This window comes from Syngnathus scovelli, chromosome 2 (assembly GCF_024217435.2).
Source record: "Syngnathus scovelli strain Florida chromosome 2, RoL_Ssco_1.2, whole genome shotgun sequence".
NCBI lineage: Eukaryota > Metazoa > Chordata > Actinopteri > Syngnathiformes > Syngnathidae > Syngnathus > Syngnathus scovelli.
Window position 1 is genome coordinate 22,331,302 of NC_090848.1, and position 53,725 is coordinate 22,385,026.

At 43.8% G+C, this 53,725-nt stretch overlaps 2 protein-coding genes across 3 annotated transcripts; both read right to left on the reverse strand.

Annotated features, from left to right (window-relative positions):
• Positions 1–3,936: 3,936 nt before the first annotated feature.
• Positions 3,937–34,495, reverse strand: atf7a (activating transcription factor 7a). 2 transcript variants are annotated; one of them, XM_049754672.1, is made up of 12 exons: positions 34,358–34,495; positions 26,866–26,937; positions 18,325–18,418; positions 18,112–18,227; positions 16,826–16,987; positions 16,606–16,754; positions 14,974–15,067; positions 14,774–14,893; positions 11,432–11,581; positions 9,705–9,893; positions 9,000–9,105; positions 3,937–8,685 (listed from the first exon to the last, which is right to left on the reverse strand). In XM_049754672.1, exons 1-12 carry the CDS (start codon positions 34,460–34,462, stop codon positions 8,453–8,455), a joined length of 1,590 nt encoding a protein of 529 aa, XP_049610629.1. In that variant the 5' UTR covers positions 34,463–34,495; the 3' UTR covers positions 3,937–8,452. The 2 variants fall into 2 exon arrangements, with proteins under 2 accessions (XP_049610629.1, XP_049610628.1); XM_049754671.1 differs by having other exon boundaries at positions 3,937–8,688.
• Positions 34,496–35,795: 1,300 nt separating this feature from the next.
• On the reverse strand, positions 35,796–49,609 carry asb8 (ankyrin repeat and SOCS box containing 8). The gene is made up of 4 exons (XM_049754851.2): positions 49,451–49,609; positions 48,174–48,340; positions 47,985–48,089; positions 35,796–44,025 (listed from the first exon to the last, which is right to left on the reverse strand). Exons 2-4 carry the CDS (start codon positions 48,300–48,302, stop codon positions 43,390–43,392), a joined length of 870 nt encoding a protein of 289 aa, XP_049610808.1. The 5' UTR covers positions 48,303–48,340; positions 49,451–49,609; the 3' UTR covers positions 35,796–43,389.
• Between the last annotated feature and the right edge of the window lie 4,116 nt (positions 49,610–53,725).

Below are 53,725 nucleotides of genomic sequence, written 5' to 3' on the forward strand. Positions count from 1 at the left end.
GTCTCACTGTCATTGCCCACGTGAGCATTGAAGTCACCCAGTAGAACGATGGAGTCCCCAGAAGGAGCGCTCTCCAGCACTTCCTCCAGGGACACCAAGAAGGGTGGGTACTCTGAGCTGCCGTTTGGTGCATAGACACAAACAACAGTCAGGACCCGTCCCCCCACCCGAAGGCGGAAGGAGGCTACCCTCTCGTTCACCGTGGTGAACCCCAATGTGCAGGCGCCCAGCCGGGGGGCAATAACACACATTTATCGACGACACATTATCAGCAGGGTAAAACTAACCTGTCTCACGACGGTCTAATCCCAGGGTGCGGGTTCGATTCCACACCTGCTCGACGCCTCTCACCGTGGGCAACTCCAGAGTGGAAGAGAGTCCAGCCCCTCTCGAGAGGGCTTGTACCGGAACCCAAACTGTGCGTGGAGGCTAGTCTGACTATATCTAGTCGGAACTTTTCTGCCTCGCACACCAGCTCGGGCTCCTTTCCAGCCAGAGAGGTGACATTCCATGTCCCAAGATCCAGCTTCTGCAGCCGGGGATCAGACCGCCAAGGTCCCTGCCTTTGGCCGCTGCCCAGCTCACACTGCACCCGACCCCTTTGGCCCCTCCCACAGGTGGTGAGCCCATGGGGGAACCCACGTTTCCTTTTCGGGCTGTGCCCGGCCGGGCCCCATGGGTAAAAGCCCGGCCACCAGACACTCGCCTTCGAGCCCCGCCTCCAGGCCTGGCTCCAGAGGGGGGCCCCGGTGACCCGCGTCCGGGCGAGGGAAAACTAAGTCCATTTATTTTAGTCATCATAAGGGGCTTCTGTGAGCCGTGCTTTGTCTGGCTCCTCACCTAGGACCCGTTTGCCATGGGTAACCCTACCAGGGGCATGAAGACCCCGACAACATGGCTCCTAGGATCATAGGGGCACGCAAACCCCTCCACCACGATAAGGTGACGACTCACGGAGGGGGCGTGAATTTCAAAATTGAAAATTTTGAATTTTTGGTAAGTGGGAAGTTGTGGAATAGGTGGGCAAATGATGAACAGTTGAAAGTTGAAATGGATTGAATCGGTTGAAAAACGTAGAAGTAGAGCAAATGTTGAATGCCCCATAGAGAATGAATGGGAATTTAAAAAAAAAAAATTGCGCCCAAACGAAAACTACAGGTTTAAAAGGTTCACTTTGGAATTCTACAGTTGAAACGGGTTGAATTGGGCAAAAATTGTAAAAGTTAGAGCAAATGTTGAATACACACCATCAGTGGACTGAAGCTGGAGTCCAAGGTATCAAAAGCCACTGTTCACAGACGTGTCCGGAAAATGGCCTACAATAGCCGTATTCCCATGGTCAAGCCACTTCTGAACTCAAGACAACGGAAGAAGCGTCTGACTTGGGCTATGGAAAAGAAGCACTGGACAGTTCCAGAGTGGTCCAAAGTCCTCTTTTCAGACCAAAGCAAGTTTTGTATTTCATTTGGAAGTCAAGGCCCCAGAGTCTGGAGAAAGGCTGGAGAGGAGCAAAATCCAAGTTGCTTGAAATCCAGTGTGACCTTCCCACAGTCAGTGATGGTTTGGGGAGCCATGTCAGCTGCTGGTGTTGGTCCACTGTGTTTCATCAAGTCCAGAGTAAATGCAGATTTTGGAGCACTACATGCTTCCGTCTGCTAAAAAGCTCTATGGAGATGATGATTTCATTTTCCAGCATGATCTGGCACCTGCCCACAGTGCCAAAACCACCAGTAAATGGTGTACTGACCATGGCATTACTGTCCTCGATTGGCCTGCCAATTCCCCTGACCTGAACCCCATTAGAGAATTTGTGGGGTATTGTGAAGAAGAAGCTGAAAGACACCAGACCCAACAATGCAAATGAGCTAAAGGCCGCTATTGAAGCATCCTGGCCATCCATAACACCTCAGCAATGCCACAGGCTGATTGCCTCCATGCCACGCCGCATCGGTTGTAGTAATCCGTGCAAAAGGATTCCCAACCAAGTACTGAGTGCATTAATGGACATTAGCAAATGTTTGATTTTGTTTTGCTGTTTTAAATCTTTTTCTTTACTTGGTCTGAGGAAATATTCTATTTTGAGATAGGATATTTGAGTTTTCTTAAGCTGTATGCCATAATCACCAGTATTAAAATAAGAAAACACTTGCAATATTTCAGTTGATGTGTAATGAATCCAGCGTTTTTTTATTTGCATTACAGAAAATAAAGAACTTTATCACAACATTCTGGCAGCTCGGTGGTGCACTGGGTAGCAAGTCTACCTCACAGTAAGGAGGGTGCGGGTTCGATTCCACCTCCGGCCCTCCCTGTGTGAAGTTTGCATGTTCTCCCCAGGCCTGCGTGGGTTTTCTCCCGGTACTCCCTTTTCCTCCCACATCCCCAAAACATGCTTGGTATGCCGATTGAGCGCTTCAAATTGTCCCTGAGGGCGAATGGTTGTCTGTCTCTGTGTGCCCTGCGATTGGCTGGCAATCAGTTCAGGGTGTCCCCCGCCTACTGACCGATGATGGCTGGGATAGGCTCCAGCACACCCGCGACCCCCGTGGGGACTAAGCGGTACAGAAAATGGATGGATCACAATATTCTAATTTTCTGAGACAGTCCTGTATATTGCGTGATGTCATCCATACCATTGTAGTGCCGTCTTTTACCGCTAGAGAGCAGACAATATACAATGAATAAAGAGGCTGCCTCCCTGTAAACTCAAAGCAGCAGTTTACAAATAATGACATTGCGCTTCCATGTAGGGTTTATCCCCTTTTCATGACATTTATTTTGATACAGCAAAATGCAGGTCGCAATGAAAAATTCGTGCTACCACATAAAAAGCTGTCAAAAACGTTCATCTTTTTTGTCACTTAGCACACATTCTCACCCTCTCGGGATCGAACTCACGGTGTCAGCACACAAGACAAATAATTGTAACCCTACACTATCAGCCACTCTCCCAATTAGTTTTCAATTTCGCGGACAACATACAACACCGCCACGGACTACGAGGGTACGGTTGACATTCTCCGGTTAAAGGCTACTTCACAGCCAGCAAGTTTTTTTTTTTTTACAATTCAATTGTTTATGCAAGTTTTTACAACAGCCTAAAAATGTTAAAAAATACATTGAGGTGAAACCTGAAAATAATTGGTTCATTATTACTATTTTCAACTCGACTTAACTTTCAAATAAGTATTTTTATTTTGAATACATTGTTTTATTTTCCGGGCGGCTCGGTGGTGCACTGGGTAGCACGTCCGCCTCACAGTTAGGAGGGTGCGGGTTCGATTCCACCTGATAGTACTAGATGTGTCACGACTCGTCCCCGGTCGTGTCATAGTTTTGTTCGTGTTTGTGTGCTCGCCCCTCCCCTCCTGTGTGCCCATGATCAGTGTGATTATTCCCACCTGCCTCTCGTTACCTGTCGTGTATATATAAGTCCTGTCTGCCCCTCACTCCCTGTCGCATCGTCGATGTCGTCACGTTTGCTGTACTTGTGGCTCCTGTCTGTTTCGCGTCTGTTTCTGTTTGCCATCCCTGTCGGTCAGTCTGTCATGTTATTAGTTGCCAGTTCTCGTCTGTTTCCCTCGATGCCTCGTTCCACTTCCCTTTTCCCTCAATAAACCCTGGTCCAAGCTGCACTTGGTCGTCCTGCTCCATGTTACACTCCGACTTCGTGACAAGATGGGTATTGCAGACACTGGGTGAAATTTTATTGGATAGGCTCAAACAGTGACTGAGCTGGGCAAATGGGAATATTCATAGGCAAGTTTGGTGGTTTATTCTTATTTTATTTTACAGACCTTCAAATAATATTAACACATCATTAGTCTGTGATGCCAATGAAGCATCTTCATAGTTAAGAATATCTTAATGTACTCCGTTCTTCAGCCACAGGAGACCATTTGTACTCAGAAACTAGTCAATCAAGAGTCAAACAAAAAATGTATAAAACATGTTTTATTTCTCACTTTGTTGAAATTCTTAGTATATGATCTGCATCTGAATTTGAAAACTAGTTAACAATGGGAGCGAACATAACAGCGAACAAGCATTAACTGAAAACAAGTGTGCTGCAATGTTCATAACACCACATTTCATTTAGAACATTGCAGCAAAATAATATATGTTTATAGTATTCCACTTGGACATGCATGAAAAAGTAAATATATTCATATGATACATATATTTACAGTACAAAGACACCTCATCCAATCATCAGTCTACCAAGGGAGTGTTACAAAAATAACATGTACAGAACTGTAACATTGTTGCAACATTCAACAAACTGCTCATTTCACCACTTTTAACTACAGGTCAAATTAATATAGTGAAGACTGTCATTATTACTGGTAATAAGTTAGGGCAAAAGACCATATTCACGATAAAGTGTTTTATAGCACTCTGATGAAGGCGGAGGAAACCGCCGAAACATGTCAGGTAATGAAAACAATTTGTTTGATATAAAAGAAACCAGTGAAGTGTTTTATAGCAAGTTGTACAATTCTGGGGAGAAAGGCAGAGATGTGAACAACTAAAACTTTTAAAAAGTAGTCAAATGTGACAGAAGTCCTTCCCCCATTTTTGTTGTACAGTACAGATAATTGATATTCTAAATACCATAGAAATAAAAGATTGTCAGAATAAGAAGAGCATAATGAACCAAAGCAACGACATTCTTGCAAGTTTTAGCGCAAAAGGGCAAGCTCGTACATTTCGAGACAAATATCTTTCTTTTTTGTAAATACATGACCATACTAGGCAGAAAAGGTATTTTTAAAAATTACACAAGGAAACGAAGAAAAATATCTGTTATGTTATAGCCCCGTTTTGTCACCAAATGACAGTACTGTTTGCATAATAAAATGATTTTTTTTCTATCTTTGAATTTTTGTAACCAATAATAGAATGTTTATATGGAAATTTGAAGAGGCACACATGATTTTGAGGCCATCTGTTCAGACACTAGAAGTGCAATTCAAAGTAGTGATGTCATGTCAAAAATGGTACATATTTAGAGAGGTGAATGTGTTTTTGATTTGTGGTCATACACTATACATGGCTTTGTATTGTTTAATTTTTTTTTGGTAAGGAGCATGTGGGATAGCAGCAATTATTTGCAACCGTCCTGAGTTACTTAGAGTGCAACTTAAGTCTCGAGTCCCACACGCTGAAATGGAAGCGTTAGCAAGATTGAGTAAATTCCCTGCAAGAAGGGAATTATTGCTGACTCACATCATTTGAGTATTTTATCACCCCATTGTACTCATCTTGGAGAGCAAGACAATTTTGTATGTGTGCATAGAAGTAGGCCAAAGGAAGAAAATAAATGTAGCTAGCTAGTATCGTACATGATGCAACGTAAACAAAGCGCTATGTTGGGATACACAGAACCATCCACAGTTTATACGATTTTTCATAAAGGGGTGTAACATGAGGTATGATTTTAAGTTGACATCAGTGTGTAGGAAGCACTTTCCAAAATAGGAAGCACTTTCCAAAATATTTGGGAGTATTTTCCACATGAGCCATTGGGCATGTTTGTTTGCATGACTTGAGTAGAGGCACTTTCTGCATGTGACTTTGAAAGGAGCTGGATTCACACTACATGCATCATGTTGCAATTACCATTTTTGGCACAATTAGGATGAAACAAAACATCGGATGTATTCAGGCAAAATAAGGCCTTTTGCAAATGTGGACAAAAATTGGCTGTAGTCTGCTATTGTGTCTGGCCCGCAGGGTTGATTGACTGCACACAAATAAAGTAGCACCCATTGATCCAGATTATTTAAATCAGTGGAGTCCAAACTAGTTTGCAAGTTCCCCCCGTGCCTGCGTGGGTTTGCTCTAGGTACGCTAGTTTCGTTCCACATTGCAAAAACATGCATGGTAGGCCAACTGACCACTCTAAATTGTTGGGGTGATTGTGAGTGTGAACAGTTGTCTGTGTGCCCTGCGATTAGCTGGCAACCAGTTCAGGGTGTCCCCCAAAGACAGCTGGGATAGGCTCCAGCATGTCCGCGAAAAGCAGTTCGGAAATCAGTGGTGCAGGGACAACAACCTTCTGAACGTCAATAAGACCAAGGAAATCATTGTTGACCTCCGGAAGGGTCACACAACACACCTGCCGCTGATCATCCACGGTGCTGTGGTGGAGAGGGTGAGCTGCACCAAGTTCCTGGGGGTGCACATCAGTGAGGACCTCTCCTGGTCCGCAAACACCTCGTCACTGGCAAAGAAAGCTCAGCGCCGCCTGTACTTCCTGCGGAAGCTCAGGCGTGCATGTGCTCCTCAGGCAGTCCTGTCTACATTCTACCGTGGCACCATTGAGGGCGTCCTCACCAGTTGCATCGCTGTCTGGGGTGGTAACTGCACTGAACAGAACTTGAAGGCCCTGCAGCGCATAGTGAATACGGCTGGTAAGATTATTGGTGCTTCGCTCCCCTCCCTGAAGGACATTTACACCTCCCATCTCGCCCGCAAGGCAACCTCGATTGCCAGAGATGTGAGTCACCCGGCTCACTCTTTGTTTGAACTTCTGCCCTCTAGGAAGAGGTACAGGAGCCTGCACTCCCGCACCACCAGACTCGCCAACAGCTTCTTTCTCCAGGCTGTTAGGGCCCTGAACTCGCTACCCCCTTCTGCGTAGCGTGCGGCACTGTTGCGCTATTTTCGGGAATGTCTGCTGTACGCGCACTTGCTCCTTTTTTTTCTGCTCCTCTTATTTATTTATTTATTGTTGTGTTATTTATTCAGCACGCTCTTGTTATACTTGTTTACTTGTTAGTCTGTTGTGAGCCATGTCTTGTCACCGTGGGATAGGGGGGAACGAAGTTTCGGTTTCTTTGTGTGTCTTTGGCATGTGGAGAAATTGACAATAAAGCTGACTTTGACTTTGAAAGAATGAATGAATAAGGACATGGCCCGCAATGCTATTTAAAAACGGGTGCAGGGGTGTGAGAAGTCTTATGTGGCTGTCGAAAAAGTATGGACACATGAGTGATGGGGACTAGTAGTGGCCGTGGCTCGGTGGTAGAGCGGGTCGTTCGGTAACCGGAGGATCGGCTGTTTAAATCCCACTCTGACCGAGTCATGTGTCATTTTGTCCTTGGGCAAGACACTTCATACTTGACTCCAATGCCACTCAAACTGGATGCATGCGAATGTTTGGCAGTAGTTTGAAGGGCCGCTAGCGCACACTTGTAGCCACATATCTGTCAGCCTGCCCCCAGGCAGTTGTGTCTGCTTATGTAGTTTACCACCACCAGAATGAGAATGTTTAAGCGCATGAATGTGGTCAGTGTAAAGCGTCTTTTAGTGTCCAGAATAACGCTACATAAATCTATTTATTACCACTGCAAATATGCTAAGACACAATTTTTCAGCTAATTTAGAATTAAAATTTCTTTGGGAAATAAATACTGACAAACCCAATTGGTTTGCATTCAGGATCCTCAAGTATATGGTCATCATTTTACAGATGATGACTTGGTTTGGTTCTGAATGTGGGGAGCAAATTTAACTGCTTTCAGTGCAGGTGCAGAATCCATTCTCGTGGGATGTAGGACAAGGGCCACCCCAAAAAATCCTAGTTGCCACTATCATCGTGATTATAGAAACAATGTATAACAACAAAATAAATAAAACTAGCCAATTTCTTCCTTCTATTTTTCTGTATGCGGCAATTGGAGGGATGTTTGGAGTACTGTAGGGTATATGGAATATACGATGTAGTACTTTGCAAGGAATTTAACAGCAATCAAACCAATGGGGGTAAAGGGTCAGTCCTGGCCAACTAATGATTCTGTTGTTGTTTACGTCTACGTTGTCACTTGTGTAGCTATGCATGTGGCTTCTTTCAGGTGTTTAGTAAATGAACCCGCAGTGACATCAGATAATGGTTGAACATAAAAAATACATCTGAAAAAAAATTATGTAGTCTAGTGAGATACTAATGCAGCAGTCAAGATCTTCTGTTAGTGCTCTTTGTCATCAGACATCCTCAAGGGCTGAATTCAAAATGCAACAGAGAAGGCACAAAAGGTCCAAATCAAATGTCCTTTGTTCACAAAAAATTGTGTAACACCAGCTCTGCTAAAGGACGAGTCCAATCCAGCTCGAGCCCAATGTACTGGACACTTAGATGTGCTGTGTAAATCCTGCCGGACAGGCGTGAGTGTCTGCTAATGTGTGTGAGCGGTACATGTCAACCATTCAGTGAGAAAGAGAAGACACAACAAGGAGCAAGAGGGGGAGTCCAGCCCCTGTCATCTATGGCAAAGTGAACAGGAAGCTCTCTCAAAAGTCACAGTCAGTCCATTTCCAGAAGGCTGCTACTGAGCTCCAGGCCACAGTGTGATGGCTCAACAGAAGAAGGGCATGAAAGGGCGGGAAGACGCTGCTCTTCTTCACTGAGTGAAAAACGTGAGGGGAGTCTGTGTGGTGCCATTGCTCATCATCTGGCGGCGGACTGCGAATGTGCAGCCATGATGATGTGAGAATCTCCGCTCTCGACGTTCTGCTGCTGACCCAAACCAGCGAGCACAGACATGGCCATGGCTTCAGCCGCCGCCCTCGAACTCAGGCCGTTGTGGACGACCGAGGGGCTGGGCGCCAACGAGCTGTGCTGGATCACCGGCGCGGGGGAACCTGTTGGTTCCGAGGTATCTTTCATGTTCTCGTCCACAGCTACTGTGAATCAAAGATGCACAATTATACTTTAAACCTGCAGAAAACCACAAGACACACTCTCGAAAACTATGATCAAGTCAATATGGCATTTTATTTATGATGACTGATCACAGCTTGTAAAAAGCAAACCATGTTTGTCCCTTCAGGCCAACTGTACCTTTATTGGAACTCTGAACAAATCAGTACAAAGCAGGAAACTCCTGCAGGTGACAATAGCACTGTTCTAAAAATGGACTATGTCAGATCTGAGCTAAGTAATTATAGTTTTGTGCCTAAAGTCTGTTGGCAATGTTTGTTTTTGCTAGGCTCACCTAGGTAGGTGGATTTCTTCTGCAGGGTGGTGATAGGACAGTCCTTGTGTGCCAGCAGCAGCTGCTTCAAATGAGCCACCTCGTTTCGCAACAGAGACACCTCGTTCTGTACAAGCACAACATTCCAGCACAAAGTTTATCTCCACAGCTCCCACTTAAAACTATTGAGAGTATTGGGAGCAATATTGAAAAAGTTCATTAAGTATCCTTTGTTCCCATTTCATAACCCGACATGCAACGAAAAAACTGTGACCCTGTATCAGGTTTCCAGCATCTTCTACAACAGGGGTCACCAACACGGTGCCCGCGGGCACCAGATCGCCCGTGAGGACCGCCTGAGTCACCTGCAGGGCTGTTCTAAAATTAGCTCAAATAGCGGCACTTATCAGTGAGCTGCATCTATTTTATTTTAGCTATTCTTGTTTAAATCACACATGGGAACTGGAAATGACAATTAACATACAGGCTAAATTGAGCAAATTGGCTATTTCAGAAGTGTGTGTCAAACTGGTAGTCCATTGCCTTAATCAGTACCCAGGTAGTAGCCCTCGGTTTAAGAAAGGTTGGTAACCCCTGCTCTACAATATGCTCTACTGAGGATGGACAAACGGATAATTCATTCCAAACCTCGAGGTAACTGCTTTTCAGATATTGTCTTGTTATCTGGCACCCTCAGAGTAATTTGCTCTTGGCCCACAGACGTACCGACAGCGAGACGTTCATGCTGCTGAGCTCCTCTGCCTTTTTTTCCAACGAGTTGACCCACAGTTTGCGTTTCTGCCTGCAGCGTGATGCCGCCGCTCGATTCCTCTCCAAGAAGCGCTGCCTCCGCTCATCCGGGTCATCGTCTGCTGTCCGTCGCCGACGCCCACCTGTGGGCTGTGCTGGTGATACCTGCAGATGGGTGGGTAGATGCAGTCCAGGCAGATGCAGGGTTTGATAGAAAAAGGAAGCTTGAGTTAACCCTTGGTTATTTTGGTACATCATAGATGTTTAGAAAAAAAAAGACAGGCCTGACAACAAATGCCAGACACAGACTTTTTCTGACAGATTCTCAGTTGGTATTGAGCTACACAACTGACTTTGATTAAAATAATCTATTTGAATCCATCTGTTTCTGTAGCCAGGGATTATTGGATCACCAAGGTCCCCACCTTTGTCTGCCTCCCAGCTCACATTGCATCTGACCCCGTGATTAGGAGGAACGGGCCCCACGATATCTACCCGAGTGGTGTTTTGTTACTGGACTTCTTTGCTCGACATGAATTGAAGTGAAATGAAGTTTATAGAATTTGCAGAAAGTTTGCAATTTGCAGAAAGTGTGCAATCCTTACTGAAACAAAAGTAGGCAGGCGCATAAATTTGGGCACCCCAACAGAAAAAAGACATCAATATTTAGTAGATCCTCCTTTTGCAGAAATAACAGCCTCTAAACGCTCCCTATAACTTCCAATGAGAGTCTGGATTTTGGTTGAAGGTATTTTTGACCATTCTTCTTGACAAAACATGCCCAAATTTATGCACCGGCCTACTTTTGTTCAAGTAAGAATTGCACACTTTCTGTAAATTCTATAAACTTCAATTCAGTTCTCAAATATCACTGTGTTTGTCTGCTATATGATATATTTAACTGAAATTGATGATCCGAACAACCAATGATTTATAAACAAATATCATGAAAATAATCAGGGGTGCCCAAACTTCTGCATACGACTGTACATCCCCGCCGAGAAAAACTTGGGAGAAACTGCGACAGAGGCAACGCTTTGTATGATCCATGTTATATTTTCTTGTTTTCATGTAAACGGAACTATATGTCTGACACTTATCTTTTCTACTTTTATTCTGTTATTGGTGGTATGATTTCCTAATAAAGCTACAAAACGACCGAAGGACGTCTTGCGTCATCAGTTCAGCGTTAGCTCGCTGTCTACCTTGGACAAAGCCAACACGCATCTTACCGAGGACAGTACAATATCGCTTTTAAATTAAAGCCAGTCGATTTGGCTCTTAACGAATGGTAATTAAACATTAAAACACCTGCGGTTTATGGTCCGGTGCGGCTTATATCTGGAAAAAACAAGATTTTCCCCTAATTTTAGCTGGTGCAGTTTATAATCAGGTGCGGCTTATAGTCCAAAAATTACGGTAATTTAAAATGTAAGATACATTCTCAGAAAACATTGCAAATCTTGAAACACATTAAATTGAAGACATTTGAGCATTAAAAGTTACAGAATACTTTTTTTCTTGCAAACAATTATCATTTGAATGCTAACATTGCCAATATTATGTCAGTAAAAATATTTGATTTTTAAAATGAAATTGTGTGGTGGTGAATAAATTACCTTTGGGAATATAGTATACTAACTATATTGTTATTATTTTGAAAATATCCACTTGAAGAATGTCTGTTAGATGACACCGTGTACCTGAGGCTGTGCAGGTGATTGAGCATCTGGCTGCTGGACAAGCAGCTGGCTCTGTTCCGCTCTCTGAGGTGCCATAGGACTGTTGCCCATGGCCATCATGCCTATACTGTGTCCTGATGGGCTCTGCTGGGACAGCGCTGCCTTCAGACGCTACAGGAAAATGCATCAGTCAGTAGGCAGACTTTGATGGCAAATGGCGTAACTGAGAGATGAATGTGGGCTAAATCAATTCCAGAGTAGGATTAAAAATCACCAAGGGCCTCATTTATCATCTAAGAATAGAAGCATTTCTAAATTCTTGTGTGCTGGAGAAGGATGACATATCAAGCATCCAGAATTACAGTTAAATAACGACACCAGTTACTTGGGTACAACAGCTGTAAATAGTTAGCGTACATAAATGCCAAACAATTGGCAAATATCGGCCATTTAGATGATCGCTTTGGCCGATGTCTGAAGGGTCATAATTGGCTATCCGATTAAAGAACGAAACTAATCAAAAATCCCTGTTTGGAACACTTAATGCAGGTGAGACTACAAAAAAATGAGCGTGAGATAATAGCTGCATTTATTTCTGATTGATGAGAGGTTAAAAGCATGCAAATAAAACACAAGAAAATACATTGACTGTCATAATTTTGAGTTTAGTTTTTTAGTTAACAAATACAAGTACTGCCTGTGCTCAAAAGCCGAGTGTGTGTGAGGGGCATTTGAGGGGGCATCAATTGACAAACATCACGCACACACTACTGAAGATCAGCAGAAATCAACTTACGTATGCACCGACCAACGTTTTGTTCTTTAGGCATCAGTTTCAGTTTTATCTATAGTTTCATTGTTTTCCTGCTCGATTTTGAAGTGCACATGTTCAAGTTGTGCTTAAATGTATGTTCCTAACCCTTTGCATGATGATGTTCGTACGCACGGTTGATAAATAAGCACCTCTGGCACTGCTCCAAGACAATGTTCTGTAGATGGGAGAAAGAATGTGTTGCCCGAGTGGCAGGAACGCTCAGTCGATGGGCTACAATTCTTGTTTACGTCTGTTTTCAAATCAGAGCACTTTGTCCTCCTCCTCCCTGTTAAACCCACGCATTCCCTTTAACAGCGACCTTCCACCACTTGCTGCATTTTCTGTTGTTTGCTGTGATGCTGCAGAGGCCACTGAAAAATATGCCTTCCTCACCTCCACCTTGGTTTCAGTGTTTAAGAAATGGCATTACCTTTTTTAAATTTCGATGGTCATCATGTTCTCCACTTCACACAACATTTATCAGCATAGTTCATTTATATTTCTGCGGAGGCCGAATGATGAGAATAATATCTAGAGATTTGACTTGGATTTCCTACAGGTGTGCGTACACATGATTTATTTAAGATTTAGATTTGTTGCGCACCATTTTCAGCTTTTATTCTATTTTCGGCTTTTAGCCTTTTGTAGTTATCACCGCATTTTGCTAAAAACGCTTCTGTCGCTGACACCTTGTTGTATTCTTTGTTGATGAAACTACAAATGGCATGTTAGATACGTCTTCAGTTTAGCATCTTTTCCCTCTCACACAATTAAGGATGTTGAAGTGCACTCGGCTAATTACTGATGTGTTGTTGTAGCCATTAAGCTTACCACTGCTACCAGCTGTTTGACTCCATTTTGCATTTATTTGTGTTGCTTTGTCCACAAATCACTTGCTATTCTAATATCTGTTTACCTTCTTGTGCCCAATAAGAACAGATGGATGTAATGATTTACCGTATTTGCCGGTGTACAGGTCGACTCGGTGTATAAGTCGACCCCCTAAAATTCGACGGAAATTTACGATTTTATGATATATCCTTTGTATAAGTCGAGCTCAATTGTTGCATTATATTAAACTTCAAAATTCAATATGCGAAATTTATTGACGAAATGTGTTCAAATTCCGGGAGGCCGTGCGCATGCGGCTGTTTATAAGCACAGCGGAGGAGATCGCGGCCGGCGAGCTCGCGCACGCCGCCCGGCACCAACGGGAGGCCGGAAATAGCTCCAAGCCGAGCGGATCGGCACTTTATAAGCACCGCGCAGGAGATCGCGGCGCCTCATTGGACTTCCAGCGGCCGGCGAGCTCACGCACCCGCCCGGCACATCCGTGAGGCCGTGCGCACGAGCCAAGTGGCCGAAAATAGCCCCCGCCGAGCGGATCGGCTGTTTATAAGCACCGCGGAGGAGATTGCGGCGCCTCATTGGACTTCCAGCGGCCGGCGAGCTCACGCACCCGCCCGGCACATCCGTGAGGCCGTGCGCACGAGCCAAGTGGCCGAAAATAGCCCCCGCCGAGCGGATCGGCTGTTTATAAGCACCGCGGAGGAGATCGCGGCCGGTGAGCTCGCGCACGCCGCCCGGCACCAACGGGAGGCCGGAAATAGCTCCAAGCCGAGCGGATCGGCACTTTATAAGCACCGCGCAGGAGATCGCGGCGCCTCATTGGACTTCCAGCGGCCGGCGAGCTCACGCACCCGCCCGGCACATCCGTGAGGCCGTGCGCACGAGCCAAGTGGCCGAAAATAGCCCACGCCGAGCGGATCAGCTGTTTATAAGCACCGCGGAGGAGATCGCGGCCGGCGAGCTCGCGCGCGCCGCCCGGCACCAACGGGAGGCCGGAAATAGCTCCAAGCCGAGCGGATCGGCACTTTATAAGCACCGCGCAGGAGATCGCGGCGCCTCATTCGACTTCCAGCGGGCCGCGCACTCGCGCACGCCGCCCGGTTCAAATTTTCTAAGTGCAACGCACAATGAGATGCATGAGAAACGGCCTTGGTTACCATCACATTTGAAGCGATGAATACGAAGTTAAATTTTATGACTCGGTGTATAAGTCGAGGTCGATTTTTTTCCGTCGATTTTGGATCGAAAAAGGTCGACCAATACACCGGCAAATACGGTACGTGTCATGAGTGAAAATTTGTCGGGAGTTACTTTTTACGATTTCTAATGAGTAAAACGTACATATGATTGTAAATTTTTTTGTCAAAATAAAATCCGTTGCGATGGTGTATGTTTGAGATTCGTTAACTTTTTTAACTTGTTGACTTTTTACCAGTACTGCCTATGCTCAAGAAAATACCTAATACTGTTAATTGAGCTAATTTTTTGTCTTTACAAATATGATGCTAAATGTCCATACTATTTCCTCTCTACTACGCATCAATATTTGTAAGCTTGGGTCTCAAGGGTTAAGTACAATAATATAAAGTCATATGACTATGAGCCAAATGAAGACCAATGGGTGGCTGCAGGGTGATAATGCAGACAAAAACGGCGGAGAGATAAAAAGGTTAAAAATAGAGAGCTTATCAAGCGCTAACCATCTTGGCCTCGGAGTGGATGCTGTAGCCAGAGGGGGAATTTGAACCGCTGCTGCTGCTTCCAAGAGAAGGACCAGGGATCCCGGGAATGTTTGGCACCATACACATGGGTCGAGCCAGCTTGAAAGCACATAAAATACACCACATTCAGAAATAATTCAAATCATTGTCACCCAAAAAGGTTTTTTTGCAGGCCTTACATTGATGACAGATGGTATCTGAACAGGCCCTGGGAGGACAGGCACCGCCTGACCCGAGGGGAGCATCATCATGGGGTAGTGGCTTGTTGGTGAACTAAACAGAAATCAGAGGTGTTTGCATAGGTGATAAAAATCAAAATGTGCAGGGGAAAAAAGTGTACACTACGTGTGTGTGTGTGTGTGTGTGTGTGTGTGTGTGTGTGTGTGTGTGTGTGTGTGTGTGTGTGTGTGTGTGTGTGTGTGTGTGTGTGTGTGTGCGTGCGTGTGTGTGCATGCGCACGCGCGTGGGTATATATATACACATCTCAGGGCCACCGCGACATGGACGGCTTAATGTAGGACCTTGTACAGTTAAACCTGGGTTTTCCAACGTCCCGGTTCTCGAACAAATCGGAATTCGAACGTAAAATTCGAGATTTTTTTGCTTCGGTTGTCAAACAAAATTTCGGAGGTTGAACCTCGCGAGATGAGCCGAGAAGACCCGAGAAAACCCGACCCGGATGCCAACTGACTCCGTTCGTTGTTATTGTATTTTCGTTACTTTGAGAATTGTATTAACCCCTAATCATGCCTCCAAAGAAAGCAAGTGGGAGCAGTAAAGCCATCCTAAAACACAAAGACGCTCTTAAAGCAATGCGACAGTGAGCGCCCGGCGCACTGCCGTTGCGCGATCGGACCAAATTAAGCTCCCTGCGCACTGAGGTCCACTAAAATTTAGTGGTAAAAGTACATCAGGACTTTAAAAATATTTTCTAAATTTCAGCGACGGCTGTCACAATAATGCGAATAATGCGGTTGCGCGTTCGGTGGTGCGCTGCAGTTGCGCGATCGGACAAAAATGCACAAATGAAAAAATGCTTAAAGAAGGCGTTTTTGTTAGTCTTGGAACGGATTAAATTTTTTTCCATTATTTGTAATGGGAAAAATAGATTCGTAATTCAAACGATTCACTTCTTGAATCGCCTTCTGGAACGGAATGTGGTCAAAAATCGAAGTTTGACTGTATTTACGTAAGAAAAATGTAATTCCCGATTTGGATGTAATACTCTCAAACTAAAAGTAAAATCTGCAGTTTAAGCAGATCCTATTTGTTTTATTTTGATGACAATTGTGTCTATGTCAAATGGCCACCTTATCATGGTGGTGGTGGTGCCACGGCGTGGGCATGTATGGCTACCAATGGAATATTTTTGGTTATTATTATAAAGCCAACAGAATGATCTCTGTTGAAGAGGTACGGGCAATATTATCTGCTAATATTCAGCTAGATGCTTCAGAACTCATGAATGCGAACATACGCCCTTCACTTGGTTTGGATGTCAATAAATTGAAATTTAATCTTTAAATCGACAGTTTATGCACATCTTGTTCATTTCAAATCTATTGAGGAGAACAAATTATGACAAGACAATTAGTTGAAGATACTTGAGATATGAACAATAGGTTGATACGTCACGTTGCTTTGAGCTACGTGCCTACAGTGACACTATGTAGAATTGTGGGGGCAAAAAGTCATCATATTCCTTGCTTGTAGACAGCACTAAAACAAAAATAACAAGGATGCCTGCACATTGTGCAGAATGCAAACCTCTCCAGATCCTTTGGACAAATATAAACAAATATAAAACTCACCCCAAAGTGCGATTCGAAGGTGGTGCCTGTGTGATAACGGAGGTGGGTGATGGCATGGTGGGCTGAAGGGCATCAAAGCCCAGGTGCAACGGCAGGGAACCTGGACGCACAATGGTAGGTGTTGGAGCTGAGCTCCTGGGTGGCATGTCCTGTGACAATATCACAGTTAATGTCATTATTTACATTCACTCCTCGTTTGCAATAAAATAACGTGTCTTACCTTCACCTTGACCAAGGGCTCTCTGCTCTCTGTTGTTGCAGAGATGGAGTCTGGGCTGTCTGGTGGCGAGGAGTCAACCTCCACTGGTTCCTCCTCCTTCACCTTCACATCTGATGGTGTCTGCAGGCTCATGTCCAAAGCCGCGGAGGAGGGAGCCAGGAGCTAAGAAGGCAGAGACGAAGAGATACATACAGTAAATACCTCGTACACGTGCAAGTCCACCCACCACCGTTGGTTTGTCAAACTGGAATTTGTAGACATTTCCAACAAAGACAGTGACAGACAAACATTATTTGTGTTTTCAGGCAAAATACTACAGCAGAAATAGCCAAATTGAGATGTGTAAGATTAAAAGTTAGCACATTTGCTATATCCATTTTCCGAACCGCTTCTTCCTCACGAGGATCGCGAGCGTGCTGGAGCCTATCCCAACTTGCAGTAGGCGTGGGACACCCTGAACTGGTTGCCAGCCAATTGCAGGGTACATATAGACGAAAAACCAACTGCACCCAGTCAGACCCAGGGGCAATTTGGAGTGATCAATAGGCCCACCATGCACTTTTTTGGGATGTGGGAGGAAACCAGAGTACCTGAAAAAAAACCACCCAAGCACAGGGAGAACATGCAAACTCCACACAGGAGCCGGAACCACATCCTCTGCACTGTGAGGCAGACGTGCTAAACAGTGAGCCCTTTGTAAAAACAGATTGGCAAAATTCTACTAAAATCCTCCTTCACCTTGTGTTATTCATGGTATTTTTTTTGTAGATGAAAAAAGTAATGAACGGTGTCAAACTTGTGTAAAATTATGTTGTAATATGTTTAGCTCATGTTTGCATGATGGCTTGGATTGGCATTTGTCTTTAGGGCCTGAGCACAAAAGGACCTCTTGGAATAGAATAGAACTGGAAAGAAGCAGAGTAGCCATTCTGTAATGATTCCAGAGAGCACAGCATAACGTATTCAATAAGGTAAAGAAAACGCTCAGATTTCCTGAAATCTCTAAAACTATGTATTAAGTCACAGCTGCTCAAAAATAAACAACACTGATTTAGTTTTGAAGTCTGCTAAAAAGCCCCTGGATGTTTCAGAATGCTACTGTGCCAGAAAACTATTGTGTGGAAAGATAAAACAAAAGTGGAGTTGTTCATATGGTACAGACAAGTATATGTGCGCCGCAAAAAAAAAAAAACTGTTGGTCTCTGTTACTATGAAAACCATGCATACCGATTTTCTGTATGTTTTGATACGAGTGTTTCCAACATACGAAACAAATTCCATCTTACAGAGTTCTTCGCTCGCTTGCTGTCATCGTCGTCTTGTTCGAAGGAGTTGGCCAGATCATTGAACAGACCTACTTCTTCGCAGTTCTTTAGGAAGCGAGTAGGAGTTGGCGTCTGGTCTGGGAAATGAGAATACCAAAAGCAAAACTTTTAATCAAACAAAGTGCCCTAAAAAGTGCACCATTTTACCATGTTGCGGAATAGCATAACCGGTACCTGCAATAATGACCGAGTCTGTCCTGGGTGCAAACTTTAGCGTCATCTCATGCTTGTGTTTGTGTACAGCCAAGTGGTCCTCATTGGTAAATCTCTGGTAAAGAAGTATAGAGTTGAGGGGAAATAGGATGGAGTGAACATATTGTAGGCTCATGGCTATCACATTGTCTCTTGGAAATATTGCTCACACCTGTGTCTATGGTGTAATGATGCCACAATCCATTATTTTGCTAGTTGACTAGTTACCGAAAGTAGTCGTGATTAGTCGACTAATCGTATCATTATGTAAATAACAGCATATGACAGCACTATTATGAGGCTTACAGGTGGTATTCCATAGGGCAGGTGTAACCAAGGTGATGCCCGCAGAAGGACCAAATGAATTGTCTAAGGGCCTGTTCCAAAAATAGCTCAGCATTGATGCAACATGGTGATTTTCTTGGAATGTTATACAAGTAATCATTTTAAAATGTACACTGGCAGAGATGTATTCAAAAAAAGTTGCATATTGGTCTTTTTCATAACAATCATTGTCTTCAAAATAATTATTACTCATAAAATAATAACAACTAAAGGTAATTTGAGAACAGTTGTTATTTCAAAAGTATGTATGTCAAAATCGTAGTAGTCCTACACTATTAGTAGACCCCTGCTTTGAGGTATGTGCCAATTAAAACTAAAAACAATTAGGATCACAGTAATTCAATTTTTATTACACTTTGCAGCTTGTACCACTATTCGTGACATGTTTATTTATAAATGTGAGAGAGCGAGAGCGATCGCTGGGGGAAATTCAGCAATTAAATACATAAATAATGAGACAATATAAACATCGGACAAAACGACAACAAAAGAGAGGAAGAGAATAGATCTAGATTAAATAGATAGGTTAATAATAATAATTAAATACGTCAAATAAATAAACAATAAACAGTATCATGACCGATGGTGATGATGATGATGAATGATGATGGTGCCACCCAAAAAGCGATACTGTGGCAGTAACATTCTTGACTTTAAATGTTAAGCACATTTTAAAATGTAACCAAAACAATATACTATGCATCGTTGGGCTATAAATACTTTAAATGTATCCATACATACAAAAGTAAATACTTCCCTCTTCTTGGTCATCAAATATTTTACTATAGAAGAAATCACGAGTCCCATTAGGAAAAGGTGCTTAAGAAAATAAAAATAAACAAATATTTGATTCATTTATTAAACTTAAGACAACAGTCAGGAAAGATTGCACAAGTGACAAAGCGCCTATAAAAAGCAATCTTTTTACATATACAGTGCCTTGCGAAAGTATTCGACCCCCTTGAACCTTTCAACATTTCGCCACATTTCAGTCTTCAAACATAAAGTTATAAAATTTTAATTTTTTGTCAAGAATCAACAAGTGGGACACAATCGTGAAGTAGAACGAAATTCATTGGCTAATTTAAACTTTTTTAAAAAATAAAAAACTGAAAAGTGGGGCATGCAATATTATTCGGCCCCCTTGCGCTAATACTTTGTAGCGCCACCTTTTGCTGCAATTACAGCTGCAAGTCGCTTGGGGTATGTCTCTATCAGTTTTGCACATCGAGAGACTGGAATTCTTGCCCATTCTGCCTTACAAAACAGCTCGAGCTCAGTGAGGTTGGATGGAGAGCGTTTGTGAACAGCTGTCTTCAGCTCTTTCCACAAGTTTGGACTTTGACTTGGCCATTATAACACCTTTATACGTCTATTTGTGAACCATTCCATTGTAGATTTGGCTTCATGTTTTGGATCAGTCCTGTTGGAAGATAAATCTCCGTCCCAGTCTCAGGTCTTTTGAAGACTCCAACAGGTTTTCTTCCAGAATGGTCCTGTATTTGGCTCCATCCATCTTCCCATCAATTTTAGCCATCTTCCCTGTCCCTGCTGAAGAAAAGCAGGCCCAAACCATGATGCTGCCACCACCATGTTTGACAGTGGGGATGGTGTGTTCAGGGTGATGAGCTGTGTTGCTTTTACGCCAAACATATCGTTTTGCATTGTGGCCAAAAAGTTTGATTTTGGATTCATCTGACCAGAACACCTTCTTCCACGTTTGGTGTGTCTCCCAGGTGGCTTGTGGCAAACTTTAAACGAGACTTTTTATGGATATCTTTGGGAAACGGCTTTCTTCTTGCCACTCTTCCATAAAGGCCAGATTTGTGCAGTGCACGACTGATTGTTGTCCTATGGACAGACTCTCCCACCTCAGCTGTAGTTATCTGCAGTTCATCCAGAGTAATCATGGGCATCTTGGCTGCATCTCTGATCAGTCTTCTCCTTGTTTGAGATGAAAGTTTGGAGGGACGGCCGGGTCTTGGTAGATTTGCAGTGGTCTGATACTCCTTCCATTTCAATATAATTGCTTGCACAGTTCTCCTTGAGATGTTTAAAGCTTGGGAATTTTTTTTCTATCGAAATCCGGCTTTAAACTTCTCCACAACAGTTCTCGGACCTGCCTGGTCTTCATGGTTCTCTCTGCGCTTTGAACAGAACCCTGAGACTATCAAAGAGCAGGTGCATTTATACGGAGACTTGATTACACACAGGAGCATTCTATTCATCATCATCGGTCATTTAGGACAACATTGGATCATTCAAATATCCTCACTGAACTTCTGGAGTGAGTTTGCTGCACTGAAAGTAAAGGGGCCGAATAATATTGCACGCCCCACTTTTCAGTTTTTTATTTGTTAAAGTTTAAAATATCCAATAAATTTCGTTCCACTTCACGATTGTGTCCCACTTGTTGTTGATTCCTGATAAAAAATTATAATTTTATATCTTTATGTTTGAAGCCTGAAATGTGGCGAAATGTTGAAAGGTTCAAGGGGGCCGAATACTTTTGCAAGGCACTGTACGTAAAGACATATTACAGAAAATTGCAAAAATCAATCATTAAAAACACAACGAGAAACATTTTATTTATGATTATGGTTTAATTTAACCTTATTTATGCAGTGTTGCTTTTGCTTCACTCATAATTTCAAAATATTCAATTGAGGTACAAAATCAAAATGTGACATTCACCTAAAACGAAAAAACTAAATCCTTAAATCTGAACTTTTGTTTTTTAAATATCATTGCAACATTGTATATTGCCATGAACTGGGTCATGTGTTGCCGGAGAGGGGTTGTGAGGGGAGGTAAACTTGTGGCAAACGTCAAGGTCTTTTGCAGTGAGTTTGTGTGAGCTGTTTCAGAGTTCTTAAACGTATCACTATGCAACTGTGGGAACAAGGGGGAGAGAGACCGAGAAAGTGTGTGCGCTGTTTATGGGTTTTATTTTTGTGCCATTAACTCAGCATTCAAAGAAGATTAAACTATATCATGATACTTTTAATGAATGTATATTAGCCAGTCATTTGTGAGTCATTTGATCTATTCTGTTTTGACTTGCATTGCATATCCAATGAAATTGGACACGCAAGTAAATGTACACAAATGCTGCTTGCACTTGAGGTCATTTATTGACTGAAACTACAGCAGGGGTCACCAACTCCAGTCATGATCAGCTCATCAGCACCTCTGTTAAGCCATAACATAAGTCATAACAATCCTGATGATTTGAATCAGTTGTGTTGCAGTGGTGGTGCATATAAAACAGGCTGGGTTGGCGCCCTTGAAGACCAGACTTGGTGACTCCTGAACTACAGTGATGCCTCGCCACTTCGCACTTCGCTTTTCGCGAATGCGCTACTTCGCGGGTTTATAAGTGACAGGAGAATGACGATTAAATATGCGCTGACAGTGTGGGCCGTGCCGCTGAGCAATGTATGTCACTGCGGACACGTGCGGGAAGTGCGCCAGCCAGCCTGTCACGAACAAGGCAGGACAACCATGTGCATCATGGACTGTTTATTTAGTGAATATAAAAAGAGGAAAAGGGGAAAAGGGAGGCTGGAATGCCAGCAGAGCAGGTGCACGAGGCGACTGACGAGCCCTCGGTCAGCATGCTCGCGTCGTGTGTCGTGGTGGCATCTCATTACACAGCGGATCAGGCAAACGGGAATCAGGTGGAAGGCGTGCGTGTGTCAAGGCAGACAACCAGCCAGGCTACACAACGGATCAGGCAAACGGGAATCAAGTGGCAGGGGCGCGTATGTCAAAGCAGACGAAACGGCGTGGATTGACCGGCAACGAACGGCGTCTATATACACGCCCTAATCAGTGGGTAACATGGGACAGGTGGTGACGATCAGCGTCGATTAGCACGCGCACTTAAATATTGGCGACGTTCGCCCCTGAGGACTAGTGCGGAGGGTGTCAGCCAACCAGCAGGGCAAGAGCGAAGACATGACGCAGCCAGCTGCCCACGAAGGTAGAAAAAAAGCAATGCCGTCCAAGAGTCGGTGCAGTGGCAATGAGCCCTGATAGTGCGCCGCGTGCCTCTGAGCAATGTGCGTCACTGCGGATGTGACGGAGTTCAAGTGCAGGAGGCGGCATCCGGCCACGCGGGAGGGAAGAAGCACCATCCATCCATCAATTTTCTGTACCGCTTTGTCCCCACGGGAGTCACGGGTGTACTGGAGCCTATCCCAGCAGTCATCGGGCAGTAGGCGGGGGACACCCTGAACTGGTTGCCAGCCAATCGCAGGGCACACAGAGACGAACAACCATTCGCACTTGCACTCACACTTAGGGGCAATTTGGAGTGCTCAATCGGCCTACCAAGTATATTTTGGGGATGTGGGAGGACACTGGAGTGCCCGGAAAAAACCCACACGGACACGGGGAGAACATGCAAACTCCACACAGGAAGCTAGGAAGAAGCACCAAACGGTGCATAAGGAGGTACAATCCATGCACAGAACAGTGTGGGGGATGGTTATTAAGGCAATGGGAAAGGCTTACATAGCGTAAAAGTATTGGGGAGGGTTTTAAAAACTTTAATATTGTGTACTGGACCACAATACAATAGCAGATCCATGTGCAACCATGACTCACTTTGGTTTCGCTATGCATGATGTCCCCCAGGTTAATGTATTGTGGCAATTGTGAAGATGGACATTTGGCATTGCTTTGCTTTGTTATTCAGCCGTGCTTTAAAGTAGGGTAATTTATTTTGAAGGCCGTTTTCAGGCGATACCACTTCCTGTTTTATGTTTGTGTACATAGGTCTGTTACAGTGGTACAGGAGTCATTGACGATGTAAGTGGGTCTCCTAACAACAGAAATGAACGATCACGTGTCTAACCTTTAGGACAATGCTCCAAATGTTCATTTAAATTCCTTCAGAGGTCTGTTTTTGTGTGTTAGCATGATCGCGAATTAGCATCTTTCCGCGAACTCGTTAGCCTGTCCAATACTTCTTGTTAACATGTTACACGCACACACGTATAATATCCGAGCTCACCGACGGACTACAGTACAATGTGACGTCATTTGACAATGGCGACTGCGTGTAGACAGTCTGTGAATGGCAAAACTTAACAAGATTATAAACATATATTTAGCTTTATTCAATAATTATTACATTAATTTAGTAATTGGAAATAACAACAGCGTGATTTGTACTGACTGTGTGAAGATATGCCATTACCCACCAGCATGAAGTTATTTGGTGAAATGACTGAAATACTTTGAAGTGAAATGAATAAATTACTTTGAAAATACATTATTTCTTCATTTATATAAATTAAGGAAATTATGAAGGTTTGTTGGAAGTCAAAATGTGTTGTAATAAACAATAACAACTGATTGCAATCAGCCATGTTTGACTTCTGACCTTCCTTGAATGTAGCATTATACCACTAAGTTACCTTGTGCTAGAATAGTAGCTAGCGAGCTGCCTTCTGGATACCTACCCTGGTGCTCAAAAGACGTGCTTTGTGTGTGCTTTGTTTTTTTCTAACATAAAATTAGTAATGACTTCCATTATTCATGATAAGTGTGTTATATTGTATTTGATACTTAATTTGGAATTAAATATTCCAAACATAATTCATCCTGGTGCGAAGTTTTGTTTTGAAAGAGAACCAAATTAAAGTTCAACCAGCATCACAGATTTTGAGGTCTGGCATTTGGGAAAGTCAGGCCTCAAAAAAAGTTGCTCTGTGGAGAAGTGGCTATGTGAATCAGCCAGCGGTGTAGGAGGAATAATCTTGGCTATGGCACCAGGCTTGTTGCCGTTGGCTGTGTCCTATTTTAAGGGCGCCGCGTTGCAGTTGTGAATGCTGCCGTGCAAGAGTGAAGTGGAAACAGTCAAATGTCGGGGGGGGGGGGCTTATTTTTAGCCCTGCTGGGCCACATCACCAATAGAACTCCACGTCTCATTTGTTTGCAGAGTCTTGCTGAGGAAACGATAGAGCACTAATCACCACACTGGAGATACTGCCAGCTAGGATTACCATAGAGCTCAGTGAAAATACTGGGCAACATATAATGGGGGGCAGTTGTTGTTGCTGCTCAGAGAAGAACCAGAAGTCAAAAACATCCTCAGCAGTGATTCAGACTTTCCTGGTAGACAACTGTTGCTTGTAAAATAGCAGTGGGACGCAAAACGTGGTACACGCATTGGACACACCTGGATAGCTAATGAGATATTGAAAACTGCTAACTTGTGACTTTTGTTTTTTTTTTGGGGGGGGGGGGGGGGGGTGATCAGTTATATCGGGTAATAATCAATAATCATTTAGGTGGCGAGCGGTGGCACACAAGACTGAGTCAGTGCCGACATCAACACACGAATCACATGTCTTGTATTTTTGAATGTACTATTGGGAGCATAAACAGCCTTTAGCAGACAAGGGTTGTTTTAATCCAGTTTAATTAAATAGATTTAAGAGCAACTTCCAATGTTCAAAAGTTGCTCCAGGACATAAATGATGTGCATCTGGTCTTTAGATTCTCCACTAAAAATATCACTGTTCTGTCAACTTTATTTAGTGTAGTTAGTGTTCATTTATTATAAAATTTGTGACTTTTTACTATCATAAAATATTATTTTCTTTGCCTTTTGAGTTTGGAGACTTTTGAGAGACTGAGTAGACATTTTAATGTAAATTAAGATATTCTTTCGAGATGCATGGATTCTAACACTTTGGAAGACTTTTTAAGGATTCGCAAGGATGGTAATAGTTGGAAAATGAATTTCCTCGATCCATACAAAGGTATGTAAAAAAAAAAAAAAAATGCATCTTTCAAGATGCATGGATTCTAACACTTTGGAAGACTTTTTAAGGATTCGCAAGGATGGTAATAGTTGGAAAATGAATTTCCTCGATCCATACAAAGGTATGTAAAAAAAAAAATGCATCTTTCGAGATGCATGGATTCTAACACTTTGGAAGACTTTTTAAGGATTCGCAAGGATGGTAATAGTTGGAAAATGAATTTCCTCGATCCATACAAAGGTATGTAAAAAAAAAAAAAAAAAGCAGAGTTCATCCTCTACCTATGTTACACCCTCTACAAACATCTTGTGGAAAATGGTTTTGTTTTGCACACAATTATGCTAGCGATCTATGAAGAGAGGACTCAAACGTAAATCAACTCTTTAACAAGCAACAATCAAAAATGATCATTGCATGTACGTTATGCTGACAGTCAAATTGACGCATTTTAAACTTGATCAAAACTACTGAAAAGCCACTGTTATGACAGCGTTAATCAGATATGGCCCAAATTAACATAAAAAGGCAACACAGTCTTCTGTATTCTCCTTCACATCCACAATGCTGAAAAAATTATTTGTAGTAACAGTAAGCGTAAGACTAAAGAAAAAACATGAGTTGGTCAAGGGCATATTTACGCTTGTTTTGACTTTTCAATTGAGAAAAAAAATGACCACATCTACATAGAAACAACCACAGCTCATGACAAAAAAAAAATAATGATCTCACCAAATCGTATGTTTGGATAAACACGCAAACCTTTACGGATAACATTTCCAACACAAATGGAAGACATTGTTTCTGTTTATCCAATAGTTGACAAGTAAGAAGCCGCTCATGTGAGTTCCACAGCTGCACACCAAATGCTGACATCAAGCAAGCTAAATGAATAATGATGTTTACATCACAAGTGTGTGTTAAATGGAAAGCAATCCCTAGGTGTTCACTGTGCCCTGAGAGCAAACAACAACAAAAAGCAACCATTTATTCAGTTGACAACCAAATTTGAGATACTCTCTAGCTTGCAATTGTCTTCTGAATCGCAAATGATTCTTAAACACACAAAAACTTTAATGCTCCAGCCCAGGAGAGCTCAGCAGTCACCAAGCCTGCAACACACATTCTAAGTGTGGACATCTCCTGCGTGAAATTCAAGTAGACTTTTGGAGTTGCAGGGAAATCGGGACCACCGGCATGTGAGTCACTGGCGGCCACAGCTGCAAATTGTGTCTGCAAGCAGTCCGGGACAGCAGCGACAGGTTGCAACAATATCGCTCTGATTACTCACAGGAGCTTCCGGACTGACTCACTGCTGGAGGAGACAGCAGCGTCTCTCGCAACGCCAGCGTCTTTCAATACACACAGCCGTAGCATATAAAGCACAAGAGAGCAGACTCACCTGTCCGCAGCCAGGAGCATGGCACACAAAAGGTCGGTCGTCGCCCATTTTTGCAAAGAGCTTGCAATGCAACTGCGGGAGAGAAGAGGAGAACATGACTGGGCGGTTTTTCGCTTGATGCCCCTTCGGTCCAAGAAGGTGGCTATTTAAAAACAACCCATGTCAAGGAGGGAAACACACAGTAAGGCAGCGAAAGCAAGTTTCCCTGATGATATTTCCTCCACACGACGGGGGCTTCTGCTCAGCCAATGATTAGCTGGCAAGCAACATCTCACGCTTTCTCATCTTCTGTGTCATTTGCTCTGGAACCCCGCCTTCTCTCATGCTGTCCAGCTTAAGTTTGTCTGACAACTCGCTGATAGTACAGGCAGATGACCCGTTGTGCATTCTTTAAATTTATGACAAAGTGCAGAACGGGTGGATAAAAGGGATGGGAGGGAGTAGCTCATTTGTGACGACTTGGGCTTTGGAACCAGAGGTTCATGTTTCATGGGTTGCTACAGACACAATGTAAAAATAGCAAGTAGTTCTTGGAGAGATGCGAGCCTGCTTCCTGGCTATTGTCGAGGTGCCCTTGAGCAAGGCGCCAACCCCAGTCCCCAGCTTAAGTGATGTGAAAATGTAGCACTGTGTGCGCGTCTCTTTCACAGTGACTGCGTTCTTTGTATGCCAGCATTTGTGTGAAATGATTCACTGGGGGCTGAGTACCAAATATACTGCTGACTGCCGGTTTAACAAAAAAAACTGTTTCTGTTACTATACTTTGACTTATTTACAACATTTTCTTATGTTTTGCTTTTGGTAGACATTTCTCAAAGTCCCAAATCTAATTCAAATGCCAAGGCATCTCATTTTCAGTGACTAAAATAAGGAATAGGGATGCAATCAACGATTATTCAAACATTAATGTAATGATGAATGTCGATGAATTGGGAAATAAAATATTTCTTAAACCAACATTTCAAGTCAAAGGCCACCAGGTGTGAAACAGGTCGCAGTTTTGTGCGTCAGTCTTCATCGCGGACATACGTACGTGCTAGACACCCGGTCTGGTTCCACCAACACATCGGTGCCATGACCCTCACAAAGTACTGAGCCTATTTGGGAAGACAGCGGTGTGCACATGGGACTCTTGCCAAGTTCGTTAGAGGAAGGGTGTGGACTGCGAGTGACAAACAACACATTTGTGTGGGGGAGCAACACATTTCAATTTTACTATAAGGACACGCAAGACAAACTTGGCCAGAACCAACATGAACTGTCACATTTGATTTTTGGGGAAAGTCCACCATAAACGCCTAGAAGGACATGAGTGGAAAAGAACATTTTGTTTTAGGATCATGGGGGATGTTCTCCACTAGTGGGTCAGGACCCAAAAGTGAGAAGTGAGGACAGCGAGTGAAATACATGTATTATTATTTTGATTATTCCGGTGCAGCACAGAGGTGAACAAGTATCCACATGAAACATAGGTAACTTTTGGAAGCAAAAGAAAACCTTACACACACACGCACGCACGCACGCACGCACGCACGCACGCACGCACGCACGCACGCACGCACGCACGCACGCACGCACACACACACACACACACACACACACACACACACACACACACACACACACACACACAATGTCAAGCAGAGTAAGTCCAGTTCTTAGTGGACTAGGGCTGTGCTGTGTGTCAGCAGGTATGCCGCAAAGAAAGAGGAGTTTCACTTTTGGAGTCTATGGAGGGTAAGAGCCGTTTGATCTCCTGAAGCACATGATGCTTACGGCTGCCAACATTTACAAGCGATTTTTCTAAACAAGAAGCCCAAAGGTACCGATCATATGCGGACCCGGCAACCATGGATGCACAGACCCGTCTGCAGTTACAAGAGCGTGAGTGCCAGCCCGTGGAAAATAATTGTAACATTTTTAAAAATAAAATGTATTCCTTAGACTTGATTTATTTTCCAGCTAATTTTGTGAATCATTTACCCATCCAAATTATGTCAAATTTAGCTGAGATTCTGAAAATAGACATACAGATGTAAATAAATAGCCTGTATAGGTCTATCCTTCAGTGCAAAATAAAATATTCCGCCAAAGCAGTGATGCCCGAGTTGTTTCTTGGTTATACTGATGGTCCCTTGGACAAAGCCAATTGAAAACCCCTGCATTAGGGCATATCGTCCCTTGCAGAGCGGACCAAATGGTTTCACACATTGTCGTGTACCATTGCATCCTTAATGTTTACAACTGCTTGTGTGATTTGCGCGCCAGACGTTTGGTCTGGACTTATACACACTTTACATACAATCTATATACACAAACTGCATTATTTTCACCGTAGAAACAGAAAATAATATGAAAAAGCTGCAGAGAAATGAATGTACGTTCTGCTCAAGTACTGTACTACAAAGCCAATATATCTCGCCTCACTTTTAACCCGATCGATTTTATTCGGGTTGGAAAAAGAGTAGCCCAGAGGTCTTAGCCAGAATTTAAAAAACCTATTCAAGGGCATATTCGGATTTCTGCGTGTGTTTACTACATGGAGTTTAAAAACCCGAACACTGCCCTTATTCCGTTTTGAAAACGATTATTGACTGCATGTAAACTTAGTCAATATAGCCTCCCTCGAACTGCTCACGTTTTGAGTGACATTCATGAAACACTACTCGCTTGTTGTCATTTAAAGACGTGAAGAACACACATTTGTGTGTTTTGATTTTCACTTTCATAAACAAGGTTTTGCATAAAGACAAAGTGCTTGCATTCAACGATCGATAGATGCATGGTAAAGCGAATGAACTGTACACACTAGCATTTGAGCATGCAGCAAGGGGCACGTGGATTTTAGCCCATCTGATATTTTTTAAATAGAATATGTAACCCTTTGACAAAAAATGGTATTGTTTTTATACATTATGCTTCATACAGACGCCACTGCAGCAAGTTAATTGAATGTGAAATAGTCAGAATTACAACATATAGTTTCTATGCAAAACTCTCACCAGCAATGCTCAACACACTGCAGATTGAGGCTAAAATTTTACCTGGCTGTCACTATTTTACACACAAACTAAAGTGAAGTGTTAGTTTTAATAGAACACAGAGACATCCAATCACCGGTAACAGGAACACATAAATATATGCCAAAGATTAATATTCTCGTTAATTAATTAATTATTAATTAATTTTGCGCCACGCAATGCATTATGGTGACAGAGTGACTGGATCATATGACAAGACTGTGCAGCAGTGTGCTGACTGCAACAAACCAGCACGTACCAGCAAGGTGCAACTGTGCTCTATGTTCATTAGTGTCACCCCCCAAAAAAAAAACAAGAACATTATCAAGATTTATGCTCTAAGTAAAGCTCATGAAAATCAATTGAGAATTGAGCAAGCTATGGCTTATTTTCAATGCACATGCATTGCTTTTAGATGGGAACGTCACCACCATCAGCTCACTTGCATTAGCATTCAGTTTTGTTGCGCTCCACTCATATATGATTTTGTGTGGGTGCCATCCAGTGTTCAGATAGAGAAGCTACAGTTAAAAACTGGTTACACCTAAATCACGATTTTACTCGCTTCAATCCTACGTGACTTTCTTTTTAACACGGTTTGGTCACGGACTCCAATTTTTTTTGTCGTAAGTACATTTTCAAGTAGTATTTTAAATAAATGATATGAGGACCGTATGAAGCTAAATGACTAGTGCTTAAACCATAGCACTAATGATTGATGAATTTTACATGACCAATTTAAAAGCATTTGATAATAAGAAGTCAGGCTGTTTGATCTTTCGGACCACTTTATTGCAGTGTTAGGGATAGCTAGGATTGTTTTTGATTTGGAAAGGGGGAAGTTCGCGGAAGCACCTCATCTACAGTCACTCACAAGTCAAAAAGCGTAGCCTGACACAGTAGTAGAATAAGGAAGTGGCTGCTTATTTCTCTCTTCCATCCAATTCAAATGGCATCAAAATGATTTGATGTGTGTGGGAATTCATGGTGAAGGACGGCAAAAGTACCCCTTCAGCTGTCCAACAACATGCCTGACCTAAATTAACATTACAAAGGAGCCCTTCTGCTTCATAAATATATACCTTTCAAAAAAAAACAAGACTTTCTATAGACCTTCGGGGTGAACGCGATTCCCAAATTCTGGACCCTGAAGTCCACGTACAATCAAGATTTATATGTCAAGTCGAGTCTTTGCATGCAGAATACATAAAATACATTCAAAATCACAAAACCTTAACTATTGCCAAAAGTTACTCGAACCACTCTCCCTCTTTTCCTTATGTAATTATTTTAATTATATTTATCCACACATCCATTATTTTAACCGCTTTATCCTCACAAGGATTGCAGGTGGGCTAGACCCTATCCCAGCGGTCTTTGCGCAGTAGGCGGGGGACACCCTGAACTGGCTGCATTTATCCCTTAATAAATCAAGAATTGGTCTGTTTTTTATACTAAAAGCATATCAATTCCACAATGTTTTCAATCAAATTAATGAATTGCTCAGAAAAAAAGACCAGGTTAATCGATTATTAAATAAAAATCAGGTCACTGTAGCTCGAACATTCAAACTTTTACATTGAATCCATTAATCGTTATGAGTATTGGTCTATCACACTCATGGATGATCATTTGGTATTGGAATTAGCAGCATAAAGGTGATCAGAACAGCCCTAGTTTTAAGGCATATCCAGGTTAACTAAACACTAACATTTAACATTTATCTTGTCTAATATTGTTGTTATTCTGCTGTTATCCGATGCTGACATGCAGGTAGTTGTTTATGTGCATTTTGGCCGTCTGCGCGTACGGGTTATTTCAGATGTTTCTTCAGTAAAAACAAACTCGGTGCAGAGTGCCGTCAGAAATAAATTATTCAATTTTGGTTATTCCCTGTATATAAAAGTGTGTGTACTTCCAAAAAGAATAGTGTTGAAAATGCTAGGATCTATTGTCGGACTGTTTTAATCCCATTTATTCCAACGCTTGGTATCAAGTGTGCTTACTCTAACCTCTTTTTATTCAAGGTGTAATGGAGGTCTTTAAAGATCCAAAGTGACACAGTGGTCTTTATTTCAAAGTGTCCAGATATTTTATTTCCACTTTCCCATTGAGCTGCAGCCGAGCTCACTCCATTTAACTTGGGTTTCTCCGACTCAGCAGGTGTAAGGGAACAAGTCTTAAGCTATAAGCAGCCACAGCCACGCGGTGTTTGGTGCCGCTTGCTAGGAAACTGGCTAAACAAACTGTATTAATAGCTCACGCTGCAGCCATGACGTTGGAATTGGAGGCTTAAATTGCCACAGGCTCGGGAAAGACCCCACACAAAATGAAAGGAATAAGAACGCAAGGGGTGGAAGAACAAAAGTTGGCTATTGGTCCACAGCGGGAACCTGAGGTGCTGTTAATATGGTTTACGACCTTCTAAAATGGGCGTGTACGTATATTTATGTAAGCAAGTGGACCTGAGATTTGGACACCAGAACAAATGAAATTTGATACCCATCACTGATCTAAAAGCCACATTCATACTATGCGACCACATCATGCAGGACAATGCAGAAAGGACAGAGGTTTTTTTTCCAATAAAGAATGAAATATTTCAAGCTGTATTGAACATGCCCTCAAACTATCCCTTTTCATGGCAAATCCTCAAAATGATTCGCAAACTTGGGGCGCCATGCTCCACCCACATGAGATGTCAAATGAGAACCTAAAACACATACATTTTCACCAAAATCCACTCGTTTGCAAGTATATGTGAGTTTTGGATATGCTGATGGTTCCACATCCCTTAGTAGTCCCCAACTTTTTTAGCACCATGGACCGGATTACTGTCAGACAATATTTTCACGGACCAGTGTTTGATGACGTCACGAGTTTTGCAAATAAAACTTCTAAAAACAATTCTAGAAAATCGAATGTCGAAAGCATCAATAAATCAAATCATCACTGCACATTGTTTATAAACATTTTCTTTGCAAAAATCGTCCATGTTTGAACTACAATCTCATTTCTGCAAAACAGACCAACCACAATCCTAAACGTCATCGTACTGTCTTTCCAGCCAATCATATAGCAGAACAACAACAGAAGTGCGTTACCACATAAACGTCACCATCCCAACTCAGCCTTCAACCCTTAGTTCCAAGGGGGAATTCTGTATGGGAACACCACAGTATAATATAATAATAAAACGTGAATCCACTGTGTATTCTATGCAACTTTACTTGCAGCATCCTCATAACATCGTGCCAACAACATTAAGTAATGTTATGTGATGTACACATCACCGAGGTGTAAAATAATGCAAGTTATTTATACTTTCTTGTGCGGCCCGGTACCAAATGATCCACAAACCGGTACTGGTCCACAGCCCGGGGTTTGGGGTCCATCCACTGGCTTAGATGACATACATTTTCAGAGAAAAAGCTTCTTGCAAAAATTGGTGAGCAATTCATGGTATGTGCTCAAACGCCAATAAGTGGAAAACAAAACTATGTGACATTGCACTCATGTGGACAGTCCATTACGCCTGTTTGTAGCCCTCTCTATAGAATACAAAAGTGTGCCAAAAACATGACCTTCATTCACCTGATGAAGGCGTTGACAAGCATATGTTTGAATGCCGTGGCGTTGAGCAGCTCAAGTATCAATACTTAAACATATCATCATTACTTGGGACGAACTACAGGCCTGATCTTGCAGATCCTCAACTCCACGATACGGCAGCTGAGCAGATGACGCACTTTTGTGACGTCCAATACGCGCCAAAGACAGAAGCGTGCATTGTAACAACTTGTTCGTAAGCGCGCCAGAGAGTTTGCCGTATTTTACCATTGTTTTTAGTCTGTATCAATTTCAGACAAACATCACCCCGCCTTTTACCGTAATACGGCAGCCGATTCTCTTCGATTGGCTTGCGAGCACGTCAATCAATAACATGTAAGGCAATCAAAGCCTCCGAGACTGACACTCGGATCGTCGAGCAGACGCTCATTGGCTAAAAGCTTCGAAATCACTTTTGTATTCACGAGACAGAAAAAAAAGAGGAAAAAAAAAAGAAAAGAAACAACTAATGGCTAACTGCTGTGCTAGCATTAACAACAGGCCAAAAGCACACTCGGCGCGGTTAATAACATCGTTATTGACAGTTTCCGAGATGACAGCAGTGTTAAATAAACGCCAATGCACACGTAACCGACTTGAGCCGATGTGCTTGACAGACTTTACGAGCCGTCAAATTGACTAAAGTCAGGGAAAATAAACTAACATGACTTGTTAGCGGACTGACACTTTGAGTTCAAAGCGCGTCCGAATGAAAGGTTAGAGCAGCGACAACACTTGACGTGCACTATAAAAACACCAACATAGCATGAAAACGAGCGTGCAAAAAACGACTTTAGTCATGGCTAGCATCAGGGAGACATTCGTGTAGAATTCAAATGGCAATAAAGTGTTTACAAACTCACTCTTGTGCCTCTCTCTCGGGTTCTCCTTTCCTTTCCCCTGGAATTTGACACTCCCCTTGACGTCGAGATATCGCGAGAACTGAAGTACGTCACGTTGTGGCTCATCGGCCGCCCAAGTATCCGCTCATCGCTCCCGCTCTCCAAAATAAAAGTAAAAAACTACTAGAAAATTTACATCTTATCCATCGAAGCAGGAATAAAAGGAGACGCGTCAAGCAATGAACAATAGTATAAAAACTATCTAATACAACAACTGTAGCCATATACAATGAAGCAAAGGAAAAATAAATATCTGATATCTTGAAGTTATTACCTTAGTATTTATCGTGATAGGTAAAAGATGATCACGCTCAATTTGTAAAACACAAATTGGGCATAGTCAACTTTTTCCATTTATAGTTTACACATTCAAACACGTCTTTGATTAAAATGTCCTTTAAACAAGTTAGAAAATATGCCATAAAACGATAGCTTTGTTGGTTTCATTTTTAATTAGAAAGCGATGGAGACCCACCACAGGAATTTTGAATACAATTTTATTTTGCGTGTTCGCATTTTTTCCATTTCTAAGAGTGATACAAGGGTTTACCAAACTTTCTTACCTTTTTTTTTAAATGGCTCAATTGCTTGTGTATAGTTTTGGAGGTTTTGAGCCATGTGCGGTTGGTAATAAGAGAATGTGATCAAAGACAAGGAACGAGAATAGTCTTACCCGTGGAGTGTGTGTCCTCAATGAATTAAGAGTCACAGTAGGTTGGAAGAATCGGATTTGTAGATTGCTAGCATGAATGTATGCTTTCTTCCAAATTGTGTTCCACCTTCTTTTGTCTCTGTGTGACGCTGACGCTGCTGTTGCGGCTATTGAGGAGCGATTGTGACGTTTGCGGCACTGCGCTCTTTTGATCTGCTTCATTATGGTACTTATAATCTTATATATTAAACAGAATACACGAGGAAAAAGGACATACAAAGCTGGGAGAGTAAGGCCAATGATAAAGTCAGCTGGACCGCAGGCTTTTTGATGGTACGGTTAAAAGGCTTCAAGGAGATTCGAGACGCGATTAAATGTGCGCGCGTGTTTAGTGACTTAACTTTATTGTGTTGATGTAAGCCTTACATCATTCGATTTCATTCTCCGTAAGGGTTATGAAACTTCATATTAAGGCAGCCCTAAATTTCCCCTCAATGCCCTTACAAGTTATGGTGATAACATTCATTACAATGATTATAAACAGATTCTTTTGTTCAGACAAAAGTTGCAGTCGAAACTGTCAGCATACAACAACTAAAAGTTTCATTTGTCTGAACAAAAGAATCTGTTTATAATATTTACGGAGACGTGATGAATCTCATCGAAATAATTTATTACAATGTTTTTTTTTTTATTTTTATCATCATGTCACGGTCGGATGGTGTAGCATGGAGCAGGACGACCAAGTGCAGCTTGGACCAGGGTTTATTGGCGGAACTCAAAAGGCAAACTGACATGACTTAAACAATAACTTGACTGACCGGGACGTGAAACAAGAAGACAGCAGGACATAACGGCATCAATACAGGACGACAACACCGAACGACAGCAACCAAAACCATACTTCCAAAACCAATGACCAAAACCAATACCAATACCAATGATCCGACAGGGAGTGAGGGGCAGACAGGACTTTTATACACGACAGGTAACGAGAGGCAGGTGGGAACAATCACACTGATCATGGGCACACAGGAGGGGAGGGGCGAGCACACAGACAGAAACCAAGACAGACACATAGTGGAGCAGTTGGGGACGAGGCGTGACAGAACCCCCCCCCACAAGGGACGTCTCCCGACGTCCCAAAAAAAAAAAAAAAAAAAAAAAAAAAACTAGGGGACAGAGCCGCACTCGGGCGGTGACCTAGGGGACAGAGCCGCACTCGGGCGGTGACCTAGGGGACAGAGCCGCACTCGGGCGGTGACCTAGGGGACAGAGCCGCACTCGGGCGGTGACCTAGGGGACAGAGCCGCACTCGGGCGGTGACCTAGGGGACAGAGCCGCACTCGGGGGGTGACCTAGGGGACAGAGCCGCACTCGGGGGGTGACCTAGGGGACAGAGCCGCACTCTGGCGGTGACCTAGGGGACAGAGCCGCACTCTGGCGGTGACTTGGGGAACAGAACCGCGCTCGGGCAGCGACTTGGGGAACACAACCGCACACGGGCGGCGACCTGGGGAAACAGAACCGCACTCCGCGGAAACTCGGGGAAACACAACCGCACTGGGGCGGCGACTTGGGAAGTCTGTACCGCGAACGGCGGCCACTCAAAGTCCGTACAGTGATCGTCGACATTCGGAAGGCGGGGCTGTGCGCGGCGGCAAGAGCCATCACGCGCCGCAGCAGTGGGAGTGGAGCCAGGGACGATCGCGGGTCCGACGCAGCTGGCTTGGATGTCTGGCGACGTTCGCGGGTCCTGCGACGCTGGGGTGGAGCCCGATGGCGGCCGTGAGTCTGATGACGCCGGGAGGCACTCCAACGGCGGCCGTGGGTCCGGCGTCGCGGCACCAGAGTCCGATCGCGGCCGCAAAGCCGCTGGCGCCAGAAGCACTCCGATGGCGGCCGCGGGTCCGGCGTCGCGGCAGCGAAGTCCGACGACGGTCGCAGAGGCGATGGTGCCGGGAGGAACTCCGATGGCGGCCGCGGGTCCGGCGTCGCGGGAGCGAAGTCCGATGACGGTCGCGGAGCTGATGGCGCCGGGACAAGCTCGGACGACGATCGGGCGTCGCAGCGGGAGCTGGTGGTGGAGGGGGGTCCAAGCGCTGGTCGTTGTAGTGGTCGGATCATTTTGTCACGGTCGGATGGTGTAGCATGGAGCAGGACGACCAAGTGCAGCTTGGACCAGGGTTTATTGGCGGAACTCAAAAGGCAAACTGACATGACTTAACAAACAATAACTTGACTGACTGACCGGGACGTGAAACAAGAAGACAGCAGGACATGACGGCATCAAGACAGGACGACAACACCGAACGACAGCAACCAAAACCATACTTCCAAAACCAATGACCAAAACCAATACCAATACCAATGATCCGACAGGGAGTGAGGGGCAGACAGGACTTTTATACACGACAGGTAACGAGAGGCAGGTGGGAACAATCACACTGATCATGGGCACACAGGAGGGGAGGGGCGAGCACACAGACAGAAACCAAGACAGACACATAGTGGAGCAGTTGGGGACGAGGCGTGACACATCAACCCTGAGTCGTACGTACACTTGGACCGCAATTTTGCAAAAATGCTCCATTTTAGTCTCAGGAATGCGCGCTCTGCTATTACACAACTCAGAATGCATTGCGATAGCTGGTGCTATCGTAGTTACCAACAATTCTGTTGGCACAGACAGTTCTCCAGTGCTGTGTTTCTCAGCCATTTTTCATACATGACACAGGTTTTCATCGAAAAATTCTCGAGGCACACCACCAACAAAAAATTGTTAAGTGTTACACCAGCTTCTATATTAAAAATAGTTATATTAGAACAAAAGACGTTGTGAAAGTGCTATTTAAATAAAGTCATATTCCTATTTCGGTATATATATGGAGACAGAGAGAGAGAGAGAGAGAGAGAGAGAGAGAGACAGTGAGAGTGAAATAATTGAATATGAATAAATAACTATATATTTTCTAAATTGTATTTCTTTTTTAATAAAAGTGACACTTTTAAAAAAATGATTTAGAGAATGTAAGGAATAAGCGATCAAAAGTGATTAAAATCCAAGAGAATCAACATGACTTTGTTTACTAGCTCTATAAATATTGCGACAATAAGAACAAAGTCACATTTAAAGACGCTCTGCTGTTGTGGCAGCAGCTGAGCGGTGATCTAATCACAGTCAAGGTGACATGACTTGACTGTATTTTATGCTGGTGAAAATGAACAATCCAGGCTCTCCGATTAAACTATATGCTGGGATTTCTGTTAGTTTGCAAACTTAACACGGCCGTCCGTCAGAGTGTCACTGTTATCAAAAGCACACAGCAACAAACTGAATATCTGCCGATGCTCCACAATCAGGCCAACACATCATGAAATCTCAAGCTTAGTAAGTGACTGACCAGGCCTTGCGCTAATTGACCAGTGGTTTGGCGATCCAATTTACAATGCGCTCCGTAATTAATAATGGACAATTTCCCACAGCACAGCTGAATATCTCTCATGGCACATCAGTGTGCCATAGTACAGTGGTTGGGAAATACTGCTTTGTGCAGGTCATTCGAATCACGTTTACGCTGTTGTTTTATTTGAAACATGTTCTGAAAATAAAATCACTTCTCAAAATGGCGTCACTAGTTTGCTAGCGTCGATGAACAAATCATAGCACTGGCTTCCAGAAAGACTTCGTAAAGGTCAATCCACTAGTACTTGCAGTTTAATAAACTTGTTTAATCAATTATTAAGTAAATTACAAGAGAATAAAATAACAGTTCGAAACATTGACTATCTTACGTGATTTCCTCTGATTGAAGCTTACACCATGTGTCCTATGTTTGTTTCGTCTCATAATCGTTGATGACACTGTAATTATTTAGTTTTAAGTAGTTGTGTAATGGGGGCGGCTCGGTGGGGCACTGAGTAGCACGTCCGCCTCACAATTAGGAGGGTTCGGATTCGATTCCACCTCCAGCCCTTCCTGTGTGGAGTTTGCATGTTCTCCCCGTGTCTGCGTGGGTTTTCTCCGGGCACAACGTTTTTCTCCCACATCCCAAAAACATGCTTGGTAGACCGATTGAGCTCACCAAATTGCCCCTAGGTGTGAGTGCGAATGCGGATGGTTGTTCGTCTCTGTGTGCCCTGCGATTGGCTGGCAACCAGTTCAGGGTGTCCCCCGCCTACTGCCTGATGACGGCTGGGATAGGCTCCAGCGCGCCTGCGACCCCCGTGGGGACAAAACAGTACAGAAAATGGATGGATGGATGGATAGTTGTGTAATGGGCACCTCTGATGTATCCACCATTATCTTCTACCGCTTATCCGGGGTTGGGTCGCGGGGGCAGCAGCTTTAGGAGGGAGGCCCAGACTTCCCTTTACCCAGCTACTCCCCAGTCCTGCTCATCCCGGGGGACCCCAAGGTGTTCCCAGGCCAGCTGAGAGACAGTCTCTCCAGCTCGTCCTGGGTCATCCCCGGTGGGACATGCAACACATCCCCCAAGGAGGCGTACAGGAAGCATCCTGAAGACATGCGCGAGCCAACTCATCTGGCTGGAGGAGCAGACCGGTAAATCGTGAGCTTCACCTTTCAGCTCCGCTCCCTCTTCGCCTCTTGTCTCAGCTCTCTCTTCACCACAGTGGACCAGTACAGAGCAGACGCTGCAGCGATCCACCTCTCGACCTCACGTTCCATCCTGCCCTCGCTCGTGAACAAGACCTCAAGATACTTGAACTCCTCTACTTGGGGCAAGAGTACATCCGTAGAGAGGGGATTCCACTCTGTTCCGACTGAGGATCATGGTCTCAGATTGGAAGGTGTTGATTTTAATCCCAACCGGTTCACACTCGGCTGCTCCAGTGAAAAGCACCACATCATCTGCTAAAAGCAGAGATGTGTTCCTACAGTCACTAAACCAGACACCCCCAATGCCTCGGCTGCGCCTAAAAATTATGTCAATAAAAGTTATGAACAGAATTGGTGACAAAGGAAAGCCTTGGCAGAGCCCTACCCTCATCGATAACAAAACCAACTCATTGCCAGAAATGCGGACCAAACTCTGACATCGGTGGTACAGGGACTGACCCGTTCTTATCAGTGGGTTCGGTAACCTGTACTTCCGAAGCACGCCCCACAGAACTCCCAGAAAGACACGGTCGAACGCCTTCTTCAGCAACAAAAAATTTGTGGACTGGTTGAGCGAACTCCCATGCACCCTCGAGGAATCTGCCGAGGGGAGGGTATATAGCTGGTCCACTGTTCCATGTTCAGGACGAATACCACTCTGCTTCTCCTGAATCCGAGATTCGACCTCCCGACGGACCCTCCTCTCCAACACCCCTGAATAGACCTTACCAGGAAGGCTGAGGAGTTTGATTCCTTTGTAGTTGGAACACATTCTCCAGTCCCCCTTGTTGAAAAGGGGGCCGACCACCCCAGTCTGCTAATCCAGAGGTACTGTCTCCGATGTGCTCGCGATGTTGTAGAGGCGTGTCAACCAGGACAGCCCCACAACATCCAGATTCTTTAGGAACTCCGGGTGGATCTCATCTTCCCCCTGGGCATTGCCACAGAGAAGTTTTTAAACTACCTCTGTGACGTCAACCCCAGAGATTGGAGAGCCCACCTCAGAGTCCCCAGGCTCTGCTTCCACCATGACAGTGGAATTGAGGCAGTCTTTGAAGTACTCGCCCCACTAACTCATAACTTCCCGAGTCAAGGTCAGCAGCACGCCATCTCCACTGTAAACAGTGTTGGCGGTGCACTGCTTCCCCCTCCTGAGACGCCGGATAGTGGACCAGAATTTCACCGAAGTCATCAGGAAGTAATTTTCCATGGCCTTGCCAAACCCCTCTCATGCCCCTATATTTTTGGCTCAGCTACTGCCGAAGCCACGTTTCACTTGGCCATCCGGTACCTGTCGGCGGCCTTCTGAGTTCCACAGGTCAAAAAGGCATGATAGGACTCCTTCCGCTTGACAGCATCCCTTACCGCCAGTGTCCATCAGCGGGTTCGGGGATTGTTGCCACCTTACAACCACAGCTTTAGTCGGCCGTCTCAACAATGGAGGCAAAGAACATGGTCCACTCAGACTCAATGTCGCCACCTCCTCCAGGATGCGGGAAAAGACCTGCTGGAGGTGGGAGTTGAAGCTCTTTTTGACAGGGGATTCTGCCAAACCTTCCCAGCAAACCCTCAATACATTTGGGTCTGCCAGGTCAGACCGGCATCTTCCCCCAGCATCGTAGCCAACCCACCACCAAGTGGTGATCAGTTGACAGCTCCACTCCTCCCTTCACCCTAGTGTCCAAAACATGTGGCTGCAAATCCGATGACACCATTACAAAGTCAATCATCGAACTGCGCCTTAGGGTGTCCTGGTGCGAAGTGCATACACCCTTATGTTTGAACATGGTGTTCATTATGGACAATCGATGTCGAGCACAGAATTCCAGTAATACAACACTGCTCAGGTTCTGATCGGGGAGGTGCGTTCTTCTCAATCACGCCTCTCCAAGTCTCACTGTCATTTCCCTCGCATACCAGCTCGGGCTCTTTTCCAGCCAGAGAGGTGTCATTCCACGTCCCCTAGAGCCAGCTTCTGTAGCCAGTCTTGATTGGGTCGCCAAGCCTTTGGCCGCCGCCCAGCCGATCCCTTTGGTCCCTCCCACAGGTGGTGAGCCCATGGAAAGAGGGACTCGTGTTGCCTTTGCCCGGCCATCAGACACTCACCTTCGAGCCCCTGCTTCCAGGACGTCTGACGTATTTTATTTAAATGACTACCTGATGATGACTATTGATGTACACAAAAAATGAAAAAGTACATTACATTCATTAAACTTACTCCCCCCCCCCCCCCCCCCCAAAAAAGATGCTTTTGTTGGCGTAAACAAGATGCACCTTTAACATGATATAAACATCTGCAGCACCACAACACAAAACCATTCATTTTCAACTTAGGTACATAATACAAAGCATATTGTGTTAATCTTAAAAATATTAGTAACTTAATTTTCATTATAGTTACATTAGAGACAGTTTAAAACGCACACACACGCGCAAACACGAACAGAGCGAACGGTTCGCTCCTTGATGGCAACTTTGTTTTACGTTGAATTGCACACAGAACAGCAGGCAAGGTGTCATGTTATCAGGCGAGACTTAGGTGATCAATTTGTTACCCATCATTTGTTACCTCAGTAGTGTAAAAGACAGTGATGATCCCTGGAACAACATGAAATAAAATCTCTCATCCTTGTTCCGTGCATTAAAGACTGCCTTGAGTGCTAAGTGCATGGAATTTTAGAGGTGCCTCCATGAATTATATAACATGAAATGTAAATGGTGCAGCGATACACTCGTGTGACATTCTTAAACACACTTCACTGTAACTTCTGGTGACATGTCATGCCCCTTTTCCACTGTAACTACCTTATCATATTGTTAGTAACTGTTCTGTCAGTGTTCCAAGCATAGCAAGTCAATATCGTATCAGTACATATTGAAACTTGTCAAGAGTCAAACACACAAGAATCATCTTTACTGTTGTTAAGCCTGTATCTCAGTGAGCCGCAATTATTTGCGCATGTAGTAGATTTGTTTTTTTTCGTCAGGAATCCTAAAAGGTTGCAAAAAGTTGCAAACACTTTTTCTTGTTGAAAAGATCAAATTTTATTTGCGACAAAAACAAAAAACTGTTGACGAATGTCTAGCGAACGTCTGTGAGACGGTTTGCGACTTTGAACAAATCCTGATGGGGGAGAAACTCCCCCCGCCCCAAAAAAATAAATAACATTCGTGCGCAAATCCTTGCCAACCTTTGCAGTTCAGTGAGATATGAGATTTAGCAACAGAGATTAATTTGCTATCCTGTTATGATACATTGAGGCATGAAGGCGTAGTTGGGCCACATTCAGGAAAAAAACTGTATACTTCTTAACAGTATGACTGATTTCGTGATACGAGTTTACTGGTATTTTTGGTGGGATATTTAATTTAATTCTACAATTTTGATTAGATCCAAATTCAAAGACTCTCTCGTTGTCCATGTACTTTTGTTCTAAAATACTATACGTAATCATATTGCACTAAGTGCCCAAAACAATAAATTACTTGTCGTAAAGTACTTGAATGCCTGTCAATGTTAATTTTTTGTCTTCCAATATACTGATTACAGCTGAATGAGTCACTTTCGTAAGTATGTCTTGTTTAGATTGAGGTGCTGAGTGCAGCGCAGTTTTCAACTAGATCGCCTTGATCCAGTTCTGCGCAGTGGAAAGGGGGCATGAGAGGCTGTTGTGTTTGTTTGAGGCAAGAAGAAAAACTCCCCCACAACCCATCGCTGTCTTAGTCTCTGAGGAGGAGATACTCCTTGATGGTCTCTGGTAGAGGAAGCTCTTTGACTGCTGTGGGCAGGAACCGCACGCCAAGACTATGCCTCACGGCACAGCGTGCCAGAGAGCGCAGTGTGGGCGCCTGGGCCACCATGCCGGTGAGCCTGGCAAGCAGCTGTGGATCCTTACTAAGCTCTTTGGGAAGCGTTCCGTCAGCCCGGCGGATTTTGAAGTGCCCGGCTGCCCGACACAACAATTCCAGGCATTCCTCCTCCTGCTCGGTGCCCAGGCCGCGTGCCAAGAGGGCCACCAGTCGGGATATGGGCGTCTGGCCCTTCAAGTTGGTCACATGCACCTGTGCGCCATAGTCCAAAAGCACTTTGACGCTTTCCAGGTTACCCTTCATGGCTGCCCAGCTCAGTGGCGTATCACTGTTGTAGTCGCGGGCATTGGGGCAAGCCCCGCTGTCGAGCAGCGCTCGCACACACTCAGGGTTGTCTTTAAAGGCGGCCCAGTGGAGCGGAGTGTCCTTGTTGCCATCCAGAGCGTTGGGTTGGGCCCCGTACTCCAGCAGCAGCTCCACACAGCTCTCGTCCTTCTCTGCTGCATAGTGGAGCGCCGTGCGGTTGTAGCCATCTAAAGCGTTCACCTGACAAGATGCAGAGATTACACTAGGGCGGGACATACAATGCAAAATCCAAATTCCAATACAAGCCCAGTGTGAGGTTTTTATATGCTGTATTTACGTTTCAAGGGACATAAATCATATGACCTTACAACCACAAACGCCAAAATTAACTAGCCTTATCGACTGCATATCACTTCATCCATGTTTTTTTCCCCACCAAGAGTGAATTACTTTTTTAGCCGTAACAAAAGTCATGTCAAGTATGAGGTTCTCAAGGCACTTACATTTGTTGAGGAAAACGTTTTGAAGGCGCATTGACTCATTGGAGAGCCAAACATGGGAATCACCTCTCGCAATAAATCCATAGTTCAAGTGTGTCTTCTATTATTATCTATGAATTGCATCTTTCTATTGTGTTGAAAGAAGCACAAAAGGCACTTGTGTTGAATCCTCAGTGGGCCCTTTCTAATTGCAGAGAAACTTTCCAAATACTTTTGTTTGTTTTACTTATTTTGTTAGCTTGTAGATTTAAAATTAGCGTCACTCTACCCGGATAACAGGACGTGTCAAGAGTTAGTCATAGACAGATGTAAAGAATTTGGTTACTTTTCAAAAAAGAAAAAAAAGAAATAAAAATATCAGTCTCAGCAAAAAAAAAAAAAAAAAAAAAAAAAGTTTTTTCCTTTACATTTGTACGGCCCGGTCCAAAGCGGCCAATGGCCTGGTACCAATCGATGGGCTGGTGGTTAGGGATCACTGGTATAACGCAGATAAGCGCTTTCCATCAAATGGGAACTTTCATCTGTTGGACTGTTTTTTTTTTGTTTGTTTTTCCAGAATGACGATTGACCGACTGACAGAAGCCCTTTTCAAATAATGAGTATGGACCGACGAAAATTTGGCAAATTGCTCACCTCTGGTTATAAGTAAAACAAAAAAGATCCACAACACAGAGAAGTAAAAAGTGAACCACAAGAAACGAGTATCCACTATTCGCAGTCAGCATTTACCTATCTCTCTTCTTCAGCTTGTCCCGCTGTAGGACGTTGCCTCTTGAACCTTCCTGCGAAACAGCACTCTGTCTTCTGCTATTCTGCCAGCTTCTGTTGTTGTCGTCCCCAACCAGTCCTGTATGTCTTGCTCCCATCTTCTTGTTGGTCTTCCTCTTCCGCCCTCCATCTTTGTTTCCAGAATGTGTTTTTCAAGTGACTCATGGCGTTTGATATGCCCAAAATATTGCAGTTTCAATTTTTTCACAGTCTGCAGCAGTACTGGTGATGCAACTCCCATTCGTGTCAACACCTCGCCAATCCACGATATCCGCAGAATCCTTCTGTAGCATTTCATTTCGAAGGCAGTGATCTTTTTGCTGTCAGTACTGTTGATGGTCCACGCCTCACAACCGTAAATTGCAATTGGAAATATTGTACTTTTTAGAATTCTCATTTTTGTGTCTATACACTGTCCTTTCCAGAGCTTCTCCATCTTTTTCACTTTGGCAAATGCCATTGCCAGTCTTCTCCGTATTTCTGGGGTAGTTTTTCCATTTGCTTCTATTCTGGCTCCAAGATACTCAAAATGACTGACCCTTTCTTCATCACCAATCATTATTACCGCCTTCTCTTCACACTTGTCCGTGTCCATAATTTTCGTTTTCTTCACATTCAGATATAGGTCTTTCTCTTTGCTGTGTTGTTTGACCGCCCTGATGAGATTTTCCAGCCCTCTTGGAGTAGTGGCCAGCAGCGCAGTGTCGTCGGCATACCCTAGGTCTCTGATGGTCAGCCCCTGCATTCTTGCTTCGTTGTATTCACATCTCCTATGGTCGTGTTCCACTTCCCTCATGATTCCTTCAGTGTAAAGACTAAATAGGTGTGGTGAAAGTATGCACCCTTGTCTCACTCCCTTTTTTACTGGGAACCATTCTGTTGTTCCACATTCGAGTTGTACAGCTGATTGTTGGCCCTTGTAGAGTGATTTAATCAAGTTAATCAGATGTGGATGGAAGTTCATTTCCTGGAGAGTTAGCCAGAGCTTTTTATGATTGACACAGTCAAAGGCTTTTGAGTAGTCTATGAAGCATGTATGAAGATTTACATTCACTTCCCGATGTTTCTGAATCATCATTCGTAGATTGAAAATGTGGATGCTCGTTCCTCTGTTTTTTCTAAATCCTGCTTGTGTTTTGCTAACTTCCTCTTCCAGTTTACTTTCCAGTCTTTTCATGATAACTTTGAGTAGTATTTTACTTGCATGGCTGATAAGCGATATTGTTCTGTAGTTGGAACACAATTGTAAGTCTCCCTTTTTTGGTAAAGTTATGAAAATTGCCCTTTTCCAGTCAGTCGGCCACTGTTTTTTTTTTGCCATATCTTTGTGCACAATTTATGGTATACCTCTACTCCTTCTTCTCCACTTGCTTTCAACATTTCTGCTTGTATGTTGTCGCATCCAGGACTTTTTCCTTCTTTAAGGGATTTGATAGCCCATTCGATTTCTGATCTGAGTGGTGGTAATTGTGGTTCTGTTTCTGGTTCTATCTGGTCCAATACTTCTTCTGCATCATTTTGTGCGTACATTCCCTCACAGTACCTCCTCCATCTGTCCACAATTGCCTGATTCTCGGTCAGCGTGTTGCCGTTTTTATCCTTAATTGAAAAGTTTTTGTGGGACTTTTTATTTCTTCATACATTTCTCTGCTTTTGTTTTTTCTCATATGGTCCTCAATTTTCTGGCACTTTTTAACCAGGTATGTCTTCTTATCCTCCTTGCACATTTGCTTCACAACTTTTGCTATTGCTTTGTACTGTTTGCTATGTAGTCCATAGGATTTCTTTGCTTCTTTTCTTTCGTCGATCTTGTTTAGTGTCTCTTCTGTCATCCAAGGTTATTTTTTGCCTCGCTTTTTCTTTAGATGTTTTTTGGCTGTTTTCATTAATATGTTTTTTGCCTCATTTGCAATGTCGTCCGGTTCTTTTTCTTCAATGTCAATCAACAGTGCTTGATCAACAAGACCTGTCCGTTACGATGTACGAGACATAGATCAGAACTTCACCATAGAAACAAGAAACCGTTTCCAAGCACTGTTGATTGAGCACTGTTGATATCAACACTAACAGAGAATATTTAAAAAAAAAAAAAAATTAACCCTCTAATGTCATATTTGCATTACATTTTAGTGTCAATGGAGTTTAGATTTAGAGAGTGTCTTTATAACGTTTATTTGTGTCGTTTGGGCAGATGCTGGTGTATAACTATCACTGGTTGGTGTACAGTACAGCAATCCCTCACTATATCGCGGTTCACCTTTCATGGCCTCGCTGCTTCACAGTGCATTGTGTTATGGCTTCAGAAGAAAAAGGCACTACAGAGCGGAGTCAGGCGGCAGCGGCACAGTCAGAAGCGCAGTGAAATATGCGTGATTCACAATTTGTCTATATAGTACGTAACTATATAGTACGTACTTTGCATTGATGATTAAAACTCTTTTACTGTTATTTGTAAGAAAGCGTTTACTTCTCTTTGTTAAACAAATGCTTAGGCCTGAAAACAGGTTTTGTTATTTGGTTTCAATGTTATACATGTATAATAATGGTAATAAAACAAAGGTTTCTACTTCACGAATTTCACCTATCACAGCTTTTTTTTGGAACGTAACCCCAGCGAAAAACGAGGGATTACTGTAATTCAGTGATGTCAAGCAACCAAAGATCAGGCATCAGTGTGTTTAAGATGCACTTCCATATACAGATATCCAAAACGATTTTTATCCACATTTGGAAAAGGCGTTCTTGTGATCTGCTGATAACTAATATGTTGTTGTTTCATCTCTTTTTCACTGCTGCGATGCATATCCCAACTGTGCCACAAAAATTCTCAATGACTTAAGAGGACATATTTTGTAAAAGTGACCTTTGAGTTGCTTGCATGAAAACAAATAAGTCTCCGGAGCGCCTGCCCACTCATAGTGTGACACATACCTCTGCCCCCTTCTCCAACAGCAGCTCCACACAGTCAGCATCAGCAACCATGCAGGCGCAGTGCAGGGGCTTCAGTGTGCCATGCATGCGGTTCACATCGGCACCCTTTGTGTGACATATTAACAACATCCATCAACACAAAAAATGGGAAAACATATTCTGGCTATATAGTCAGACAAGACAGGTCACCTTGCGAATGAGATCCTCCACGTTGTCATGCGGGAAAGAACGGATGGCAGCGATGGTGCGGATGAGCCGCTCGGACAGGGAGTATTTACTTTGAATGCTTTGCATGATGTACCACATAGTAGAACTCATGTGTTACTGACGACCATGGCACCCATACAGGGGTGACACTGTGGCACATCCACACACAGGGTTAAGTGTAAGGAGGGAAACACAGCAGCAGTGCACTGACATCAGCAACTCTTGCATGACCTGCTCAGGGTGCATCGAAGGAAGGGGTGGGGAAAACCTTTGTGCTGAAGGGCCACGTTTGATATTAAATCAAGCACATGGGCCAGGTCATTGTTACATTTTATTTAAAATATCTTTGTAAGATCGGCGGCTCGGTGGCGCACTGGGTAGCACGTCCGCCTCACAGTTAGGAGGGTGCGGGTTCGACTCCACCTCCGGCCCTCCCTGTGCGGAGTTTGCATGTTCTCCCCGAGCCCGCGTGGGTTTTCTCCGGGCACTCCGGTTTCCTCCCACATCCCAAAAACATGCTTGGTAGGCCGATTGATCACTCCAAATTGTCCCTAGGTGTGAGTGCGAGTGTTAATGGTTGTTTGTCTCTGTGTGCCCTGCGATTGGCTGGCAACCGGTTCAGGGTGTCCCCCGCCTACTGCCCGATGACAGCTGGGATAGGCTCCAGCACGCCCGCGACCCCCGTGGGGACTAAGCGGTTCAGAAAATGGATGGATGGATGGATATCTTTGTAAGATCATCCATTGGAATTTATTGTATTGTTATACCTCTAATTACAGTTAATCATTGAACTTTGGGAAATATTGACAGAAAACAGGTGACACGCAATATTCTATTGCATGTTACATTGACATAGTTTAACAATAAGCTTACATTACATATTATACTTAAATGTGGCTATTGAATGTAAATGCATGATCCGCCACGTTAACATTACTCACAATCCAACGCCAAATGAAAATATATTGTTGAAAAAGGATGCACACGTTATACCGTGGGAATACGTTTGATAACCACACAGCACCTAGAACTAACTGACGACCTCATTTTGAAAAAATTTTGCGCTATTTTTGCACCACTGTCTTCAGTACGGCAACAGATAGCAAGCTCGCTAGCTAGCTAGCTAGCAAGCTAATGCCGTGAGCATTGAAAACCAAACACCGGAGGCACGTAATACACAAACGACAACAATTTTGAGTTCTTAGCGATGGACCTTCCTTCGACCCTCTAGAAGTGGACGGTTAAAGGCGAATACGTACCGTTAGTGATCAGCAAACTGACGCGTTTGACAAGCTGCCTATTTGGAGAGACCGTTTATTTGCTACTCGGTTTGACAGACAAAAATAAGACGTCATCGTCACATGTGACCACGCCCCAACTTCCTCGACCACTGCACTAGTACAAACCGCAGTGTGTGTGTGCGTGTGTGCGTGTGTGTGTTTGTGTGTGTGTGTGTGTGTGTGTGTGTGTGTGTGTTTGTGTGTCTGTGCGCGTGCGCGTGTGCTATCGATATCTATCTCTCTCTATGAAATATTTTTTTATGTAAATAGATCAACACTGATTGAAGGTAACTTAAGGTATTTGTTTTCATTGGAGTTTATTTTAAAACCAATTCAGCAACTGATTCCAAAATGCTTTTCAAAGAAAACAACACCAGCATAGATATGAGAACAAGCAAGTTCTCTTAAATGGAAACTCCAGCGACCTGAAAATTTATACCTAATGGGTGCCACTTATTGGTCAATATTTAAAAATTCTAAAATTCATGCCACTAAAGGAATCTGTTGTCATTTAAGGGAATGAGATTTATGACAAACTGGCATAGAAATGCATCTTGTTTCCTCGCTTGCTTTGTCACCTTCTGTTGTCCCTTATTGTCTGATAGTGTCTGTGATCAATTGCCATAAAAATTTATATGCACATTCCTACTCTTGTTCACTTCAACCTGTGAAAATGTGAAAGCGTTCTGCACAATATTATGGATTTACGTATGTAAAATCAAATGTTGTTCTTATGAGCAAAACCCACCATCACCTCAGCAAAATTATTTTTTTTTTTAAAAACTATTGTGTTGATTTTTATAGATTTAAGTGGCGAATAGGAATGTGCATGAGTATTTTGATAGTTTTCAAACGTTTAGCGACGTAAAAGTTGTTACAGCTCCACAGTCAGACAGGCAAACAGACACTGCAGATAGTTCCCGCTCACTTCGACATGCCTTGTCAAGGCAGGACTATTTTTTGGCGGCGAAACAGACTAGATTAGCAGAACAATTTGAGTTTTTACCAGCTAGAGATGGAGCTCTGTTGCGGGGTCAATCAAGAGCTCAGGATTTCACGACACTTCTCTGGGATTTATAAGTCATGTGGTTGACAAGGCAAAACATTACCGCTTTTGTCCATAGTGTCGCCATAATCAACGAAAACTGAAACCTGTCGAGTTTCTCAGGTTGACCTGTTGAAGATCCTTTTGAGTGCAGCTGTAAAGTGTTTTAGGAAAATATTTTACCAATGCTGACATAGCTTCTGGGGGGGGAGTCAATTGTGATATGTAGATTCAAGCAAATATACTACTTAAGACCGTTTGAAAAGAATAAAATAAAATTCATCAAATATAAATATATATGCTTCATCCATCCATCCATTTTCTGTACCGCTTAGTCCCCACGGGGGTCACGGGCGTGCTGGAGCCTATCCCAGCCATCATCGGGCAGTGGGCGGGGGAACACCCTGAACCGGTTGCCAGCCAATCGCAGGGAACACAGAGACAAACAACCATATGCACTCACACCTAGGGACAATATGGAGTGCTCAATCGGCCTTCCAAGCATGTTTTTGGGATGTGGGAGGAAACCGGAGTGCCCAGAGAAAACCCGCGCGGGCCCGGGGAGAACATGCAAACTCCACACGGGGAGGGCCGGAGGTGGAATCGAACCCACACCCTCCTAACTGTGAGGCGGACGTGCTAACCAGTGCGCCAACGAGACGCCAGGGCTCATTTTAATATATATATATATATATATATATATATATACATATATATATATATGTACATATATATACATACATATATATATATATATATATATATATATATATATATATATATATATATATATATATATATATATATATATATATATATATATACACGGCTGACTAGCTCAATCAGTAAGTGACATGACTTACAAACGGAAGACCCGGGTTCGATTCCCGGCAGGGGCACAATATGAGCAATGAGCAATTACCTTACCAGCAGTCAGTGTGGGTCCTTAGGCAAGACCCTTAACGATACCGCCTACCTCAGAGATAATGAGTGTACAAGAAACGAAAGACATGCCGGCTCAGACGTCGCCCGGACAAACAAGGTCTGCGTCAGGTGCTGGGGAACCAGAGCACCCTGATGAAAAATGGGCTACTGGAACAAGACACAAATGGGCGAGATGCGAGAATAAGGATCTGTTGGAATGCTACTACTTCAGCAACCCGAGCGAGAGGGGTTACATGCGGAAATTGCGGGAACAATGGCAACTTCAATACCCACAGTCAACACTATCGGCCAAGCAACTAGTAGCTCAATGTTCCAATATCCATAAACGGCACCTGCTATCACACCTCGAGATTGATGAGATACAACACAAATGCCATAGCGAAGGCCAACCAGAGCACCAGGTCAGAGACGAGTTAAATCCATGTAAAAGCCCAGAGGTTGGGTACGAAACCCCAATAAGCACAATCAAGCTGAACGAGGCAGCAACTGACCTGAAGAACAAGATCACGGTGAGAATGAATGCTCGGGAACCTAGATACACACTGCAGAGGCTAAGTGAAGTACCCTCAGAAAGTCTCCTAGAAGATGTGAATGCAGCATTGACAACAATTCCTACGGCTACCATCACTGAAACCAATGAGCTGATATACACCTCAGCAGCAGTGATCCTAGAAATGCTTGGCTACAAGAAGAATGACCATATGCGACCACAACAGTGCCCACCATGGAAGAGAAGGCTGGAGGCCAAAATCAAGATAGCACGGAGAGAAGTGAGCCAAATGACAGAGGCCCAGAAAGGTGCAATGAAAAAGCAAGTTCCCAAGAAATACAGCCATATGCCCATACCTGAAGCACTCGAAACTGCCAAACAAAGACTCCAAGCCTTGGCCAGCCGCCTAAAGAGGTACACAAGAGAGAATGAAGCCAGACGAATAAACAGGTTGTTCACAACACAACCAGCGAAAGTGTACGCTCAGTGGCAGGGGAATAATAGCAGAGCAGACCCACCAAGGCTGGAAACTGAACAGTACTGGAAGGATATATGGGAGCGGGAGGCATCACATAAGAAGGATGCACAGTGGCTGGTGGCTCTGAGAAAGGACCACAGCAAGCTCCCTGAACAGAACCCAGTAACCATCACAGTGGCAGACATCCAGAGAAGAGTCTCAGGAATGAAAAACTGGACAGCACCAGGCCCTGACATGATCCACAGCTACTGGCTCAAGAAACTTACAACTCTCCATGAGCGCCTGGCAGCACAAATGAACCAGCTGCTAAGGGATGGGACTCACCCTGAATGGTTAACCCAAGGGCGTACGATCCTGATCCAGAAGGATCCATCAAAGGGTACAGTCCCATCCAACTACCGGCCAATCACCTGCCTCTCTACAACATGGAAGCTGATGTCGGGCATACTATCAGATAAGATCAGCAGGCACATGGATCAATACATGAGCACTGCTCAGAAAGGGATTGGTAAAAATACCAGAGGAGCAAAACATCAACTCCTGGTGGATAGAACAGTCACCCAAGACTGCAGAACTAGACGTACCAACCTGAGCACTGCCTGGATTGATTACAAGAAAGCATATGACTCAATGCCACATACTTGGATCACTGAATGCTTGAGGCTGTACAACATCAATGGGACTCTGAGAACCTTCATCGCCAACTCGATGAAACAGTGGAAAACCACACTTGAAGCCAATGGCAAGCCACTTGCACACGTGACCATCAAATGTGGTATATACCAAGGAGACGCTCTGTCCCCAATGCTGTTCTGTATAGGACTGAACCCCCTCAGCCAAATAATCAACAAGACGGGCTATGGATACCAACTCAGGAATGGGGCCACCATCAGCCACCTCCTCTACATGGATGACATAAAGCTGTACGCTAAGAACGAGCGGGACATTGACTCCCTGATCCACACTACCAGGATCTACAGCTCTGACATCGGAATGTCATTCGGACTTGAGAAATGTGGCCGCATGGTGACTAAAAGAGGAAAGGTAATCCACAAAGAGGGGGTCTCACTCCCAGAAGGAACAATAGCAGACATTGAGGACAGCTACAAATACCTTGGAATTCCACAGGCAAATGGCAACCTTGACGAGGAAACAAGGAAAGCAACCACAGCCAAATACCTCCATCGAGTAAGGCAAGTCCTAAGAAGTCAGCTCAATGGCAAGAACAAGTCCCTAGCCATTAACAGCTACGCCCTACCAGTAATCAGGTACCCTGCAGGAATCATACGGTGGCCA

What these genes read in the sequence shown, in the direction of transcription:
- asb8 (XM_049754851.2), bottom strand. Translation starts at nt 48,302, where the DNA reads ATGAGTTCTACTATGTGGTACATCATGCAAAGCATTCAAAGTAAATAC. An exon ending in TGGAGGATCTCATTCGCAAG is followed by an intron (nt 48,090 to 48,173) that starts GTGACCTGTCTT and finishes TGTCACACAAAG; the next exon opens with GGTGCCGATGTGAACCGCAT. An exon ending in TGTTGGAGAAGGGGGCAGAG is followed by an intron (nt 44,026 to 47,984) that starts GTATGTGTCACA and finishes GCATCTTGTCAG; the next exon opens with GTGAACGCTTTAGATGGCTA.
- atf7a (XM_049754671.1), bottom strand. Translation starts at nt 34,462, where the DNA reads ATGAGCCACAACGTGACGTACTTCAGTTCTCGCGATATCTCGACGTCA. An exon ending in GCAAGCGAGCGAAGAACTCT is followed by an intron (nt 16,988 to 18,111) that starts GTAAGATGGAAT and finishes CTGCCTTCTTAG; the next exon opens with CTCCTGGCTCCCTCCTCCGC. An exon ending in AGCCCTTGGTCAAGGTGAAG is followed by an intron (nt 16,755 to 16,825) that starts GTAAGACACGTT and finishes ATATTGTCACAG; the next exon opens with GACATGCCACCCAGGAGCTC.